The sequence below is a fragment of the Bufo gargarizans genome, chromosome 7, assembly GCF_014858855.1.
Source record: "Bufo gargarizans isolate SCDJY-AF-19 chromosome 7, ASM1485885v1, whole genome shotgun sequence".
NCBI classification, from domain to species: Eukaryota; Metazoa; Chordata; class Amphibia; order Anura; family Bufonidae; genus Bufo; species Bufo gargarizans.
In genome coordinates this window covers 740,434-812,522 of record NC_058086.1, presented here as the reverse complement: position 1 = coordinate 812,522, position 72,089 = coordinate 740,434, and the positions used below count along the sequence as shown (strand labels likewise).

General features: G+C 43.9%; 2 protein-coding genes across 2 annotated transcripts; one reads left to right on the top strand and one right to left on the bottom strand.

Moving 5' to 3' along the window:
- The first annotated feature begins 134 nt into the window (after positions 1 to 134).
- Positions 135 to 1,426, top strand: LOC122943581 (60S ribosomal protein L9-like). The gene is made up of 2 exons (XM_044301434.1): positions 135 to 175; positions 856 to 1,426. Exons 1-2 carry the CDS (start codon positions 135 to 137, stop codon positions 1,364 to 1,366), a joined length of 552 nt encoding a protein of 183 aa, XP_044157369.1. The 3' UTR covers positions 1,367 to 1,426.
- A 31,368-nt stretch (positions 1,427 to 32,794) lies between these two features.
- Positions 32,795 to 61,597, bottom strand: WBP2NL (WBP2 N-terminal like). The gene is made up of 8 exons (XM_044301637.1): positions 61,442 to 61,597; positions 58,984 to 59,092; positions 57,437 to 57,572; positions 50,669 to 50,761; positions 50,274 to 50,480; positions 40,196 to 40,330; positions 38,601 to 38,677; positions 32,795 to 34,244 (listed from the first exon to the last, which is right to left on the bottom strand). Exons 1-8 carry the CDS (start codon positions 61,498 to 61,500, stop codon positions 34,197 to 34,199), a joined length of 864 nt encoding a protein of 287 aa, XP_044157572.1. The 5' UTR covers positions 61,501 to 61,597; the 3' UTR covers positions 32,795 to 34,196.
- Positions 61,598 to 72,089: the final 10,492 nt, after the last annotated feature.

Genomic DNA, 72,089 nt, shown 5'->3' with positions numbered 1-72,089 from the left:
ACAGTTAACCCAGGACCGCCCCCCTGGTTGCCGGGCAACCAGAAGGCTTCCTTAGTCAGAAGCCAATCACAAGGCTGAGGGCGGTGACGGAGGCTAAAGCCCTCCCCCAGCCTGAGTAGCACCTGTGGTCTGGAATGGAGCATGAGCACGTGCATGGGCTTGGGATCGGTGTTCTGTAGATTGTATTATTTTTCCCTTATAACATGGTTATAAGGGAAAATAATAGCATTCTGAATACAGAATGCTTAGTAAAATAGCGCTGGAGGGGTTAAAAAACTAATAATAATAATTTAACTTCATCTTAGCTGTGTGTAGCAACAAGGACCTTTGGTGACGTCACAGTCATCACATGATCCATCACCATGGTAAAAGATCATGTGATGGATCATGTGATGACTGTGACGTCACCAAAGGTCCTTGTTGCTGCACAAAGCTAAGATCAAGACAGAAGGAGATGCCGGGCTGCGCGAGCAAGTGGACTAAGGTGAGTTAAATTTTGTAAAAAAAAAAAATTAACCCCTCCAGCGCTATTTTACTATGCATTCTGTATTCAGAATGCTATTATTTTCCCTTATAACCATGATATAAGGGAAAATAATAATGATCAGGTCTCCATCGCAAGCTTGCAGATGCTTGCGATTTTCACGCAACCCCATTCACTTCTATGGGGACTGCGTTGCCTGAAAAACGCACAAAGAGGAGCATGCTGCGATTTTCACGCAACGCACAAGTGATGCGTGAAAATCACCGCTCATGTGAACAGCCCCATAGAAATTAATGGGTCAGGATTCAGTGCGGGTGCAATGCGTTCACTTCACGCATTGCACCCGCACGGAATACTTGCTCATGTGAAAGGGGCCTTACTGTGAAGGGGCCCAGAGGAACCCTGCGGAAAAACTTCAACCACATCAATGTAGAACTCTGCTTACTGGGCAAGAAGAAGAGGAGGCTCCGTGTTGACAAATGGTGGGGTAACCGGAAGGAGCTGACCACAGTGCGCACAATCTGCAGCCATGTTCAAAACATGATCAAGGGTGTCACTCTGGCTTTTCGTTACAAGATGAGATCTGTTTATGCTCACTTTCCCATTAACGTAGTTCTTCAGGAAAGTGGGGCACTCGTGGAGATCAGAAACTTCTTGGGTGAAAAGTACATCCTCAGGGTGCGCATGAGACCAGGTGTTGTCTGTTCATTGTCCCAAGCCCAGAAGGATGAACTTATTCTTGAAGGCCATGACATTGAACTTGTTTCAAACTCTGCTGCTTTGATCCAGCAAGCCACCACAGTGAAGAACAAGGATATCCGAAAGTTCTTGGATGGTATCTATGTGTCCGAGAAGGGAACAGTTCAGCAGGCTGAAGAATAAAAGTTTGGCCTCAAATGTCTGAACGGTGTGCTGCATCAACAATAAAGACCATTTATCTAATAAAAAAAAAATGCTTTGCTGTCAGGTGAACGCCTGTTGGCTATTTTTTGGGGCCTGTAATGGCCGACACGTACTTCTGTATCCTGTGAATGCCTAATGTACCACCAGCCACAGAATAAAAAAATGCTTTGCTATCAGGTGAACGCCTGTCGGCTAATTTTTGGGGCCTGTAATGGCCGACACATACTTCTGTATCCTGTGAATGCCTAACTTTTCAGACTGGAATTGAAAATCAATGGGTCTGTAAACGTTCCTCTCAATTGTGGAACGGATGCGGACACGTTTTAAGGATGTGTGAATAGACCCTATATGTATTTGACATGTATTTACCGGCTGCTGTCAGTTCTGGCTGATTTAGGCTGAGCTATTACACTAAAACCGAGCAATATTACAAAAATAAATATACGTTATAACTGTATAAACGATTTATATAATGTTTTAGAAAAAAAAAAACTTTTGCAAAAGCATGATCATCTCCTGCACCCGCTTCATGGCCTGGCGTTGCCTCTCCTCCATGGCCTTCATGCGCTCCTGAAAGGCCTGCATATCGTTGTGCTGCTCCTTTTGCATTTTGGCCAATTTGGAAAAAATATATATATAAACATTATTTGCAACTCTTATTAAACCTTTATTTTGTGGTGCATCTGACTTTGATCGCTTGCTATTACACCTTTTTGTGATAAAAGTTGTCCACCTGTTTTTTGATAGGTTGAATAAATTAATATTTTCTTTTGTTTCTTTTTTTATGTTTAAAGTGTTCACTGGAGGGGTTAGATCATAGGATATTTTTATAGAGACGGTCGATATGTACACGGCGATACAAAATATGTCTGTTTGTCTATTATTTACCTTTTTTTATTTATTTTTATTTAAAGTCTTTATGCACATTAACGATTTCAATCTCAATATGTTAGTTAGTGATATTTATGATCACTATATAGTTTATTAGTTAGTGATATTTCAGTACAGTGTAATTTTATTTTGTTAGTTAGTAATAGTTCTATTTATTTGTTAAGTTAATGGTTTTAATGTAGATTAAAGAGTTATTGTCCAGTGTTATTTTTTTGTATTACTATAGTGTATGTTGTCGCCTCATTGTTGGCCCTTTTAATGTTTATGTACATGTTATTGATACATAATCCTATTGCTATGTGCGCATATTTACCCTCCTGGCGGGACTGGTGATCGCCTCCTCTTTCTCCGAGACTTGAGACGGGGTGGTGCTTGAGGGTACAGCACTTTACACCTCCTTCACTTCTCCCACATCTGGTGGGGTGGCTCAATAGGCTGGGAGGGTCCGGTCTCCTCCTCCTCTTCCACCTCTTTCTCCTCAACCTCTGCCAATCGCCTTCTCCAAATGGAGGGAATAGGAACTTCTGTGATCACAGAATGTTCAGATTTTAGATAAACAACTCGAAAATCTTAAGAACATTAGCTATAAAGAAATTCCAATATGGCTGGATCTATATATCGTATATATATATATATATATATATATATAGTGTCTTGATGAAACAATAGGGCGAGAGGAGACCTATGTCATGGGATTATCTCTCATTAGTGTATCATAGGATGATCTACTTCTGTACACCAGAGATGGCTACTTCTTAATCCCATCAGTAACACAATATAACAAAAGGACAAATAAACTAACACATTCATTTGGAGTCTCAGAGCAGAGTTAACCCTCATTGCATTTATGGATTCACACCATGCAACTTTAATGGGGAATAGGAAAGATGTGGCCTATAAACTCAACCAAAAAAATCATAGTTTATAATTCCCTCTAACCCAAATAGGTCAGAGTGGGAGTCTCCATAGTCCTGGGTCCATAGCCCGTAGGAAGGAGGCTAGCCGTCAGGCTTCTACTGCAGACACAGTGATGGTTCAGTCCGTCACTTGTCTGGCACTAGGCCAACACATCACATCACCCAAAGAACCATCCCCACAATGCAACATGGTGGTGGCAACATCATGCTGTGGGGATATTTTTCAGCAGCCGGGACTGGGAAACTGGTCAGAGTTGAGGGAAACATGGACAGGGATATTCTTGAGCAAAACCTATCCCACTCTGTGCGTGATCTGAGGAGGTTCTCCTTCCAGCAGGATAATGCCCCCCAAAACACTGCTAAATCAACACTTGAGTGGTTTAAGGGTAAACATGTAAATGTGTTGGAATGGCCTAGTCAAAGCCCAGATCTCAAACCAATAGAAAATCTGTGGTCAGACTTAAAGATTGCTGTTCACAAGTGCAAACCATCAAATTGGAAGGAGCTGAATCAGTATTGCAAGGAGGAATGGGCAAAAACCCGAGTGGTAAGATGTGGCTGTGGACTGCTCATAGAGACTTAACCAAAGCGACTTGAAGCTTTGATTGATGCAAAAGGCGGCTCTACAAAGTATTGACTTTAGGGGGGTGAATAGTTATGCACATTGACCTTTTCTGTTATTTTGTCCTATTAGTTGTATGCTTTACAATTAACCAACTTAAAAGAAGGTCTAAGTTGTGGGCATGTTCTACAAATTACATGATGGAAATCCTCAAACAATCCATGTTAATTCCAGGGGGTGAGGCAACAAAAATAAGAACGAAGTCAAGGAGGGTGAATACTTTTGCTTAGCACTGTATACATTACAAAGTGTTGGCATAACATACAAAAGTTATTTATGCATGTACCTGGTCATTTTTCGTCCCAGATTCTTTTTATAAACCGGGGCTGTCTTCTCTTCATGTCTGACCATTTTTTTTTTATAATGGCCAGACAGCGGTGTTTTACACCCATTTGGCCCCAGATTTCATAGGCCAGCTCCTGCACAATTCTCTGCTTCTCAGCGTGGGATCGGGTGCGGTCATATCCCTGCTCCAACATCCGCTGCAAGAGAAAAATGCAAGCATATAATTGCAGCCAGCCAGTAGCGCTGGGGCAACATGTGAGGTGCACGGTGGACCGATGAGGGGCCAAATTGAAACACACAGTTCATCAGAAAGCCTCCCTGGGCTGGCAGCACAGTGTTGAGGTGGACAGCACGAAATCCTCCGGGGCACGCTCTGTAGTAGGGAAGCATTAGCCAAGATGGTGGTTGAGGTGCCCTTGATGTTAGGGGTGCTTAGGGTGCTTGTTGCTGAGTCCCTTGATTGGTTTTTGTCGTGACGCCAGTACTGTTAATGGTGGTACAACCAATAGTGGTAATAATGAGGTAGACAGTGGTAAGGTGCAACTCACAACTTTTACTGTTGACGACTTTGGTTGCAGCAGTACAAAAAATGCAGTCTCTTGATGTTAACAGAGTTGATTCTGCAAATCCACTGTTCCTAGGCTTGTCTTGGAGCTGTGGGTTAGGTGTACCTTGTTCCTGTTGATGTGCTCAGTCCTATTCCTTGTCCTTTCCCTACAAGCTGAACATTAGGACAGGCAAACTCATCTGTCTCTCAGAAGTATGGTGTGGCTGCCAGAAGCTATAAGTCCTCCACACAGCAAAAAACAGCTTTTAGCAGCACCTGCAGTCTCAGCGTTGCCCCTAGCAACCAACCGTTGCCCTTTTCTCATGGACAACTTGCCCGCATTCTCCACCAATTGTAAGGGATAGCCTCTTATTCAGGGGTCATTCTCACAATGATCTTCATCGACCACAGGGTTAGTGGCCAGCTTTTATTTGGCACCTCAGCAAAACCAAAACAAACAATACAAATAAAACATCTGCCTGGCTGGGCTCTAACGAAACATGAGGACTCCCTACCTCACACACGGGAAGAACATGCAGGTTTTCCCAGCCTAACAATCCAGCACTTCCAGGCTGTAACAAAGTCCAGTACTTTTTGGGGGATTGTGGCCCAGAAGTCCTCCTGACTCTGGCCTAGCGACCGTTGATTCCAAGACCTCGAGGAGTCCCCCAAAGTTCAGGCTAACACCTAGCCCTGTGGCCCCTCAGCCCGCTCGGCTGAGCCCACTTGTACAGAGCCTTCCCAGGCCACTGCTTCACAAGACACTCCAGAGTGAGACACACCCAAGATCCAGTAGCAGGATTAAATAGGATTCCTGGACATGAGCATGCCCTAAGTCCCGGACTGGAACCTGGGGAAACAACACCTCAATGTTCACATTGCCAGAGAGGCCAGGTGGCTTCTTAAGGTGGTCGTCACTAGGTGAGTGTTGGGCTTACCGCGACTTATGTGTTGACAACAGCATAGGCTGCAGATTGCAACACTATTATCAGCAGCGGACACGTTAAAAAAAACATTACAGTCTGCTTTTTGCCTCCTGTGCACTGTAAGTTCTGCCTGCTTCTCCTCCTTCTCCTCCCTATCTGCTGCTCCATCTCTCCCTCTGAACTCCCCTCCTCTTCCTCTCTTGTGGGCCCCCACATGACGTCCATAGATACATCATTTTCATCCCCTTCATCACCATTACTGACATTAGAGATCTCGGAGTAGGCAGCAACTGCGGGACCACCCTCCTTGTGCTGATCTGGGTACTGTCGTCAGACTGCTGGGTGGCGACCATTGATACCTCCTCTTCCTGATCCAATTCCAAGAATGGCTGAGCATCGGTAAGGTCTTGTAAATGGATGTGAAAATAATTCCTCTAACTCAAGCGGAGGGGATATGGTGGTGGTCGTGGTGTCTTTGGTGGTGCACACAGCAAAGAGTGAGGAGGGTGCAGATAGAGAGAATGAGGAGGGTGCAGAAGCGGAAGGCTGAGTGAGCCACTCAACTAAGTCTGGTGCGTCCCTGACGTAATTGAACGCACCTTCTGCAACTTCCCACTTGGGCTCCGGCCTGGTGCACCTGCCCGACCCCTACCACCCCTACGGAATGGCCTGCCTCTTCCTCTGCCTGTCATTTTCAAAATGACCCTGTGACAAAAGACCCTATAATAGAGCAGTATTTGTGAAAGAAGGTATATCACACCCCTGCCTCGATCAGTTTTTTGGGTGGACAACTGGTATATTACACCAGTAGAAATTATTTGTTCCAATGTCATTTGTCACTATCTGTAGCTGAGGTAACGCAGCAAAACCGTAAACCAATGCTGCACTACCCAAATGCACTATATAGAAAGTATATAATTGGTATATAACACCCCTGTTTCAATCTTTTTTTTTTGGGGGGGGGGGGGCAACTGGTAGAATTTATTTGCTCAAATGGCGTTTGTCACTATTTGTCATGGTCTAAGTTCTTCACAATGCAAAGTATCCTGATGCTGCTGCTGCTACTGCCATCTCCACACTTGGTCACCTTGCCATTCTATGGTATCCTCCTGATGCTGCTTCTGATGCTACTGCCATCTCCACACTATGTCACCTTGCCACTCTGTAGCCTCCTCCTGATGCTGTTGCTGCCATCACCTCCACACTCTGTTATTGGGCCACTCTGTGGTCTCCTCATGCTGCTGACAACTCCAGACTCAGTCATTGTGCCACTCGGAGGCCTCCTAATACTGCTGACACTTCCACACTTTGTTATGGTTCGACTCTGTGGCCTCCTCATGCTGCCGCCGCCTCCAGACTCAGTGATTGTGCCACTCAGTGGCCTCCTCATACTGATGCCACCTCCAGACTGGGTCATTGTGCCATTCGGTGGCCTCCTCCTGATGCTGATGCCGCCACCTCCAGACTCTGTCATTGGGCCACTCTGTGGTCTCCTCATGCTTCTGCCAACTCCAGACTCTGTCATTGTGCCACTCAGTAGCCTCAGTAGCAAATACTGGCAACATGGCCCAAGAAAACCCCTAGAAAATGCACATCCGCTGGATATAAATGCAATACGAAAGTTTTATTGGACTACAAAAGACACACAAACATGATTAAAAATTGTATACAATGTATTATAACAGATGCTGGTACAAAATGAGACCAAGCATCTACCCAGATCCCACCAAAAGCCACAAATATAGGCACAATGAATGTAGTCCAAAATAGCAGCATGGGCTAATATGCAGCAAAGATACTAGCAATTACACAATAAATGCATAATCAATAATGATGTGGCATCAAAGGTCTTGTACCTGAACACGGTAAGCATACAAGGACTACCAAGGTGGACTTGGGTAAAGAGAACAGTGCCCACTCGATAACCTCCTCATACTACTGCCAGCTCCAGACTTGGTCCTTGTACAACTCGGTGGCCTCCTCATACTGCTGCCAACTCCAGACTCAGTCATTGTGCCACTCAGTGGTCTCCTCATACTGGTGCCAACTCCAGACTCTGTCAGTGTGCCACTCTGTGGCCTCCTGATGCTGCCGCCACCTTCAGACTCTGTCATTGTGCCACTCTGTGGCCTCCTCATGCTGCTGCCACCTCCACAATCTCTTGTTGTTGTGCTACTCTGGCCTCCTCATGCTGCTGACACATCCACACTTTGTCTTCATGCCACTCTGTGGCCTCTTCATGCTGCTGCCACCTCCACAATCTCTCATAGTCGTGCTACTCTGTGGCCTCCTCATGCTGCCCCCACCTTCAGAATCTTTCATCGTCGCACCACTCTGTGGCCTACTGATGCTGCCGCTACCTCCAGACTCTGTCATTAGGCCACTCTATGGTCTCCTCATGCTGCTTCCACCTCACCACTATGTGATAGGTCCACACTCCTCATGCTGTTCCCACCCTATCCACTTCATGACTGGGCCACTATTTTGCCTTTCAGCCTGGCTGACATCATGATTTATTTTACCTTTCTTCTTATCTGTCAGAAGGAAGCAAAATGAGACGCGTAACAGATCCTGTCTGTGTAGCAGCTGTAAGGCCTGTATGGTCCCATCAGACAGGATCCGTTTTTTGTGGGTTATTGTTCTGACGGATCAGAGCAAGGGCAAATTAATCAGTGACGTCAACACAAACTTACTGCTGACACCCTCTCTATTCTGTCAGGGGGGCTCTACTTGTATACGCGTTTAATAGAACAGGTTCTGTAGACATCTATGTGGAATCAGCTGGCGACGGTGTAAAAGGAGTGCGCTTCTTCTTGGCGCTAACATCGACCTGTATGGGCTCATGCACACAACCTTTGTTGTTTTGCGTTCCGTTTTTCACTGATCTGTTGTTCCGTATCTGAGGTTTTTTTCTCTCTGATTTAAGTCCTCTTCCGTTCCGTTACTGCACACAACATATCCTTTTGGTTTCCGCATTTGATCCGTTTTTTGTGGATCGTATACAGAAACAGTAACTTATTAATCACCAAACACATGAGCAATATGGGCTGGGCATAGCATTTCTACAGTATGGATCCGCAAAATACGGATGAAATACGGGGCCTCGGACCGTGATTTGCGGACAATAATAGGACATGCACTATTTTTTTGCGGAACAGTCATGCGGACAAACAGAAACAGAATGCACACGGAGTAACTTCGTTATTTTCTAAAGCCCCATTGAAGTAAATGGTTCCGCATACGGTCTGCAAAAAAATGGAACGGAAGCAGAAAGAAAATACGTTTGTGTGCAAGAGCCCTAAGGCTGAGTTCATACTTGAGTTATTAAGTCAGTTTTGGCCCCGTAACTGCCCTAATAAGTGAAGTGTGCAGTGATTATAAGAGCAAAAAAGGCAATGCAACAGCACTTTGCAAACCAGATAAAGTATAATAATGCCATAGTCACAAAAAATATTATAGTGCTAATGCTATGCTAATTAATTAAGCGAGATGCTTGCAAATGCATTTTGTACAAAACCATCTGAGCGAGTCTGCAGAACGTCAAGGCGATCTCTGTAAGACGGGTCCTAACACTAAATACTACCTGTTATGCTCCATAATGGCCGCCATAAAGTTCAGGAAGTGTTGGATCCACATGCCTGCTAGGTCCACTCTGCCTTTAACCATTTTTGGTGCCATAATGGCCTCCGTTACTTACAAGGGATGCAGGTACCAACATGCATGCCAAGCCCACTCCATACCTTTCCTTCTGCCAGACAGCTTCCAATGAATGACATTACAGCATGCATGGGGATCCAACACTTCCTGAACTCTATGGTTCAAATCAAATTGAAGGCCCTAAATGGCACCCTCGGGATCATTTCAACAAAATCCCATTTAGGAGTCCCAACCCAATATATGTACAAATTAAAACTACATCTTTATTTTGATATAGAAGAGATAAAATGCTAGAACTGCTCTGACTACTTAGTGCTAAATGGTAATAGGTCACGTAACATTAAGGCCTCTTTCACACTTGCGTTGTCCGGATCCGGCGTGTACTCCACTTGCCGGAATTACACGCCGGATCCGGAAAAACACAAGTGAACTGAAAGCATTTGAAGACGGATCCGTCTTCAAAATGCTTTCAGTGTTACTATGGCAGCCAGGACGCTATTAAAGTCCTGGTTGCCGGAGCGGGGGAGCGGTATACTTACAGTCCGTGCGGCTCCCAGGGCGCTCCAGTCCTTGCGGCTCCCGGGGCGCTCCAGAATGACGTCAGAGCGCCCCATGCGCATGGATGACGTGCCATGTGATCACGTCATACATACGCGTGGGGCGCCCTGACGTCACTCTGGAGCGCCCCAGGAACCGCAAGGACGGTAAGTATGCTGCTCCCCCGCTCCCCACTACACTTTACCATGGCTGCCAGGACTTTAGCGTCCCATGCCAAAGACACCAAATTCCATGGAGATGAAGAGGCTCATTGAATTCATGCAGGAGAGGCCCTGAATTTGGCATACCAGGTCGGGGGAGTACCCCGACCGGTACAAAAAGGACGCAGCCTGGGTGGAGATAACCTTCTGTCAGAATATGGGAGAAAAGAAAAGGCCAGAGTCGCCAGAGTTTGGGTAAGTAGCCAATCTATACATGTGTGATCCTTGCTGTCCTCCCTAGCATAGCACATGTCATGCGTTGTCCTCTGTAGGATTGTATATTTGGTAAAACTTTCCTTTCTTGTATTTATTTTAAAAGTGGATGAAGTTAAGAATCGGTGGCAGAGCTGTAGGGACCAGTTCCGCATAGAGATCCAGCACCATGGGCATGCTGGTTCCGGGCCCCCCAAGAAAAGGCCCTATATGTTTCGGGAACAACTCAACAGGAGCTGCGTCCGTAAGTTAATTATAAGCACTGACCACTACATGTTTATCAATACACACTGTATGTTGACTATGTTGGTAATGTGATTTTTAACAATTGGTAAATTAGAAATGTCATAGTTGCCGATAGCAACCAAGCAGATTCCTCCTTTCATTAGCAAAAGTAGGTGAACAACATTACAAGTGGATTAGAATTCTTTGCTATGACCAGCTATGCCACTTCTTATTTCCCCAATGTAGCTAAATGACCCCATATGTAATAGGCGGGTACAGCCTATTGCATTAGGGTGTGCACCCTAAAGCAGAAACACACACGCCGCGCGCACGTGTGTGTGTGTGTATGTATATATATATATATATATATATATATATATAGATATATATATCTATATATATTATATACATACACACACAGGCGGGTCTCACCCTAGCGTTGTCGTGACTCTGCCTCTGCGCCTAGGAACAATATATAGGGGGGCACATAAGATAACACAGTCAAAAATGAAGGGGTCACTAATAATTTTCACCACTTAATCATACTACTGAAAAAAAACTAAATAAGTATATATAAATAAGATTACAAAATATGAGAGCATTGCGGTATGCAGGGATATCTTTTTATTGTACTATCCTAATACTTAAAATACAAGCTTTTAAGAGTTTTCCTTTCTTCCTCGGTATTGCTTCAGACCTGAGAAAGAGAGAAACACTCTCCCAAACTTTTCTTTAGAGTTTAAAACTGTTTCGGCTCTATAATAAAATAATTTACTTACAAAAGAAGCTGTTCAGTCGTCTGCTGTGCCGTCCTCTGCTTGCTTCCGCGGATCTTCCCCTGCTTTCAGTCTCTTCTCAGTGCGCGGGTGCGGTCTGTGGATGACACACTGTTATGGGGGATCTGTCGATGACACACTGTTATGGGGGATCTGTCGATGACACACTGTTATGGGCGACCTGTGGATTACATATGACTTAGGAGGGCTATCAGTGGATATTATACAGGGGGTAATATAACTGAGGGGTATCAGGGTAAATTATACATGGGGTAATATAACCAAGGAGTATCAGGGTAAATTATATATGGGGTAATATAACTGAGGAGGGCTATCAAGCAGTGGCGTAGCGTGGGTTGCCAGCACCCGGGGCAAGCCAAAAATTGCGCCCCCCCCCCCCCCGCGCCTACCCCAGGCACGCCACTTTTAACAGATACTGTAGTAGATCACTAGCAGTCCTATGTTACACCTCAGATAACACAGATAATGTAGTAGATGGGTGTGAGGCCCCAGAATTCTGAACACGTACAGTGTGACCTGAAGTCTGGGGCCAGAATGCGGCAGTATGGGCCAAATTCTCAATCTTCTCCCCCAACCCTACCATGAAACAGATATGTGGATGGACATTATTATTACAGTAGAATACCGCACCATACCTGTTACATCCAGTGACGTCTCCTGTGATGTAGACTCTCCTCGACGTCTTCATTCAGAGATAAGACCACCATGATAACTTCTTTCAGCCGCTTCTCGTCTCTGCAGAGTTTCACCGAAAAAAATTTTGGTTCCTCACTTTACTATCATGCTCTCCTTCCTTCAACACTGTCATCCTGCTGCCCCCCAATACTGAGCTAGAGCCAGACAGATAGCTTTCATTCCCCCTGTATATTATAATGGCCCCCTCTTTATTATTAATGTACTGGCCCCCTCTTTAATAACAAAGAGGGGGCCATTATATTAGCAAAGAGGGGGTCATTACATTAATAATAAAGAGGGGCCATTACATTAATAACAAAGAGGGGGTCATTACATTCATAACAAAGATGGGGTCATTATATTAATAATGAAGAGGGGGCCATTACATTAATAATAAAGAGGGGCCATTACATTATTAATAAAGAGGGGGCATTACATTAATAATAAAGAGGGGGTCATTACATTAATAATAAAGAGGGGCCATTACATTAATAATAAAGAGGGGGCCATTACATTAATAATAAAGAGGGGCCATTACATTAATAATAAAGAGGGGGCATTACATTAATAATAAAGAGGGGGTCATTACATTAATAATAAAGAGGGGGCCAATACATTAATAATAAAGAGGGGCCATTACATTAATAATAAAGAGGGGGCCATTACATTAATAATAAAGAGGGGGCCATTACATTAATAATAAAGAGGGGCCATTACATTAATAATAAAGAGGGGGCCATTACATTAATAATAAAGAGGGGCCATTATATTAATAATGAAGAGGGGGCCATTACATTAATAATAAAGAGGGGCCATTACATTAATAATAAAGAGGGGGTCATTACATTAATAATAAAGAGGGGGTCATTACATTAATAATAAAGAGGGGGCCAATACATTAATAATAAAGAGGGGGCATTACATTAATAATAAAGAGGGGCCATTACATTAATAATGAAGAGGGGGTCATTATATTAATAATAAAGAGGGGGCCATTATATTAATAATAAAGAGGGGGTCATTACATTAATAATAAAGAGGGGCCATTACATTAATAACAAAGAGGGGGTCATTACATTCATAACAAAGATGGGGTCATTATATTAATAATGAAGAGGGGGCCATTACATTAATAATAAAGAGGGGCCATTACATTAATAATAAAGAGGGGGCCATTACATTAATAATAAAGAGGGGCCATTACATTAATAATAAAGAGGGGGCCATTACATTAATAATAAAGAGGGGGTCATTACATTAATAATAAAGAGGGGGTCATTACATTATACATTAATAATAAAGAGGGGGCCAATACATTAATAATAAAGAGGGGCCATTACATTAATAATAAAGAGGGGGCATTACATTATTAATAAAGAGGGGGCCAATACATTAATAATAAAGAGGGGCCATTACATTAATAATAAAGAGGGGGCCATTACATTAATAATAAAGAGGGGGTCATTACATTAATAATAAAGAGGGGGCCATTACATTAATAATAAAGAGGGGGTCATTACATTAATAATAAAGAGGGGGCATTACATTAATAATAAAGAGGGGGTCATTACATTAATAATAAAGAGGGGGCCAATACATTAATAATAAAGAGGGGCCATTACATTAATAATAAAGAGGGGGCATTACATTAATAATAAAGAGGGGGTCATTACATTAATAATAAAGAGGGGGCCATTACATTAATAATAAAGAGGGGGCATTACATTAATAATAAAGAGGGGCCATTACATTAATAATGAAGAGGGGGTCATTATATTAATAATAAAGAGGGGGCCATTATATTAATAATAAAGAGGGGGTCATTACATTAATAATGAAGAGGGGGTCATTACATTAATAATAATAATAATAATAATGTACTGGCCCCCTCTTTATTATTAATATAATGGCCCCCTTTTTATTAATAATGTACTGGCCCCCTCTTTATTATTAATATAATGGCCCCCTCTTTATTATTAATATAATGGCCCCCTTTTTATTATTAATGTACTGGCCCCCCTCTTTGCTAATATAATGTCCCCCTCTTTGTTATCAATGTACTGGCCCCCTCTTTGCTAATGTAATGTCCCCCTCTTTGCTATTAATGTACTGGCCCCCCTCTTTGCTAATATAATGTCCCCCTCTTTGTTATTAATGTAATGGCCCCTCTGTTATTAATGTACTGGCCCCCCTCTTTGCTAATATAATCGCCCCTCTTATTGCTGTGCCAATGCCATTGAATATAGCCTTTCTGCTCCAGTCCTCTCCTCTCCTCTCCCACCCCCCATACTGCCGCCAGAGCCTCTGCAATTAGGTAAGTTAACATTAAAAAAAAATACTTACCTATCTCCATCCCCGCTTGTTCCCGCCGCAGGCGGTCACGAACGCCTCACTGTGCCTTCCTGCGCCGCGTCATCGCGTCATCTCGCGAGACCCGACGCAGGAGGTCACAGTGAGGTTATCGTGACCGAGTCCTGCGTCGCTCGCCTCTACTGCCTTATAGGCTTCAGGCCACTAGGCCTGAAGCCTATGGGGCATAACGGAGGGGACGGGAGCTCCCGTAGCCCTCATTGAAATTTCGGATGCCTGGCGCCCCCTGCAATTTGGCGCCCGGGGCAACGGCCCCTCCGGCCCCCCCCCCCCACGCTACGCCCCTGCTATCAAGGACATTATACAGGGGTAATATAAGTTATATTACCCCTGTATAATAATGTCCCCTGATAGCCCTCCTCAGTTATGTTACCCCTGTATAATAATGTCCCCTGATACCCCTTAGTTATATTACCCTGTATAATAATGTACACTGATACCCCTTAGTTATATTACCCTGTATAATAATGTCCCCTGATACCCTTTAGTTATATTACCCTGTATAATAATGTACACTGATACCCCTTAGTCATATTACCCTGCCCTGTATAATTGAACCTGATACCCCTCAGTTATATTATATAACTGAGGGGTATCAGGGTACATTATACAGGGGTAATATAACTCCTCAGTTATATTACCCCTCAGATATATTATATAACTGAGGGGTATCAGGGTAATACAGGGGACAACAGAGGAGGCGTAGCACTGTGGGTTACAACTCAGCCCTCAGCCCTTTAGCCACTTACCGGCGCGCTAGGTACACACAGATGCAGCAGCGTGACTTTACGTCACATCAACTCAGCCTGCGCCGCACAGCACGCACTGTACGGCTCCCTCTCTGCCTCCGCTGGGTCCAGGACTCCACCTCCTATGTGAATACTAGCCGCCGCCCTCCCACAGCCAGGTATTGTAAATTAATTTACACAGTGCGGCGGGCGGCGGCGGCAGCATAACAGACAGGGGAATCAGCGGCGGGCAGTGAGCACGGAGGTGACTATTAGGGTGTGCCAGGCACACCCGGTGCGCACGCCTATGGTTAGTTCATGTACTACTATGTGCTAAATGTATTTTGCTAATAATAGTAATATGTGACGTAAATATTTAGAATAAAAAAGTGTGTTCATATATTAATTTACATGTTCTGGGTTTTTTTTATTTGTGAAGAACGGAGGACAACCTAGAGGAGGAAGGTGAAGAGTCCGTTCCCCAGCAGTCCCGCTCCCTCTGGGCTAGCTCCGACCGAGAGTGCAGAAGGACCCAGCACGTCAGCATCCGGCCGTCGGGCTGCTTCGGGAGTGGAATCCCCCTCACACTTTGGCTCTATCCAGCTAAGCCAGAAGCCGGGCCATGCCTCCTGCCGAAGCTCTAGTCATTTCCCAGGTACTGAACTATTTGTCTAGAGCCTGGCAGGAGGACATTTAGATCTGTATGCCCATAATCTGGCCCATTATTTGCAGAGGCTGCTTCCAGATCGAGTACTGAGAACCAAAGCGGCTCTCAGAATCGTTCTGGATGCAACTCCATCGAATGATCCCACGGAGATGTTTGTGGCCCTGGAGATTCGGTGCACCCATGGGCACATGTTTTGCCCCTGCCCAATGCCAATTCCCCAGGGTTCACAGGGTCCCCCACAGTTTCCTCCTCCAAGGCGTCATTAGTGGAAACCTAGTAGGCTATATGGCCAACAATATCAGGGGAAAACTTGGTATGGCCAGCCTGTCCCCTCCTCATCTCAACCTGGCCCATCTCACCATTCTGCCCCCCCTTTACAACCCTACCATAGCCCCCAGTTTTAGGGTCCCCCCTCGCCACCTGGGTGTTTTTTTAATTTGTAAATTGTCTTTTATATTATTTTTCTTATGTTTTTTTTTTTGTAAAAAAAAAAAAGTCAAGTTGACTATTAGGTATTATAATAAACAAACAGAGTTTTATTTTCAAGATTTGTATTTTTTGTTCTCTTTATTACATACAGTGCATAATGATATTTATGTAGCACAAACAGAGACCACATTAATAATTGTAAATGTTTACTATACATTAATATCACCCAAATACACTTACTATATAAACTTGATTTCTCAATCACTTACACACACTAATATTAATGTAGTTATAAACAATATCTACAAATGTATACATTTTATTCAACATATTTTTTATTTAGAATATATATCTACAAAACATGTCATAAAAAATATAATGTCCATTAGGCACACAATAGTAAACACAATACAGATGGAGTTAAGTGACATGACACATGTAATTATAGTTTTTATTAATTCAGAATGAGGCCAACTACAGTTTGCGAATCTGGATGGCATCAAGAGATCCCTATAACAGTGCCATCCACAGATCCCCCCATAACAGTGCCATCCACAGATCCCCCCCATAACAGTGCCATCCACAGATCCCCCCAATAAGTGTTTGGATCACTTTGTTACACCGTTCACATAATTCTTATGTACAGGATTCAAGATTCAAAAGATTCAATATATTAGAGAACCTTTTCGGATTCGAGAAAAATTGGATTCGTCCCACATCTACCCAAAAGTATTTCATGGCAATTTGTCTGGCAAGTTGAAATAAAATTAGACCATATTACAATATTGGGACTCAATACTTTATATTGAAATCTAATTTAAAGTAAGGAAAACCATTTAGCTACATCAACTTCCAGACCATTACCATATACACACAGGTGACGTATCCTCATCATTACAGTCAGGGTTCTAAAAAAGAAAACTCTGTGGAAACGTGGATCTGGTGTGACTAAGAAATGACTTGGTAGTATAACAAATGACTGGATAAAAAGTGGCCAGGGCAAAAGCACACACAGTTTCACATTACATGTGTACTACTATTAACCCCTTTGGGACACAGCATTATTTCACCTTAAGGACCAGGCCATTTTTTGAAAATCTGACCAGTGTCACTTTAAGTCGTGATAACTTTAAAACGCTTTAACTTATCCAGGCCATTCTGAGACAGTTTTTTCGTCACATATTGAACTTCATGACACTGGTAAAATTAAGTAAAAAAAAATAATAATTTTTATTTATTTTTTTATATACAAAATTTGCCTTTTTTTTTAAAAAAATTGCAAATTTCCAAGTTTCAATTTCTCTGCTTCTTTAAGACATAGCAATACCTCCACAAATTGTGATGACTTTACATTCCCCATATGTTTACTTCATGTTTGGATCATTTTGGGAATTATATTTTTATTTTTTGGGGATGTTACAAGTCTTAGAAGTTTAGAAGCAAATCTTGAAATTTTTCAGAAATGTTCAAAAACCCAATTTTTAGGGACCAGTTCAGGTCTGAAGTTACTTTGCGAGGCTTACATAATAGAAACCACCCAAAAATTACCCCATTCTATAAACTACACCCCTCAAGGTATTCAAAACTGATTTTACAAACTTTGTTAACCCTTTAGGTGTTTCATTTTAATAATTTTTTTCCAGTTACAAAGCAAGGGTTAACAGCCAAACCAAACTCAATATTTATGGCCCCGATTCTGTAGTTTACAGAAACACTCCATATGTGGTCGTAAACCGCTATGCGGGCACACGGCAGGAAATCACATCAGAAGGAAAGGAATGCCATACGGTTTTTGGAAGGCAGTTTTTGCTGGACTGTTTTTTTTTGACACCATGTGCCATTTGAAGCCCCCCTGATGCACCCCTAGAGTAGAAACTCCATAAAAGCGACCCCATCTAAGAAACTAAACCCCTCAAGGTATTCAAAACTGATTTTACAAATGTCGTTAACCCTTTAGGTGTTCCACAAGAATTAATGAAAAATAGAGATAACATTTCAAAATTTCACTTTTTTGGCAGATTTTCCTTTTTTTTTTTCCCAGTTACAATGCAAGAGTTAACAGCCAAACAAAACTCAATATTTATGGCCCTAATTCTGTGGTTTACAGAAACACCCCATATGTGGTTGTAATCTGCTATACGGTCACACGGCAGGGCGCAGATGGAAAGGAATGCCATAAGGTTTTTGTAAAGCAGATTTTGCTGGACTTTTTTTTTTTTACACTATGTCCCATTTGAAGACCCCCTGATGCACCCCTAGAGTAGAAACTCCAAAAAAGTGACCCCATTTTAGAAACTATGGGATAGGGTGGCAGCATTGTTGGCACTAGTTTAGGGTACATATGATTTTTAGTTGCTTTATATTACACTTTTTGTGAGCCAAGGTAACAAGAAATAACTGTTTTTGCACCGTTTTTATTTTTGCTATTTACAACATTCATCTGACAGGTTAGATCATGTGATATTTTTATAGACCAGGTTGTCACGGATGCGGCGATACCTAATATGTATACTTTTTTTTATTTATGTACGTTTCACACAATGATTTCATTTTTGAAGCAAAAAAAAAATATAATGTTTTATAGTGTTTCCATAGTCTGAGAGCCATAATTTTTCAGTTTTTGTGCGATTACCTTGGGTAGGGTACGATTTTTGCGGGATGAGATGACGGTTTTATTGGCACTATTTTGGGGTGCGTGTGACTTTTTGACCACTTGCTATTACACTTTTTGTGATGTAAAGTGACAAAAAATGGTTTATTTAGCACAGATTTTATTTTACATTTTTTACGGAGTTCATCTGAGGGGTTAGGTCATGTGATATTTTTATAGAGCCGGTCGATACGGACGCAGCGATACCCAATATGTATACTTTTTTTTCCCCTATTTTTAACTTTATTTGGGGAAAATGAAGTTTTTGTTTATTTTTACTTGAAACTTTTAATTATTTTGGGGAAAACTTAATTTTTTCAACTTTTTTCACTTTATTTTTTGTCCCACTTTGGGACTTTTGGGGGTCTAATCCTTTACAATGCATTCCAATACTTGTGTATTGGAATGCATTGGCTGTATGAGTAATACATTGAGTATTACTCATACACCTTCCGGCCTGTGAGATCCAGGGGGCTGGATCTCACAGGCTTATCACCGGAAGGCAGCGCAATGTCTTCCTTGCCATCGGGTCCCCCCTACAGCCGCATGGGGACCCGATGGCACCGCCGATCGCTGCCGCAAGCCGCAGGTCTGAGTTGACCTGCGATTTGCGGCGATCTCCGACGCGGCGGTGATCGGAAATACACAATATTATAGGTTTTCCAAGTGCACATGTAACAGGTCAATCAGTTTCATGGGTACAAATCTGCTGACAGATGCCCCTTTACCCCTTCCCGCCCAGTGCTGTACATGTAAGGTATAGTGGGAAATGACTTGCAGCCCAGCACCGTACATGTACGACGCGCTGATCGGGTGGATGTAGGAGCTGCGCCCACTCGATCAGTGTCAAGGGCCCAGCTGTTACTGACAACACCGATTTCAGCGTATTAACACCTTATATGCTATGGTCAATGCTGACCGTGGCATTTATGGGGTTTGCAGAGGGAGGAGGCTTCCTCTCTTACCCCATCAGCCTGTCCCATGACAGGGCTGCTAAGGGCCGAACAACGACCGAACGGAAGGACTTGAAACTGGAAATGATGTAATTTTCCCCATAGCCAGATTGCCAGTCTCAGAAACTTCTGATATTTCATGTGTATTGGCACATGATAGTCCACATCTGTCATGTGGATCTCACCATCTCTATCTTGGATTTTTTGTACCATATATACAGCATTTGTTTAAGCTTTTTAGGTTGATAATTGACTTGAAGAACCAATTTGTTTTTCTTACTAAAAAGACTGGTGAATATAAGCCTAACTTCTGTTGGTCTAGAACTATTGCTTTCTTTTGCAAGAGTAGAGAGATCTGATTTTCCAAGGAAATCTGATTTCCTCCTGCTAATTTTTTGTTCACAAGAAATCTGTTTGGAGGGATTTTTGTAAATTCCAGCTGGTATCCTGAGTTGATCACTGACATGATCCAAGGAGAGGTATGAATTTTCTCCCAGGCCAAAGCAAACAATTTTATTCTCCCTCCCACGGGACATCTGGAGTCATTGGGAATATTCATGGGAGGATTTATCCAGATTAAAGATGAATTCTCTACTCCTCCCTTTAGAGGGGTCTTCTGGTCAAACTTCTTTGGGAATGAAATGACAGCCTTTAATGGAAGAATTTTGACTCTGTTGGAAAGCCTTTCTCTCTATCTGAAGCTTTCTCTAGTATATCATCTAATGCTGTCTCAAAAAGTCTGTCACCCTCACACAGGATAGAACAGGCGGCAAATTTCCTTTTCGCCTGTTTAATGCCAGAATGTCCTCACTGGGTGTTCCAGATTCAAAATGATCTTCTAGCTGACACAGCCACAACAACCGGGTTCATACTGTGTAAGTGCGGAGATATGGGGTCTGAATGTGACCGTAGAGGATTCACAAGTTTTTTTTTTAAGAAGGGACTCTGATTCAGGGGCGGATTGGCAATTCACCTCAACGGGAAGATTCCCAGTAGGCCGATTGCCTTCCCTATGTAGTGGGCCACCAGCACCCTCTCCCTGAAATACACATTGCAGGCCACTATCACACATATGGTAATGAGAGCACAGAGGGGCAGCAGAGGGCCACTCTGTCATTATGACAATGCCAGAGTAATCTCCACATGGCAGCACAGCAGAGGAGGAGGAGGAGGAAACTGAGTTCTCCTCCCTGCCTCCAGTGAGAGGTAACATAGTAACATAGTTTATAAGGCCGAAAAAAGACATTTTCCATCCAGTTCGGCCTGTTATCCAGTAAGTTGATCCAGAGAAAGGCAAAAACAAAAAATAAAAAAATAACGGCGGTAGAAGCCAATTTTCCCCACTTAGTTGCCCCATTCCAGTTATTACTTCAGTTTCCCTCTTCTAAACCCTCTCCAGCTCTGCTATGTCTTCCATGTTCACAGGAGCCCAGAACTGTACACAGTACTCCATGTGTGGTCTGACTAGTGATTTGTAAAGTGGTAGCACTATGTTCTCATCACGGGCATCTATTTCATTTTGATGCAACCCATTATCTTATTAACCTTGGCAGCCGCTGCCTGACCCTGTTTTTTACAACTTAGTTTGCTGTTCACCAAATTTCCTAGGTCCTTTTCCATGTCAGTGTTACCAAGTGTTTTACCATTTAGTATGTACTGGTGACTTGCATTATTCCTTCCCATGTGCATAACCTTACATTTGTCAGGGTTAAACCTAATCTTCCACTTCTCTGCCCAAGCTTCCAATCTATCCAAATCCATCTGTAGCAGTATACTGTCCTCTTCAGTGTTAATTACTTTACACAGTTTAGTGTCATCTGCAAAAATTGATATTTTACTGTGCAATCCTTGTGTATGTACCATTAATAACCACCCTCTGTTTTCTATCACTGAGCCAGTTACCTACCCACATACAGATGTTTTCTCCCAGTCCGAGCATTCTCACTTTATATACTAACCTTTTATGTGGTACAGTATCAAATGCTTTGGAGAAGTCCAGATATACGACATCCATTGATTCACCGCTGTCAAGTATAGAACTTACCTCCTCATAGAAACTGATTAAGTTAGTTTCACATGACCGATCCCTCATGAAGCCATGCTGATATGGCGTTATTTGCTTATTTTCCTTGAGGTACTCAAAGATAGCATCTCTTAGAAAACCTTCAAACAGTTTACCCACAACAGATGTTAAAGGATAACTGTTGTATATATATTTTTTTGGAGTATTTAGTGTGGCGATTAATATCTCCTTGGTGGCCCTATTTCAACTTTTCACTGTGTATTCAATTACCCCTTAATTCCACATTTTTGTTCCCCGTACTGCCTACTTTTACCTGTGCTTAAAATAGGGTTGCTCTATCTGCTGCGTGCAAGGTCACATTACTGACAGCCAGGGACTGTAAGTAAATGATTAAAGCCAGGTCCTCCCCAGCAGCTGATAACAGTGCCTGGGCTGTGTGCACTTCTCCCTGTGCTTGGCAGATACTCCCTCACTCAGCAGAGCTGGAGAATGCAGAGTTGAAGCAGCACACAACAGGGAAGGGAGATCTGCCGTCTGCTCAGTGTATAAATGAAAGCAACATGTGGTAAGAGGACCCCTTTGTGCTGCAGGACATTAACCCTTTAGGGGGAGGGCTCTGGTTACTGACACTTTGGGGGGGCTATTGTTACTGGCTAGTGAGGGCAGGCAGGATTAGCCTCGGGGTGAGGGCAGTGGCGGCCATCTTAACTGAATAGTGAAATTGCAGTTTTATGCAGACTGGTTGCTAAGGGCTGAATCTTATTAAATATGGGGTAAGTCAGTCTAATAGTAACGGATTCTGGAATATCAAGTTATTAGTAACTACATATATGAAAATTTTAATTAGGGTCTAAATGTGACAGTTATCCTTTAAACTTACCGGCCTATAGTTTCCGGGTTCTGTTTTTGAATATTGGCACCACATTTGCTATGCGCCAATCCTGTGGAACACTCCCTGTCAGTATAGAGTCCTTAAATATTAGAAATAAGGGTCTGGCTATGACATTACTTAATTCTCTTAGGATGCCATCTGGTCCTGGCGATTTGTCTATTTTAATCTTTTTAAGACACTGCTGTACCTTTTCCTGGGTCATACAGGGCCCTTTTAATGGAGAATTTACTTTTACATTCCGCATATCACCTGACAGTTTATTTTCCTTTGTGAATACAGTGGAGAAAATTTTTTTCTTAACAGCTTTGCTTTCTCCTCGTCGCTCTCTGCGACTTCCCCCTTGTTAAAACCACCCTAAATTAGGGTATTTAAGATACAATCTGGTGTTCCAAATCAATGTACCCCCCCCCCCCCCCAGGGGTTAATATCCACGCGTGGCTGAGAGACTAGACACTGACACAGAAGTTGGTCAAGGCAATCTCTAACTTTAATTACATGGGGGTAAGCGTATATACATCTTCAGAAGAGGGCAGTCCTCACTGAGGCTAAAACATTGTTTCATTGGTCAAAAAGGAAGAAGAGATAAGAGAGAGGAGATAGCACCCTGGCTTCTGCGCACTGGGTCCTACTTTGGAATGTGAACTAATGTAAACATCTGGTTACCATCGCCATTTTGTAATGGAGTTTATTCTAACAAGAATACTGCCTACGTCATATGTGACACTTCAAAGAGGTGCTTCTCTATAGGCAGTGAATAAATATATACATCTCATCAAGCCATATGATTGGCTTACGCATTCCACCACACTCTATGGGACACCTGTAGAAAGATGAGAAATCAGACACTTCCCACAGCACAGCTCTTTGCCCCCCTCTCTCTCCTCTCCAGTCTTGAAACAAAGAGGGGGGTGGGTGGGCGGGCACTTGGAAGTAGAAAAAGTTAACTCATTACAATCCTAGATATACAAAATATAGAATAAAATTCACACATCTTTAAACACCCTCATTACTCTGTAAAGGGCAGACACCTTCAGATTTATACTTTTTACCATTTATATAATTGAAGAACATTTTAGGGTTAGTTTTGCTCTCTTTGGCAATTAATCTCTTGGTCTCTAGTTTGGCTGCTTTTATTTGTTTTTTACATACCTGTATTTTATTTTTTTCCTTATAGTTTTTCAGTGCTTCCTCGCTACCCTCTTGTTTTAGTGATTCAAATGCTTTATTTTTGTCATTTATTGCTTTCTTTACAGTTCTATTTATCCACATTGTTTTTTTTTATTGTTCCTTAAACTTTTATTCCCATAAGGTATGTACCTCTCACAATTAGATTTCAGGATGCTTCAGCATACCAAATACTAATGTGCAGCACAACATACTGCCTTAGCAGCACCAAATACCACAGCACAAAACCATAATGCAGAAGAAATTACTACTCCAGCAGAAATAAATACAGTGCAGCAAACTCTCTGAGGCAGCATAGAGTGCTACACTGTGGTATTTGTTTCTGTTGGGGCACTATTTTGTGCTGCGCTGTGGTGTTTGGTGACTCTGGTGTGGTATTTGGATCTGCTGGGGCAGTATATTGTGCTGCACTGTGGCATTTGGTTCTGCTGAGGTAGTATATTGTGCTGCACCATGATATCTGGTTCTGCTGTTCGTCTATGATATTTTTGGCTCTGCCTATATATTTTGACCCTGCCTACTCATGTTGGCCCCACTTTCTGTCAGTTTAGCCTCACCTACAACATGGAGCCACTTTAAATTCGCAATCCGCTCCTGCTCGCATTTTTTTGTCTCAGAAAATTTGGGGCTGCTCAGAGAAGATTTCTTAGAAATTCTAGCCACAGGAACATCAACCCTGTGAGCTTTATTTAAAAAGTCTGAATCCTCTTCCATTACGGGATATTTTCTTCTATTCGTCTTAAACGTGACCTGCCTCTTTTCTGGGTCTTTCCATTCATTATATATTATTCTTTTCATATTATTATGTACTGGAAAGACCCTTATTTCTATCCCTAGTCCCAGAACATTTGATCCTGGACTAAAAGGGGTTCCTTAGACTCTTCCAGATTAATGGTAGCTCTTATGGTTTTTAGAAGGGACTCAGTTTCCTCAATGGAGCATAAAGGGCGACCAGAAGTATTATCCGTAGCACTGGAATCGGCATCTGATGAGATCTCTACCTCATCCAAATCCAACTCACTCTCCTCTACAAACGTGTTAGAAATTTTGAAGTAGATGGCCTTGGAGTTACTAAAGCGGATTTCGCATCCACTTCTTTCTTAATTAACGACTCATGCTTTCTACTAAGGATGGGGACTCTTCTGACACCACTTTGTCGGTACATTTTGGACATAAACATTTTTGGAGGAAGCAGTCTTTTTAGATGGCACATCAGTTAATTTGTGACGGCTCTCCACTAGTCTTTGAGTGCTCTTTGCCCTAAGAAAGCAAAGGTAGACTCCAAATCCATAGAAAAATCTAAAAGAGGAGTCTTCAAAGAGCAGATATTTGCCTGCATACTAGCACCACCCAGTGAAAAGACACTAAAATAGTGACATAACCAATGCTCATGGCCCCTCCGGGAAGGAGGCTTACCGGGCTAGAAGGTCTGGGAGAATCGGTGGATTTCCACAGTTTCGCTTTCTGCCGCAACCAGATACCAGATACATGTGCTCCTCCTCGTCAGGAGCAAGGATCCAAGAAGCCCGGGGTCGCTAGCAACCACTGGATTTATACTTTTAATTGTAGCAGGTGAAGTGTGTGTGTGAGGGGAGGGGTTATGCACCAATCTCTATTGTTTCCTGTCCCTAAGAAGGCGGGGTAACCTCCAGGTAGTGCCATTGTGGAGGCAAGTCACCTTATTAATTTCAGCAAAATACCAGTGAAGTAAAAATGCTCACTCCACCCATAATACCTTGATGGGTGTAGTTTCCAAAAAGGGGTCATTTCTCAGAGGTTCCATTTATTATTTCAGGCCACAGGCTTCAGCACAAGATGCATAAATCACTACATTGAGCGTCAAATGCGCATGGTGTTCTTGGGGCTAATGCAACATTTTATTGGAAGAAATAACGAGATTTTTGTATTACTTACCAGTAAAATCTCTTTCTCGCTCTTTCCTTGGGGGACACAGAAGACCTTGGGTATAGCTCATCTCCATAGGAGGCGTGACACTAAGTGAAGACTGTTAAGCCCCTCCTCCACAGCTATACCCTCAGCCTGGAGAGAGAGGCTGCCAGTTGCGTGTCCAAGCAGTGAGAAAAGGCAAAGTCCAACAAGGAACCAACAAGCCAATAACCCGACGGGCAACAAAAAAACTCGGAAACCGTACAGAGAAAAAACAATGAATGGGTGGGTGCTGTGTCCCCCAAGGAAAGAGCGAGAAAGAGATTTTACTGGTAAGTAATACAAAAATCTCGTTTTCTCGCCCAGTTTCCTTGGGGGACACAGAAGACCTTGGGACGTTCAAAAGCAGTCCAAAAGGGGGAGGGACCACAGCCCAAGGTGAAGCACCCGAAAGGCATCAATGAACCGCCGCCCGCAACCCCAGGCGGGGCAAGGCAGCATCTGCCAAAGTCAGAGTATGCACCCTGTAGAACACGGCAAGGCGCAAGGTAGACCCGTGGCCGCCTTGCCCAAATGCATGGCCGAAGCCAACGCCTCCGGCCCAGGAGGCACCAACCGCTCTGGCGAAATGAACGGTGACACCAAAGACAGAATCCTGCCCTCGGTGCGGTAACCTCAGCAATAGCCAAACTGATCAAGCGGAGGAAAAACCACCCTGGAGTCAGTCAACCCTATGCACAGACCTCCTGGAAACCCAAGAGGCCGAACGGCTACAAGAGTCGGAGATCCCCAAATAAAAGCGGCAAGGCCCAAACAGGTGAGGTGTTGAAGCGAAAGGCAAACACCACCTTCAGAAGGAAGGAAGAAACTGAATGTAGAACAGCCCTGTCCTGGAAAAGACAGAAGGCTTGGAACAAAAAAGGACCATTCCGGCACCCGTCAGAGACACGACTGATACGGAACACAACCGTACAGGACAGAAGGGGTAGAGAGAACTTCTGTAACGGCTCCAAGGACAAGATTGGAGCACCGAGAGCTCAGTATAAAGTCCCCAGGGCGGTACCGAAGGACAGCACAGAGGAACCAAAGAGCCACTCCGAGGAAGAAGGTCTTGGCAGGCCCAGGGGGCCGAGAAAGCTAGAAGAGGAAGACAGCGCCGACACTTGACACCTCAAGTAAAAGACCAAACCATGGGGAGAGAAATTCAGAGTGGGGAATGCACAGCTTCCCACAGAACCCCAGACAAAAAAACCTAAGCCCTACGACAGATCCTGGACGAAACACTGCCAGGAGTGGACAGTAGCGAACCCGCTAGAGTCGCCTGGCAAACGGGCGAAAACCCAATGCGATCAGGCGCAGACCAGCAGCACAGGCAGAAGGGTCGACAAAAATAGCCCCATCGGCCCTCGAACAACGTTATCCCGTATCCACCCGAATGGGGAAGCAGAAGGACAGATGGAAAGAACCCAAACGATCCGCCAGATGCCAGGAGAAGACAGGCTAAAATCCATGCTGACGTAACCACGTCGGACCGTCCCGGTGTGGGAGATCAGGAGAATCTGGAATGAAAAGGTAGTCCCCCCAAGTTACCGAGAAGGTAAGTCTACAGCAGGACCATCGTCTTAGAATGGGCCACGCAATCTGCACTCAGCGGGAGAACAGAACGCGGTAGACTCGGTAAATAGGCACACAGCTAATACAGCCAGTGTGAACAAGGGAGACAGTACGAGGCCAAAAGGAACACCGGAACCACCCACATGAACAACCATGCTCTCCCCAGAAGGGAGGACAACGAAGAACAGCCTCTGAAGTCAGGCGGGAAGCCACATTGGAGCGATCTGTACCGAGCGGGAGCCAAACAAGGCCGGCGAGATAAGGCAGTCGAGACAGAGGCCGGCATAACACCCTCCCACCGAAAGGAGGAGGAGTGGGCAACAGGGAAGCCATAGGACAGCTCAAAGCAGAACCCACTATACTGTGAGACGCCCGGTCCACCGCCTCGCAGAAGGCGAATACCGTGAAGAACCCAAGGCGGAGGTCCTCCGGACCCGGGTAATCGAGCACCCAAGAGAAGTCGGGTGACCTTCCCGAGAAGAGCAGCCCGAACCTGGTAGCAGATCGGACAGAAGCGTAGAGGCGCCAAGAGGAAGGACTCATACCACACTGCATCCGAAGAGGAGGAAATTGCAGCAGGCAAGGGAACCGCAGTCCTGCCAGAGCCAACGAAGAATTCGAGAGGCGCTGCAGACAACAGCACTCTCGACCATGTGACCACCAGCGCAGGGAAGCAATGCCGCAGAAGGACGAATGGGCATGCATCTAGGACCCACGAACACTCCCTGGAATGAAAAGCCAACGAAATGAATGAGCACCACCCAGCTCGGTGCAGCAGAGAGCAATAGAACCTGTTCGGTCAGGAGGACAGAATGAACTCCTTAGGGACGAGTGCAAGGCTTGCGGCAAGCATCGCATCCAAGAAACAAAGGTATGCCGCAGGAAGCAGGTGAGGCATACGTACGAGCAGCCCCGTAAGCAGCGGGAAGGCCAACCCACCTAGAAAAAGGGGGGCCCGCCCCAGAGTGCCACAGCATGTACGGAATTGCAAGTGCAACCTGAAAGGGAGTTATGCACAAACCTAGCATAGCATGCGATGGAACGCAACCAGTCCACCCCGAAAGGGGGAAATGTACCAGGTCAACAGCAGTCGGTAAGAGTGCAAAGGCCCGTCCCAAAAGGAAGTGATGCCTAAGGCCGTACCTACTTCAGAGAAGCAGGACATACCCTATAAACCAGCAGGAACGCAGGAGGTCCACCTAGCGAAAGGGGAACAAGCACAGGGTATCCCAGCATTAAGTGAGTGTGCCACAATGCACCCAACACTGAACTCAGCGAGAGTGCAACCACTCTGCTAACGAAGGGGGACCTGTACAAGTCCAGCACAGCCATATAAGGACAGCCGTGAATCTCATGAGCGTGCCAAATTCTGCCCTTGAAATGAGAGGTGGTCACGCACAAGGCCAGCACCGTATCCAATGGAAGTGCAAGCGTTCCACCCCTGTTAGAGGGCCATTCACATGGCCAGCAATGTATCCGGTGAGAGTGTAGCATGCCGCCCAGAAAAAAAAAAAAAAAAAAAAAAGGGGGGTAAAGCACATGGCCAGCATCTCATCCAGGGAGAGTGCGAGCACACCGCCATGTATGGGAGTCATACACCTGGCCAGCAACGTACTGGCGAGATACAAACACAGTCACTAAGAATGCGTGCATGTCGCCTGAGGAAGGAAGGCAAGCCCCTGGCTGGCAGCGAATCCAGCAAGAGTGCGTACACCGCCACGGAAGAGGGGTCATGCATATGGCCGACAGCGGATCCAGCGAGAGTGAAAGCACCCTGCCATGTATTGGGCACACGCACATGGTCAGTGACGTACCTGCGAGGAAACAACCACAGACAGAGGGATGTATGTAAGCTGCCTGAGGGAAGGAGGCATACCCAAGGCCGGCAGGGAATCCAATGAGAGTGCCGCATACCGCCTAAGAAATGGCCGGCAGCGAAACCAGTGAGAGTGCAGCATAATAACATAGTACCTAAGTACAACATAGCACATCAGTGAGAGTGCAGCCTTCCGCCTATAGAAGGGGGTCGTGCACATAGCCAGTACCGTATCCGGTGAGAGTGCAGTATTCCGCCTAAAAAAGGGGGTCATGCACATGATCGGCAACAGATCCAGTGAGAGTGCTGCGTTCCGCCCAGGAAGGGGGGTCACGCACATGGCCGGCTCACGCACACGGCCGGCAGCGAATCCAGTGAGTGCTGCGTTCCGCCCACGGAAGGGGGTCACGCACATGGCCGGCAGCAAAACCAGAGAGTGCAGCGTTCCGCTTATGGAAGGGGGTCGTGCACATGGCCAGCACCGTATCCGGTGAAGATGCAGTATTCCGCCTAAGAAGGGGGTCATGCACATGGCCAGCCAGGGAGAGTGCAGTAGCCCGCCTAGGGGGGGGGGGGATGCACATGGCAGGCACCATAACTGGAGAGACAATGAATGCTGCCTACAGAAGGGCCGAACGCACTTGGCCAGTGCCGTACCTGGAAGAGGCAAGAAAACCGCCTAAAAGGGGAAAATGCCCTAGCAGCGACGCAGGCTGGGAGCGCAACACCATGCCGCCCGTGGAAAGAGGTCATGCCGACATGCAGCATTACTGATGAGGCTGCAGCGTCCTGCGCAGTCTAATAGAAACCATGATCTATTATTATTTAATTCATATATATTCTTCTCTCTTTTTTTTTATTTTTTTTTTATTTATTGAAACACAGCCTCTGAGGCTAAAGGGGAGCCACCATATAGGGGCACCTGAGAGGCAGGAGAAAAAAGGGGGCCAACTAAACAGACCCATTTTTTGGGGGCCGGCCTGTACCCAAAGGGTTAACAGGAATCCGGCCTGGAGGGCGGCGTGCGATCCCCTGGGGGCGGAGGAACCTCCAGGCGGGAAAAATTCGCGCCCGGAGAAGTTCCCGCCCCCTCCACCAGAGACCGGAATATTGCGGCCTAGTAGGCCGCGAAGCCGGGGGCTAAATTGCGGCGCCCGGCCCGTTATACCGCCGGGACCTGAGGCGGAATGCTGTAGCGACCTGCCGCTTCAAACCGGCCGCGGGAGCCCACCCCGCGGGCCGGTCGGAAATGCGGCCCAGCAGGCCGCGAAGCATGGGACCAAATTTGCGGAGCCCCGCCGACCGGCACCCGCTGGGGCATAGTCAAGCCCAATGCCGGCCGCGGGAGCCCACGCCGGCCGGAAGAGACAGGGACCCGGAATGGCGGTTTGCCGGCCGCGGGAGCCCACCCCGCCGCCGGACGAGACAGGGACCTGGAATGGCGTTTTCCGGCCGCGGGAGCCCACCCCGCCGCCGGACGAGACCGGGACCCGGAATGGCGTTTTCCGGCCGCGGGAGCCCACCCCGCCGCCGGACGAGACAGGGGCCGGAATGACGTTTGCCGGCCGCGGGAGCCCACCCCGCCGCCGGACGAGACAGGGGCCGGAATGGCGGCTTGCTGGCCGCGGAGCCTAATTTTCGCGGCGCCCGGCCGCACCGGAACATCAGTGCTGGCCGGAGGCGAGGCCTTACTCCACTGCAGCGTCCTGCACACTCCGGTAAGGCCCAATAGCAGGCGACGGCCGACAGCTACCAGCTGCATCGCCGTATCCTGGTCCTATGAAGGCCAGGAAAAAAAGGCAGGGAGCAGATTGCCGCACTGCGGCACCCCAGGGACCAGCTTAGGTCCAGCAGGGGAAGGGTCCAGAGGCCCAGTATGGGGGGTCCCGAGGCCCAGTATGGGTGGGGTCCAGAGGCCCAGTATGGGGGGGGTCCAGAGGCCCAGTATGGGGGGGGCCCACCCCTCAGGCACGCAGGAGACCATTGGGTGGGGGGTAGGGGACGTAGGGCTGGAGAAGCCACTCTCTTACCACAGCCGTCTTCACCCTCGGTTCACTCCAGCAGGGTCGCCCCTTCAGCTACTGGCACCGTAGTGGCAGGACGCTGGAAGAGGGACTTGGCGTGCGGGCGACCCTTGCGCTGGCGGGATGCAGGGGAGCTGGGCTGCCCTGGTCCACCTTGCCTTCTGTGGGGGAGGCAGCAGTGCGGATGACCGGCACTGGCGCAGCTCAACCCCGGGAGAAACAGAGAGGTCTAGTGCGTCTCTGTTGTCCCTGATGTGCTGGAACAAAAAGAAAAGAAAAAAGTAAAAATCAAAAATTTAAACAAGGAGAAAAGAGCCCTGCAGAGCAGGGAGTGTCTTGCCTCCTTGGACACTAAGCAAAAAACTGGCAGCCTCTCTCTCCAGGCTGAGGGTATAGCTGTGGAGGAGGGGCTTAACAGTCTTCACTTAGTGTCACGCCTCCTATGGAGATGAGCTATACCCAAGGTCTTCTGTGTCCCCCAAGGAAACTGGGCGAGAAAAATGTTTTCCTTTTTACAGCCAAGTGTTTCAAAATTTTGTGAAATACCTGTGGGCGCTCAGTACAAACCTCGATACATTCCTTGAGAGGTGTATTTTCCAACATGGGAGCACTGTTTGGTGGTTTCTACTATGGGGTACCTCAGAGTCTCTTCAACTGTGACATAGTGCCCAAAATGGTTCAAGAGAAATCTGCCCTCCAAAAGCCATTTGGCATTCCTTCCCTTTGGAGCACCGATAGAGCAGTTTACGAACCACATATGGGGTGTTTCTGTGTTTAGGAGAAAATGGGTAAAAAATTTCTAGGTGCGTTTTTTACTTTTACCCCCTTGTGAAAATGACAAATTTGGGGCTAATGCAACAGAAATTAATGGTCATTTATGAAACTGATGTAAAGTACAACTTACTTAGTTGCATATAGCAACCAGAGTCCACCTTTCATATACCAAAGCTGTTAAAAAGGTGGAATCTGATTGGTTACTATGGACAACATTTTAGATTTTCACAGCTAAATGTTTCTAAATTCTGTAAACCGTCTCTTAATGAAATCTTTGAGGGGTGTAGTTTCCAAAAAGTGTTCACTTTTTGGGGATTACCACTCCAGGGGTACCTCAGGGTCTCTTCAAATACTGTACATTTCAGCAAAATCTGCCCTCCAAAAACCTTTATGACCTCTGCCACGTGCCCATAGAGCACAGAATGTGCCGGCAGATAAGAACCATTTGGCCCATCTAGTCTGCCCAGCATTTTATGTACACATATAGGGTGTTTTTGTAAACTGCAGAATCAGGGTAATACATATTGAGACAAGGTTATTGCTGATAACCTTGCTGCGTTACAGGACAAAATGGACTAACATAGCACTTCCCAAATATTCTTGTTTTCCAATTTGGTTCCATTTTTTCATCACCGGCCTCCTAGCTACCTGTGCCGTAGATGAAATGTTGCTGCAGCTTGCAAAAAAGCCCTCTACAGTGAAGTCATGTGACCTCCCTATGGTCATCAAGCAGCGATGTTGTCATACAGGATTGCAAAGAGTGTCCGAACACGGACTATGGCAGAATCGGAGAAGTCAGTATATTAGAAAGCTTGTGATTATGTTTTAGGTCCATTGAACTGTACGTTAAAAACTCGCAAAAATGTTTCAAACCACAAAAGGTCAGAAAATAATATGCAAACACGCCATTCATTTTATTAAAAAGTAAAGGCTATGTGAAGAAAAAAAAAAGAAAAAAAGAAAAACATAAAAATGACAAGACTAGGTTGCGGTTGACGAGCGGGGGATCCAAAATATACATTGCACTAACACTACCACACCATGTAAATACTTCATTAAATGCATAAGGTCCCATTCACAGCTACATTTGAATTCTGGTAGTCTGATCTGGCTGAGGATCAGGCTACTGGAGCTCACCATGTCTAGAATTGCTGGATACGACCGTGTACCACTGGATCACCATGGACTATGATGGGATTCTGCAGTGTTCCGGACACTTTTCCAGCATAAATGTCAGATATTGGCTGGACAAATATTGCTGCGTGCAGCGGTTTTTGTCTGGCCAACAACTGGGATTTATGCTGGAGCGGTCTAACGGAATAGCCTGCAGGATTCGCAACACAACTGTGAACGCAGCCTAATGCTTAAAATCCATCTTAAGACTGAGGCAATATTTCATACAGAACACTGCCCCACAGAATACACACACATCCTATGTGAATGTAAGCCTAGATATATACAGTAAAAGTCTATAATGTGCCAAACATAACACGTTTAGATGAATCACACGCCCCAGTAAGATGCAACATCCCATGTCTCACATTAACAAGCAGACAAATATATGTATTTTTTTTATTAAAGAGGAAAATGAATAAAATATTGCTTAACCTATACATTTTTCTATATATGTACAAATATATCTTTATTACATGTTCTGTGTTAACAAGAATATGATTCGGTGTTCCGTATCTTAACTTATAGTTTTATGTGCAGTTTATCACCCAAAAAGCCTTCTCTTGCTTTAAAGGGGTGGTCTAGGATTCAAAAGACATCACTGCTTCCAAAAACTAGGGCCATCCCCATCCACAGATTATGTGAGGATTGCAGCTTAACCTCACTCACTCCAATGGAGCCAAGGTGCACTACCAGACACCAAAAGACACAAAGGATGCTGGTTCTGGAAGAATGCAGCCATGCCTTTCGAATCCTGGACAACTTATGTGTTCATCTCTAACAAAAAATAAAAAATAAAAATGTAAAATCCTTATGATATACAACCTAAATGCAAGATCAAGGCAAACCTTGATGTTGCATTTGACAGCTTTTTGGGGCACCTCACTGAGATCACTGAAGTAAACATACCTTATTAGTATCCATGTCACAACTCTTACAGTTATAAATAGGTTAATACTCTAGGATACAAATATTGGAATTATTCATTGATACCTGCCACAGTTTTCTTACAAGGCTGGCCACAGGGAACTGAGAATTAGGGAACCGACTTGAAAGTACAAAGTGGGCCAAAATATAAAGACATAGAAGCAGTCCAGAAGAACATGCCATTCTAATTTGTTTTCTTGTCATCTGTAGGTGCATATGGAGGAGGCCGCTCCTAAAAATGTTAAAAAGGAAAGAAATACTGTGTAAAATTATCATAAGATCAGTAAGAAATGTTTATGATCACACTCTTAAAGTGAACCTGCCATATGAAATCAGAATAAGGTAGACATTTTGCGGCATACAGGTTTAGATAATCTGAAGTAGTAAAGACATTTTCACACCGCAGTATTTTGGTTAGTATTTTGCATCAGTAAGCCAAAAGCAGCAAAAGGCCTAGAACACAGAAAGGTTCATGTCCTGACTGAGTTTTAAATACAGAGGTACAAAAAAAAAAAACTTGCCTGAAAATCCTTAGCTCTTCTGTCCACAGGTATAGCTGCTGCCACTAGGAGGCAGACACCAAGTAAAAATGTGTTCGCTCCTCCCATGAGCTATACCCTTCATACGGGGATATACATCAAAATCTTTATGATCCAGGAAGAATTCTGGAGAGCCATGGAGGCACCAAAATGAAAACCTTTCTTGATCAGAAGAGGCTTTAATCTCCTTAACCTATAAAGGTCTCAATCTGAGGAGAGTTTGGATGTCTGCTCCTCGTCTAGATCAGGCTCTATTGGATATAGCACCTTGTCAGTTTCTGTCCCTGGAAGATAAATCTGAGAAAAACTCCTGGGAGGAAAGGGGGAAGGGAGGGCGAGATGGATGACACAGAAGAGGAGCAAGGGTGAGAATGGGAAATTCTGTGCCGTTTTTTGCAGCCGATCATGATGGGAGGCAGTAGATAAGTCCTTGATATTCAAGGGACCATCATGAGATCTAAAAGGAATGTGTCCAAATATCTCTAGGATGGTCCTATTGGTCTGTACCATCTTGGATAAGGAATGTGTCCTTTCCCATTCAGCTGAAACCCAGGTCCAATACTCACAAAACAGCTTAGAAGGAAATCTTTGGCCAAGCACACTGGCAGCCAACTAAGGCAGACAGTACCCTATCTGCCTCAGAGATGGACCCTAAAACAAGCTACTGATGATGCAAAGGCAGATAGGAGCAGGTGCGTTTGTGGAATGGCAGGAACAAGAGTTGGAGCCAGGAAGTGGTGTGAGCAAATTGCAGCATGCAGAGGGGGAAGAGACTGGAGTAGGTGAAGTAGGTCGGAGAAGGAACGCTCAAAACCCCTCCTACCAACTTTGAGCTTTGCCAGAAAGAAAGCCAGTGGAGCTGTTGTTCGGGACTGACCTATTAGAAGCATGCCCTGCTATGCTGTCTACCCGGGCAGGAAAAAGTAAGTGATCAACAGTGGTTGACAGCATATTTGGTGATCGGCCGCTCCCTGCCTCCAGAGTAAGGGAACAATCAGCAGGCTTGATGACCTGCTTGTTCTCCCTCCTAGTGATTGGGGTAACAGGAAGCTGCTACCACCTGTATTGCCAATAAAAAAATAAAATAAAATAAAATAATAGAAAAAATATAATTAGAAATAAAAATTGTAGAGAAATCATAGATGAGTCTAATGAATGCCACCTGGCTTCAACAAACCATTATAACACTGTAACCTCAAGTTTGGAATATGTATTCGAAATCTAACCTATATTACTAGTCTCTTGAAACATAGTACTTCTCCTGACAGAGAAAACAAAATAGCTCAGGACTGATGGCAGTGTTCTTGCCTAGTCCAGTATTGTGTGTCCCTTCAAACTCATATGGCTTGCTACCTAGGTTCCCTAGTCTCAGGTTTATAAGAAGCTGTGCAGTAAGATCTCTAGGATGTGTGAACACTATTAGAGGAGGAGGGGGGGGGGAGACAGATTAAAGTGGACAAGTGCTCCGATAGTGGCCAAACATCCTAGGGATCTAACTGCACAGTTCCTTATAGGCTAGGGATTACTGACCCTAGGGAGCAAGCTCCAGTAGTTTGAAGAGACCCCCAATACCATGTTTGGCAGGAACACTGCCATCAGTCTGGAACTATATTGTTCCATTTATGACGAGAAGTACTATATTTTCAACATTTAGTAATAAAAGTCAATATTTTACAGGTTACAGAAAATGGTAGCAAACCTGAAAACAATTATGTCTGCCTACTACAGGGACTAAACCGTTTGGGTTTAGCCCCTGCAGAAAAGGTATAGCTGATGGGAGAAGCTAACATGTTTTACTTAGTGTCCACCTCCAAGTGGCAACAGCTATACTCATGGTCTTGTCCTCAATGACATTAGGGGGACCTGTGGATGGCGAGGGGGACCTGTGGATGGCACTGTTATGGGGAGGGGGACCTGTGGATGACCATGTTATGGGGAGGGGGATCTGTGGATGACACTGCTATGGGGGAGATCTGTGGATGACACATATAGCAAAAGATGCTCCCCCTCACGCGCCTGCTCCCCCCCCCACTTTATGAATGAAGCAGACGGAGCATGTGCATCACGTGAGTGAGTGACCTTACGCCGCAGCCCTCTCTGCCTGTTACTGGAGCTTCATTGTAAGGTAATAAAGATGCAGTGATTTAAAGTTCAAGGACCTGCAAGCATAGCGTCTGACCGCACGCTCCCGCCTGCATAGCAACGAATCGGCCGATTATTCGATAAGGAGATTCGTTGACAACAAATCCATTCGTTGATTAATCGTTGCAGCCCTAAATGACATGGAAGAGAAATAGTGACAAGAATATTGCCATGTACGACCCCTGCTTACCCTGCCAGTAAGAAAGTGTTAGTCCTGTTTGGCCTGTTCACAGGAGCTGACTGAATCTGTTCTGTACCCATAGTGACACAAAGAAAGAGTCACTCAGCTTGAGTTATCAGGACACTTGCTGTCTCTCCTTAAAGAGGACAACATCTGAACATTTCAGATAATAACAGGTCGCATAGTAGCCGATCAGTCGTCCATGGGATCCTTCGTATGAATGATCCCACCAACTAATCTGGATGACCAGGGAATCAGTTTTTTTTTATAAAAACTGACTCCCTAGTGCTTGAGCACAATGGCAAGTGATTGGCTGAATAGAACAGTGAAGTTTCGGCAGATGAATGGCCAAACTTTTACAGCATAGAGAATTACATTTTCACTAGACAACAGTATGCCATTGCGATATGAAAAACTAGCGTGAACTAAGATAATGGAATGGCTGAAATCGCCCATTCTAGCCACCTTGAAGCTGATCAAAAAAAAATTCTAACCAAAACGAACAGTTCAAATTTAAACAATGAACGACCATTTTAGCTGGCCAATGGCCTACCATTATCATTGGAGAAGAAGTTGGCCGTATTTAATGTCTTTGTCCGATAGTCAGACGAAAGATCTTTTGTTCTCATCGCTTGGTTTCATTGAATATCTATGGGCATGTAAGAAGGTACCTGGAATCATCGTAGATGGAAGATATGTGTCACCGAGGTTCCTGGCCTCGGTGAAATAAGAGCTGGTATTTTATGTGTCAGCAGCAGCTACTGCTAACTGACACTTTGAGATTTGGCATGGCTGTCATAGCTGATCCGGGACAGCTCTTACTGGGTGTAGTCAAAGTGCTGGGTGGGTGACTACTCCCCACGTTCCAGGCCGGGTTTTGACAGGCATAAAAACCTGCCAGCACTGCCAGGTGTGGTAGATTTACCTCCCTCTGACAGTGGAGCTCAGGAGTCTGTGTGCAATGAACTGAGGACTGTGCTGGGATTTGAGGTTTGAGCCGGGCTGGAGGACCCAGGCCCCTCTAAAGGCGAACAGGCCGCCTATGGACTAGATGAGGTTGAACTGCTAACAGGGTGTGAATGAACACCCAGGAGAAAAGGTGACACTTATTGCTTATGGACTTTCCTTGTGTGTGAACAAACACCAAGCCACCTGCGTTTTGTGATACACCAGTGTCTGAATAAACACCACTGTTTGATTCAAGAACTGTGTACTTTGCCTCTATACTGCATCCGCTAGTCCTAACTACCAGATTGAATCCCACAGGCAGTTAAACTCCTTCTTGACGCAGCGATTTTTTGGTCCTTGCCTTCCCGGAGCCATGACTTTTTTATTTTTCCGTTCACATAGCCGTATTAGGGCTTGTCTTTTGCGGGCAAAGTTGTACTTTCTAACGATCTGTAGTTTTTGCCAATAACAGACTTTTACAACACTTTTTATTACGGTAACTTTTTGGGGGAAATAAAATGATGAAAAAATGGCAAATATTTTATTTTTTCAGTTATGCCATTCACTTTAAGGGATCAATATTTTTTATATTTTAGTTTATTTTCAAAGCAAAAAATTACAGTTATGCCTTAACTACAAATAGCCAATACTTTGATACATCACAAGAACATAAGAAAAGATGTGTGAAAGCGGATCCTTATACTCAAGGTGTATAGTCAACAAGGAGCTAAACAGATACTTACAATACAGTAAGTATAAATGCAATTGAAGTACTCACCATGGGCATGTAGACATTGTGAGGATTTGCAGGGTTGTAGTATGCACTGGATGCAGCTTCTGCAGCTTTGTCACCTCCTAAAAATATAACAGTACAATTCACCAAATGCTTACTGTTTCATGTATAATTGTTTTGTCAATTTTTTAACATGACATTAGTGCCCCCAGTAAGAATAATGCTTTTGCAAAAAAAAAATGCTTTTGCAAAAAAAAAAAAAAAAAAAAAAAAAAACTTACCTCCTCCATTTGATGGCGCTGCGGTGAACACTCTCTGTTGACTGGAAGCTGAGGACGGGACCTGCGCTCCAGTGTGATGACGTCTCGGAGCTCCTGTTACGAGCTTCCAGACGGCGCGTTCCCTACTACGCGAACAAATGGAGGAGGTAGGCAAGTTCTTTTTTTTATTTTTATTAACACAAGTGGCGGTGGAGGTAAAGGCTGTACTAATGAGTACTCTGCAATGGAAGCGCTCATTAGTAACAGTCCATACAGAAAAATTGTGGGTATAAAGAAATTACCTGCACTGGCAGGGCCACTAAAATATCGACCTTGTCGGTTAGATACTGGCCGGGTGGCAACCCTAGCCGCAGAACAGATATATGTTCCACATCCAACTTCCATTATTGGTGGATTAGATGCAGACCCCTTCATTTCAATGGGGCCACAAAAGATGCAGACAGTACACAGTGTGCTCTCTACATCTTTTGCGGCCCCACTGAAATGAAGGGGTCCGCAACCAATCCACCAATAATTGGGATTGGATGTGGAACAAAAATACCATGGTGTGTGTGAATGGAGCCTTATCTTTATTTAACCATTACAGAGAGAGGCACAGGCAACATGGGAACAGGCCACTGACACTGGAGTCCTTTCCTGCAGTCAGTGATGTGTTCCTGCTTGTCTGTACCCCTCAGTCCCCTCCCTTCCCCCCAAAATGTGGACTTTATTCCATTGGTGGCAGTGGTGATGTCCAGCCTTTTCTCCAGCAGCAGGTAAGTGTCCTTTGGAGCTTGAAGCTCCCTTACTGAGCTGCTGAGAGAGACTGCTTCCTCCACGTGCAGGCGCCGATGTGAAAGCGCTGAGAGAGACAAGTTACCTGCATGTGGCGGAACCTGTCTCTCTCGGCATGCTCATCCCCTTCCATCCGGCGCCTGCATGGGGAGAAGCTTGTGCCCCAGCTCTTTCCGGCGCACTGTCAGATTAGGAAGCAGCCTAAAGTGCTGCTTCCAATGGAAGGGATGGCAGGGGTCCGGACAGCTGGTGTCCACGGTCCGTATTTGGACCGCGGTCCGCCAGTTGAGTATCCCTGCTCTAGGCATATAATGAATATAGTATATTAAATCTATTAAGAAATATCTATAAATAAGCAAGAGTCCATTTGAATGATAATAATTGTAATGTCTAGAAGCCTCTTAAAAGGATCTGATATAAAGTACAAGAGTTGGCACCTGGAGCAAAACACCCTTATAGCCCCAATGTTCAATAGTGTTGATGGTAAATGTTCGTATCGATCGCTGTGGGATCACTTATGCCCGACCATCTGTGCCATCAGTACCTCTATTTAGTTTTAAAACATTCTTCACAACCCCTTCTTACCTGGCATGCCAGGTTCTGTCCATGTGGAGGGAACAGTAGGGGCTGGGGCTCCAGAATAAGGTGGTCCTGGATAAGGTGGTGGAGGTGCCATATACATAGGATTCATCTCAGGTGGTGGTGGATACATACCAGGGCCTATAATAAAGGAATAACAAGAAATTCTGTCATTTTTAAAAGTGATGCTATAGTAGGTGAAGTAAAAAGTACATTACACTAAGCCATTTCAACTAAGACAAACCGTGTGGCTTTATAGAAGTGATATGAAAATCATTAACAACCAGGCCTGTTTGGGCCTTAAAATGTGTCTCAGAACTTTTTTTTCCTGCCAGTTAAAGGGCTTATCAGAGTAATGAAAAACAAAACAAAAAAAAACCTTATAAAACTCATCGGGACATACATATACATTAGTTAAAGGGCTTCTGTCCCCCCCCCCCCCAAAAGTCATTTTTTGTTTTTTTGGCTACTTAAAATCCTTATACAGCGATTTTTCAATATATAGTGCTCTTAGCCTTTTTCGTTCACTAGTTTCTTAAAAAAACAGACTTTTATAATATGTAAATTAGCGCATATAGATATCTATCTATCTATATCTCTATCTCATGTATGTACACTGAGCACTGCTACACCAGAAAAACTGAATTCTGCTACATTTGACCCCGCTCTACTGCATATCAATCTCCTACATTGGAAGAACTCATTTTACTACAGGTGACAAATTTTGCTCCGCTACTCTGAAATAAAACTCCAGAATTGTCCCATTTGAGGGCCTCTGCCTTGTTACATCTCTGCTACACCTGACAAACCAAGCACTGCTACATGTGTAGAACTCAGCATTAGGTGTAAAGAACTGAATTCCACTACATTTGACTAACTCAGGTCTGCTACATCTCATCTCTCCTACATTACATTTGACAAGCTCAGCTGACAAACTCATTTGACAACGTCCACTCTACTACATCTCTGCACCACATGTAAAGATCCGAAAGCTACTACATTTGACAAACTTAGCACTGCTACATTTCATCTGTCCTACACCTAACAAAACACAGCTCTGCTGCTCATCATTCTCCTACTACAGGTGACACATTTAGCTCTGAAAACAGTGACTTTGGGGTCCGAAGTGGGTCAGGGCTCTGGTGTTTTTACACGGCTGCCAATCGCAGAGGGAGGGGGCGGGCACTACAGTGGATAAGGGCGATGTTCGCTTCACAAGGCTGACGACACTGGTAAGGATCGCACATGCCCGATCCCTCACAGGAGCCGGCGCAGCCAGATACAGGGCTCTGGCGTTTCGTGTACAGAGCTGGGCCCCTCCATCAGGCAGGGATAAGACTGTACACGAGAAGTCATAACAGGAGCCTGGTGGATGACGTCGCGGGTCACATGACCCGCATCAGCCCTACAGAATCCCGGTACTATAGAAGAAAAATGTAAAATTACAACAGTATTATTAGCTAGGTTATAAGGCAGATGGGCATATATATTTATAGAACTCGGACAACCCTTTAAAACCAGAGACTGACATACATCCTTTTTCTAATCTTATTCTATTACCGAACATGATTATGGGGGGAGCCATCCTGCCCCAGCATTTAGAACCACCTTACAGCCGCCTCCATGGACAGGGGACTAAGCATACTGTGACCGATGCAGAGGTCAGGGTCGAGTAGATACGCTTGATATCACCTATTGTGAATGCTGGAGCCTGTGTTTCCTATTTAGATAGCTGATATCTGCCATTCCAATCTTATCTTTAATGATCAGCAGATAGCTGAAGTAATCTGTACAGACCGAGAGGTGGTGCCTTTTATCAGGCTTAGTGGTCAGTGCAAAAAATGGTTATGTTTTTTTTCAATATAAAATAACCACCAAAAATTATTTAAAATCTGTTTTAAAAAAATGACTTAAAAATTTCCATTTTCTGATGACACATTCTCTCTTAAGGGGCTTTCTGGGATTTTAGCGATTACTTATTCTGAAGGTAGATCACCACTGTCTAATTGAGGAGTGTGGCCCCTGCACATCAGCTGTTCTGCAGTGGCTCCGGAACTACATTGTGTGGTGGACAGCTGGCACCTGCAGCACTGCTCCCATTCACTTCCACAACACAATGGGGGAGCTACTGCAGAACAGCTGATCGTTGGGGGCAGAAATGGCTTATCCCGAGTTAAGAAAAAATACTTGTCAAAGGCAGCGAAAGTTCTACTCAGTGGTTCAAAACCCCTCTGCTCCAGCATCACTGTTCTGATCCTCTCTGAAGCAGCAGCCATGATGTACCACACGACAGCTGAACCACTGGCCACAGAGGTATACTGAGGCCAGCAATTGTGGTATACGGGCACATCACTGCTGCAACCATGTACACAAAGCCCGCCAAAGCTGTGGCGTGCTGTAGTTGAAGGGGTAAGAACCGGTTAGCATAACTTCTTTTGCTAATTTAACACTTTCATTGCCTTTGAATAGCTCAATATTAACTTAGACAATTTAAAGGCCATGCTCTTTTTCCTTTTTTTTCCCCTGTTGTCGCATTCCAAGAGTCATAACTTTTTAATTTTTCCACTTATATAGCTCTATGGAGGCTTCTTTTTTGTGGGATAAGATGCATTTTTGGGGGACATACAATGTATTGATTAGTCGCTATTGTACATTTGTGCCATTCACAGCTTCATTCTATGGGTCAGTAACAGCAAAGGGAAACGTACACGTTCTTTATGCTTTAGTAAAAAACTAAAAACTCATTTGCTTTTGCTTCTCCAAACAAAGCCATAACTTTTTTCCCCAGAGATGGAGCTTTGTGGGGTTTGTTTTCTTGCAATATAAGTTCTCATTTTTTCCTTTGTTTCCATTTTTGGGAAGGCGGATGACAATCATTGGCATTTTTATTGTGCTGGTCAAATATTGTGATAATTTAGCACAAGTCACAGTAAGTAATGTGATACCAATTAGTATTTTTTTCAACATAAGGCTACTTTCACATGTGCGCTTTGCCTTTCCGCTATTGACATCCATCATAAGATCTCAATAGTGGGGGAAAACGCTTCCGTTTTGTCCCCATTCATTGTCAATGGGGACAAAACTGAACGAAACGGAATGCACCAAAATGCAAGCAGCGTTTTTCTGTCCGCGATGTGGTGCGGAGCAAGAGGGATCCGTCATGACACACAGTGTAAGTCAATGGGGACGGATCAGTTTTCTCTGACAATAGAAAACTGATCCGTCCCCCATTTACTTTCAATGGAGTTCATGACGGATCCGTCTTGGCTATTTTAAAGATAATACAACTGGCTCTGTTCATAACGGATGCAGGCGATTGTATCATCGTGACGGAAGAGTTTTTGCTGATCCAGGATTTTAACAGCAAAACGTTTTTTTTTGTGTTTTTCTCCTTTTGTGTTTTTTTTCACACAAAAGAGCTATAATAGATGCAGTGTGTACAGATGTATAGAGTATACAGCAGTGTACTGTTATGTGAGGTGCGAGGTATAATAGATGCAGTGTGTACTGTTATGTGAGGTACAACGTATAATAGATGCAGTGTGTACTGTTATGTGAGGTGCGAGGTATAATAGATGCAGTGTGTACTGTTATGTGAGGTGCGAGGTATAATAGATGCAGTGTGTACTGTTATGTGAGGTGCGAGGTATAATAGATGCAGTGTGTACTGTTATGTGAGGTGCGAGGTATAATAGATGCAGTGTGTACTGTTATGTGAGGTACAAGGTATAATAGATGCAGTGTGTACTGTTATGTGAGGTGCGAGGTATAATAGATGCAGTGTGTACTGTTATATGAGGTACAAGGTATAATAGATGCAGTGTGTACTGTTATGTGAGGTGCAAGGTATAATAGATGCAGTGTGTACTGTTATGTGAGGTGCGAGGTATAATAGATGCAGTGTGTACTGTTATGTGAGGTGCGAGGTATAATAGATGCAGTGTGTACTGTTATGTGAGGTGCGAGGTATAATAGATGCAGTGTGTACTGTTATGTGAGGTGCAAGGTATAATAGATGCAGTGTGTACTGTTATGTGAGGTGCGAGGTATAATAGATGCAGTGTGTACTGTTATGTGAGGTGCGAGGTATAATAGATGCAGTGTGTACTGTTATATGAGGTACAAGGTATAATAGATGCAGTGTGTACTGTTATGTGAGGTGCAAGGTATAATAGATGCAGTGTGTACTGTTATGTGAGGTGCGAGGTATAATAGATGCAGTGTGTACTGTTATGTGAGGTGCGAGGTATAATAGATGCAGTGTGTACTGTTATGTGAGGTGCGAGGTATAATAGATGCAGTGTGTACTGTTATGTGAGGTGCGAGGTATAATAGATGCAGTGTGTACTGTTATGTGAGGTGCGAGGTATAATAGATGCAGTGTGTACTGTTATATGAGGTACAAGGTATAATAGATGCAGTGTGTACTGTTATGTGAGGTGCGAGGTATAATAGATGCAGTGTGTACTGTTATGTGAGGTGCGAGGTATAATAGATGCAGTGTGTACTGTTATGTGAGGTGCGAGGTATAATAGATGCAGTGTGTACTGTTATATGAGGTGCAAGGTATAATAGATGCAGTGTGTACTGTTATGTGAGGTGCGAGGTATAATAGATGCAGTGTGTACTGTTATGTGAGGTGCGAGGTATAATAGATGCAGTGTGTACTGTTATGTGAGGTACGAGGTATAATAGATGCAGTGTGTACTGTTATGTGAGGTGCGAGGTATAATAGATGCAGTGTGTACTGTTATGTGAGGTGCGAGGTATAATAGATGCAGTGTGTACTGTTATGTGAGGTGCGAGGTATAATAGATGCAGTGTGTACTGTTATGTGAGGTACAAGGTATAATAGATGCAGTGTGTACTGTTATGTGAGGTGCGAGGTATAATAGATGCAGTGTGTACTGTTATATGAGGTACAAGGTATAATAGATGCAGTGTGTACTGTTATGTGAGGTGCGAGGTATAATAGATGCAGTGTGTACTGTTATGTGAGGTGCGAGGTATAATAGATGCAGTGTGTACTGTTATGTGAGGTGCGAGGTATAATAGATGCAGTGTGTACTGTTATGTGAGGTGCGAGGTATAATAGATGCAGTGTGTACTGTTATATGAGGTACAAGGTATAATAGATGCAGTGTGTACCGTTATGTGAGGTGCGAGGTATAATAGATGCAGTGTGTACTGTTATGTGAGGTGCGAGGTATAATAGATGCAGTGTGTACTGTTATGTGAGGTGCGAGGTATAATAGATGCAGTGTGTACTGTTATGTGAGGTACAAGGTATAATAGATGCAGTGTGTACTGTTATGTGAGGTGCGAGGTATAATAGATGCAGTGTGTACTGTTATATGAGGTACAAGGTATAATAGATGCAGTGTGTACTGTTATGTGAGGTGCAAGGTATAATAGATGCAGTGTGTACTGTTATGTGAGGTGCGAGGTATAATAGATGCAGTGTGTACTGTTATGTGAGGTGCGAGGTATAATAGATGCAGTGTGTACTGTTATGTGAGGTGCGAGGTATAATAGATGCAGTGTGTACTGTTATGTGAGGTGCAAGGTATAATAGATGCAGTGTGTACTGTTATGTGAGGTGCGAGGTATAATAGATGCAGTGTGTACTGTTATGTGAGGTGCGAGGTATAATAGATGCAGTGTGTACTGTTATGTGAGGTACGAGGTATAATAGATGCAGTGTGTACAAATATATAGTATATATAGTATATACAGCAGTGGACTGATATATGAGGTACGACCTGTAATTTATACCTCACTTCAATACACTGCTGTATTTACTCTATACCTGTACACACTGCATCTATTATACCTCATACCTCACATATTACACTACCGTATATACTATATACACCTGTACACACTGCATATATTATACCTCGTAACTCACATATCAGTACTCTGCTGTATATACTATAAATCTATACACACTGCACCTATTATACCTCCTACCTCACATATCAGTACACACTGCATCTATTATACCTCGTACCTCATATATCAGTACACTACTGTAGATACTATATACCTGTGCATATTGCATCTATAATACTGTGTAATATATGCAGTGTGTATATATAATTCCACATGAGTTAATTCATAGTTTTGATGCCTTCAGTGTGAATCTACAATTTTCATAGTCGTGAATCTACAATTTTCATAGTCATAGTCATAGGGGGGGGGGTGTGTGTGTGTGTGTGTGTGTGTGTGTATATATATATTATATATACACACACACACATATATACACAGTACAGACCAAAAGTTTGGACACACCTTCTCATTCAAAGAGTTTTCTTTATTTTCATGACTATGAAAATTGTAGATTAACACTGAAGGCATCAAAACTATGAATTAACTCATGTGGAATTACATACATAACAAAAAAGTGTGAAACAGAAAATATGTCATATTCTAGGTTCTTCAAAGTAGCCACCTTTTGCTTTGATTACTGCTTTGCACACTCTTGGCATTCTCTTGATGAGCTTCAAGAGGTAGTCACCTGAAATGGTCTTCCAACAGTCTTGAAGGAGTTCCCAGAGATGCTTAGCACTTGTTGGCCCTTTTGCCTTCACTCTGCGGTCCAGCTCACCCCAAACCATCTCGATTGGGTTCAGGTCCGGTGACTGGAGGCCAGGTCATCTGGCGCAGCACCCCATCACTCTCCTTCATGGTCAAATAGCCCTTACACAGCCTCGAGGTTATTGAGGTTATTGTCCTGTTGAAAAATAAATGATGGTCCAACTAAACGCAAACCAGAAGGAATAGCATGCCGCTGCAAGATGCTGTGGTAGCCATGCTGGTTCAGTATGCCTTCAATTTTGAATAAATCCCCAACAGTGTCACCAGCAAAGCACCCCCACACTATCACACCTCCTCCTCCATGCTTCACGGTGGGAACCAGGCATGTAGAGTCCATCCGTTCACCTTTTCTGTGTCGCACAAAGATCTCAAATTTGGACTCATCAGACGAAAGCACAGATTTCCACTGGTCTAATGTCCATTCCTTGTGTTCTTTAGCCCAAACAAGTCTCTTCTGCTTGTTGCCTGTCCTTAGCAGTGGTTTCCTAGCAGATATTCTACCATGAAGGCCTGAGTCACACAGTCTCCTCTTAACAGTTGTTCTACAGATGTGTCTGCTGCTAGAACTCTGTGTGGCATTGACCTGGTCTCTAATCTGAGCTGCTGTTAACCTGCGATTTCTGAGGCTGGTGACTCGGATGAACTTATCCTCCGCAGCAGAGGTGACTCTTGGTCTTCCTTTCCTGGGGCGGTCCGCATGTGAGCCAGTTTCTTTGTAGCACTTAATGGTTTTTGTGACTGCGCTTGGGGAAACTTTCAAAGTTTTCCCAATTTTTCGGACTGACTGACCTTCATTTCTTAAAGTAATGATGGCCACTCGTTTTTCTTTACTCAGCTGCTTTTTTCTTGCCATAATACAAATTCTAACAGTCTATTCAGTAGGACTATCAGCTGACTTCTCCACAACGCAACTGATGGTCCCAACCCCATTTATAAGGCAAGAAATCCCACTTATTAAACCTGACAGGGCTCACCTGTGAAGTGAAAACCATTTCAGGTGACTACCTCTTGAAGCTCATCAAGAGAATGCCAAGAGTGTGCAAAGCGGTAATCAAAGCAAAAGGTGGCTACTTTGAAGAACCTAGAATATGACATATTTTCAGTTGTTTCACACTTTTTTGTTATGTATATAATTCCACATGTGTTAATTCATAGTTTTGATGCCTTCAGTGTGAATCTACAATTTTCATAGTCATGAAAATAAAGAAAACTCTTGAATGAGAAGGTGTGTCCAAACGTTTGGTCTGTACTAATATATATATATATATATATATATATATATACACACACATACATACACATACACACACACACACATACACACACAGAGCAGTGTATTGATGTGAGACATACAAGGTATAATACTATAGATGCACTGTTTACAGAAATATGTGGTCAGTTATACATTATGGTCACTGTGTGTGTGAGGTATATGAGGTAGTGGTCACTGTATCTGTCTGAAGTATTATACATGAGTGAGCAATGAGCAGGACCTAGGGGTTGAAGGACCTGTGATGATATCATCATAGGTCCTGGCAGATATACCTTTCAAAACTAGGAACTACACCATTTTTGGTGCAGTTTCTTTGCTACATCCTGCAGGACCTGTGATGTTGAAGATTATGTCATCACAGGTCCTGGCAGATGCACTGTTCTAACTTGGGAACTACACTTTACACCGTGCAGTTCCCTTACAGGACCTGTGATGACATCAAAGGTCCATTAGCTTTAGAAAGATAGACAGAAGTAATTAGGGGTGGGGCATCTCCTCCACTGCGGGCCCCTCTTCCTCACGGGCCCCATAGCAGCTGCGTGGTCTGCCTATATGGTAGGTACGCCACTGTACTGAGCCAACCCAAAGACCTGGGATGGCCGCATAAGGTATGCACACTTGGCACACTTGCCTCTGTCTGTATTGTACAGTTCAATGGCTATGTGCATACCTTATGCGGTCATCCCAGGCCTTTGGGTGGGCTAGTTTGCCTTGTGCTATTTGTACATTTATCTTTCAGTGCATGCAACATACATACCAGTACATGTTACTTTGAGTGAACCTACAGTTCTCACAATTTTCATGCTGATGTATACCTAGGGCTTTGACATCTTTTTTTCCCTGCCAGTTGGGTGTTTGGGAGAGAGGTTGTATCTGACCTCCTTACACGAAGTCCCCCCCCCCCCTGTACACTTGTGCCTTATGTCTCATATATTGTTTGTTAATATATATTTCTTAATAAATTACATATATTTTATATGTGTGTCTCCAACTTTTCTTTGAGGTTATTGGTTTTGTTTTTGGGTTGGCTCTATAGATAAGCAGGTAGCTGCAGTAAAGTGATCTGTACAGACCAAGAAGCGGCGCCTATTATTAGGCTTAGTGCAGGATTTTATAGTTTTTGTTTAAATATAGATCGTGACATGGAAAATTAAACATAACGACATAAACAATTCTTTACAAATATGTTAATTATAAAAATGTGATTTAAACAATAGGTTATTTTCTGATGACACATTCCCTTTAAAACTGGGAATGTCAGGAGCCAATCTGATGGATTGACGGTCCGATGCAGACAGTCATAACATAACGTAATAGATGAAGACTAATTTTTGATTGTGTATCATATGCAGTCTAACATATCCTAGTGGAGGCTAATACTAAACATTATTTGGAAGAGCTGTGCCACCTAAAACAACATCGTACTTGTAAGCCCTCATGTCTATTTGAGAATAGATTTCAGGGTAGGGTAGAACCAGGTATCGAAGTCTCAATACTTTTTTGATACTCTGAAAGCCGGTTCAGTTCGACACAGTCATTGCGCCATTGCACAGCTTAGTATCAGTAACTATTAGAGAACATGGCGAGTGCAAAGTACAGTGCACATCATGTTCTCATAAACGGACACACATCGGTGAATAAGGGAAAATGTCACTCCTTACTGTGGCACGGCCAACCAATGCCACCCATGAAAAAGCAAAGTGGCCCAATGGGGGAGTATAAGAGAGGGCAGAGAATAGGAGGGCAGGGGAAAGAGAAACTCACCACAGTCCTCGCGGTGCTGGATGCTCACAGGTTAAAGGACCTGTGATGATGTCATTCACTTGTTACTGGTCACATGGCGATGACACCACCACAGGTCGTTTATCCTACAACATACAGAAGGATAAATTACAAAAATACTCACAATTTAACCTCATATTGCCCAGAAACATGAGGTTAATGTGTGGGTATTTTTTGCGTTGTATCAAATGGTATTGAATATCTTACTTTTTCTTGGTATCGAAATGGAATCAAAATTCTGGTATCATGTCAACTTCATAGTAACTGGAATATTTATCAAATACATTGATGTGTTTTACCTTTATTTTTTTGTTTATCCAAGGAAACCAACAATTAGAATCTAAAATAATTTTGCCAGAGTTCCTAAATGAACATATGCCATGCTTCACTTTAATTTTGTTAATGTGTTTGGATTCTTATCAATACCTGTTGGTGCAGCATACGGGTAACCCATGGGCTGAGGTGCTGGAGCATATCCATTCATAGTTGGGGGAACATAGGGATAGGGTCCTGCAGGAGGGGCTGGAGCATATCCTCCTGGGGCAGGTGGGTATCCTCCAGGAACATAAACTCCTGGTACAGGAGCAGATGTGTATCCATAACCCGGATTAGGCTGTTGTGGTGGTCTAGAAGCTAAGATAAAAAGATTTTAAAGATATACATCAAAAAAGGACCAAATCATTCACTAATATTAACTAATAAGGAGACAAACTGTACACGTATCAGTACCAGAAATAAGTCAAATAGTAGTAAGAGATGGTAAAAAAAATTATCGATGTCTTTTCAGCATTTCATACAAAAATTCAAAAGAAGAAACTTACCATTGGTTGCCAGCTTAAACATTTGTTGCCCAAATTCAATGGCTCCGCCACTGTTAAAGGTAAGCTTAAATGAGGCCTGTCCTTCCCAACCACCTGGAATGACAAATAAAAATGAGGGGAAATTAAATCTGGCATAATCCACTTCTCAAACATGTGAGATGCTGACTATGTTTGGGTGCCACATGTTTAGTACGTCATCTATCCCTGTCCTGATTTATAGGCACAATATACGATGTGTAATGGTATTAGTTCAATGGGAAGGAGAAATGCTGTGTCATGCTGACAACAACATTATGCAACTGCAGTGACCTACTGTAGATGGAGACCCAGACAAACTACATATTAACCCTTATCCAAATGATAGCAAACAACTGGCCGTCCCAGCACCATTATGCAGAGGGATTACAATCACTGGAATCTGCAATCCGAAGGGCTTGTCCCATTAAGACTTATCCGCTCTCCAATGAATAGGGAATAACTGTCTGATTGGCAGGGGTCTGACTGCAAGGACCCCCGCCAATCATGAGGACAGAGGTCCATGCAAGCATGTTGGCTACCTGCAGCAGCCCCATAGAGCTGTATGGAATGGCAGCACCCCTGCATGACTGCCGGAGGAGCACAACCCCTTGTGATTGGCAGAGCCCCAGTGGTGGGGCCCCCACTTATCAGGCATACCCCCTATCCTGTGGATAAGGCATAAATTGTTTTAACTGGAAAACTTCTTTAATGTGGTTAGTTGCCTTAAAGGGGTTGTCCGGGTTCAGAGCTAAACCCAGACATACCCTTATTTTCACCCAGGCAGCCCCCCTGAGGCTAGCATCGGAGCATCTCATGCTCCGATGCGCTCCCTTGCCCTATGCTAAATCGCAGTTATCATAACAAACTTCCGGGAGGAAGCTTCAGCCCGGCAGTGTGTTCGGTGACGTCACCGACCCTGATGGTCGGTCTTTACCGCTGCCCTGGCCGTTTTACTGGTTAGGGCAGCGCTAAATCCCACCCATCAGTGCCGGTGACGTCACCGGGCTTCCTGGCAGCCCCATAGAGTGCACGGTACGTCACCGGATCTCCAAAAAATGCCAAAGGAGAGCATCGGCGCATGAACTGCTAAAAACAATTCAGGAGCTGGAGCACATTGCTGTGAATTCTTTTATCGGTTTTATACTAACTTACCCTTGTGAGTATATTAAAAGGATTTTTTAAAGAAGTAAACAGCGGTTCTTCACTATTGGAGTGTTTAATGCTCTAGAGGACAGCAATTGAAGACATATTTGGAGGAATTTCAGATGACTATACTGGTTTGATGTGCCTGACTCCTACCTGTGCTTGAGCTGTTGTGGGGGGAGGATATTTGGAAAATCTGATGCTCTATTTGTACCTATGAGTGGATGGTTCAACCTTACAGGAGTTAGTCGCGCGGTCCTGTAAAAACACATATGCTCTCATTGACTATAATGTGGTCCAAGGCCATCCGGCAGGATCCAGCTATACCCGATACGGTACATTCTGGTTGGCTGCTCTTCTGACAGAATGTATATTTCGACATAGTATCAAATGTCCTGAATAATATGAAGGCACGAATACACATCCTCCATTATGTTTGGTAGACAAACGTGAACTGCTACATTGTGAACAAGTGTATTGGTAGCGGAAAACGCACTGAAGGAAGATATCACTTGCTGTTTGCTTACAAAATAAGGTAGTTTGTAAACTATTATCAAGATCCCTATAAATACGCAAATCTAGGAACGCCAAGGATTTTCGGTTAGTTTTATAGGTAAACCTAACACTATTATAATTAAAGGGAACATATCACCACAAAAATGCAATGGAAGCTACAGGCAGCCTGTTATAGAGCAGAAGAAGATTGATGAGCAGATGGATATATAGTTTAATAGGAAAAGATTCCGTTCGGCAAGTATGTGGGAGGACATTTATTTCTTAGGAGGCCGGCTGGGCACTGCAGGGGGGCGTTACTTACCCATGTCGGTAAGAAGGTACTTTATTGCACATTCCTATGTTAACGGTTTTATATGGTCAAAATAGGTGACAGATTCACTTTAAAGCCCAGGAGTCGGTCCCATCAGTGACTGGCAGCCTTCCCTCTACGACTGATACAGAGATAGCCGTCAATCACCGATAGGGCCACCTCCTTAACTTCAAAGCCCAGAAAATGCTGAAATTAAAAGTTAAAGGGGTTGTCTCATCTTATGAAGTGACATTTATGTTGTGTAATAACCTAATACAAGTAACTTACCAACATTGTTACAATATTGCCTCTCCTGTTCTTACTGCTCATAATTATCCTTGTTTTTATGCACTGCTCATCTCTAGGGGTTATGGCCACCATTGCAATACATCAGCAGTAGCCGTGCTTGCTCTCTGAAAGGAAACAAAAACAGCCCTTCTGGTGTCCGGGATAGCCGGAGCAAGTGCGCATAGTCTCCTGCACATGGGCATTAGCTCCCGTCCCGGTCACCTTGCATTGCATGTATCTGAAGCACCACCTGATACAGTCATGGCTGTAACTGTTGGCACCCCTGAAATCATTCAAGAAAATGAAGTATTTCTCACAGAAAAGTATTGCATAAACACATGTTTGACTATACAAGTTTATTCCCTTTGTGTGTATTGGAACAAAACCAAAAAAAGGGAGGAAAAAAAGCAAATTGGACATAATGTCCCACCAAACTCCAAAAATGGGCTGGACAAAATTATTGCCACCCTTGCAAAATTGTGGATAAATAAGATTGTTTCAAGCTTCTGATGCATCAGGTTAGTTTAAAGGAGCGAGTAACAGGTGTGGGCAATAAAAAAAATATATCACACATGAAAACAGATAAAAAGGAGAGAAGTTCACTTAGTCTTTGCATTGTGTGCGCCACACTAAGCATGGACAACAGATAGAGGAGAAGAGAACTGTGAGGACTTGAGAACCAAAATTGTGGAAAAATATCAACAATCTTAAGGTTACAAGTCCATCTCCAGAGATCTAGATTTGCCTTTGTCCAAGAAGTTTGCAACCCATGGCACTGTAGCCAATCTCCCTGGGCGTGGACGGAAGAGAAAAATTGATAAAAAGGTGTCAACGCAGGATAGTCCAGATAAGCAGCCCCAAACAAGTTCCAAAGATATTCAAGCTGTCCTGCAGGCTCAGGGAGCATCAGTGTCAGCGCAAAGTATCCGTCGACATTTAAATGAAATGAAACGCTAAGGCAGGAGACCCAGGAGGACCCCACTGCTGACACAGACATAAGAAAGCAAGACTACATTTTGCAAAAATGAACTTGAGTAATTAGCCAAAATCCTTCTGTGAAAACGTCTTGTGGACAGAGGAGACTAAGGTAGAGCTTTTTGGTAAAGCACATCATTCTACTGTTTACCGAAAACGGAATGAGGCCTACAAAGAACCTACAGTGAGATTTGGTGGAGGTTCATTTATGTTTTGGGGTTGTTTCTCAGTGCCGCTGGCCTGTATTGCTAGTCATGTTAGCAGGCCCCCCTCCCCAGAGCATAACCCCTTTAATAAATTACAAATTTTACTGAATCTTTTCCTATAAAACTATACATCAATCTTTTAAGCTACTACTGCTTATAACATGCTCCAACATGTCTAGGGTGACATGTTCCCTTTCAGGTAGTCAACAAAATCTTCAATAGGTTTCTCTGGTCCCAGACCAAATAATGAAAATGTCATCTATGTATCAGAACAGCACTTTGTCCTACCACCAGCCCAGGGTAGGATTAGCATACGTGGGGGGAACACAGGCTCCCCAACTGAGTACCCCTGAGCAAGTGGAAAGAACTTGATGTCAAAGAGAAAAAAATAATATGCGTAAAGATAAGCCTAAACTAAATTGTGTCGACTCATTAAACCGGATCTACTTGCAAGAAAGTGGTCAACCTCCCAAAGGCCCACCTGACGCAGGATAGAGGAATATAATGCTTCCACATCTATAATTGCTAACCACGTATTTTTCCAGAAAAACGTAATCCAATTTAATCAAAAGGTCACTAGTGTTGCACACTGGCAACAAACTACACTGCTCCACATTATGGCAGAGTATATTACCCATGCTGTGCCTCCTCCAGGATGGCGCCAACCCTGAAGCGCGTTTGGGCGAACCTTCATCTGGACTCTGTGATGAGTCCCATATGTGGTTGTCTCTCAGTTTCCCTTCCCGAGACTAAAAAGACATCGAGGTCCATCTCTTCAGGCTCAAAACCCAACTCTCAATATTTCCTACTCTTAGTAGGTGCATATAGTTTACATAATTGTAATTTTCTGGCAAATAGGTTAAAGCCTTTAATCCAGTAACACCTGAATCCGGTCATAGGAACAAAGGTCCTGCCTTTGTTAATAATTGACACTAACATACCTGAAAGTACATGGTCAGACAAATGCATCATCTGGAATGTCTGTATTGACTCTATACAGTCCTAGCGCGTTCTCTCCCTCAAAAAAATAGCTGGTTTGTACCAGGCTTTGTTGTAATAAAAAAAAAAAAAAAAAAAAAAAAAAACGATGAAGCTGTAAATGAGGAAGAGACAGCAGAAGAGCCTCCCTAGCATCACCCACAATGTTAGGGAGGTTCGTCCCCGCCTGCCATTGGCTGCTCCCCCCGATACCGGATGTTTTCATCCTCGCACGGGGAGAATCAGCAGCGGCTATGCAGGGACCAGGAGCGACGCGGGGAGCAGCACTGAAGGGCGGAAATAACATTTTATTAAAATGTTTTTAATGGTTGTTTTTAACTTCCGTGAAAAAAGGATGAAAAGCGGCCATTAAAAACAGAAACACTGCAAGAAAATGGATGCACACACTCAATAAAAATACCATGGAAAACCGTTGTATCAATGTTGTCTTAGGCGTGGTTCACACATGACTGAATAGCTGCGGATTTGGGGTCACAAATTTTTGTACGATTCAAGTGAACAGGACAGAGCCGTCCCATGGAAGTGAATATGGACGGTGGAGTTGTAATTACACCTGCTCGCCACTGCAATGGCAAGCAAGTAAACAGTGAGGAGAGAACAGTGCTTGTAAGAGCGCGGCATCTCTTCAAACAGCCGGCAGCACGACAGCCGATCCCATTTCCTATGCTTGAGCTGTACCAGCAGTAAACTGCGCATACTCCATGGAACACAGTGGGAGGGATAAGCCAGACACCATAACTTTTTGAGCCTGGAATCTGAAGACATCCTGATGCATCCTGAACGGATTTCACTCCATTCAGAATGCATTAGGATAAAACTGATCAGGATTCTTTCGGCATAGAGCCCCGACGACAGAACTCTATGCCGGAAGAAAAGAACGCAAGTGTGAAAGAGCCCCAAGAACAGAAAAAACTGCCTACTTGTGTGAAAATTCTATAGCGTAGTGCTAAGCGCACAGCCTCGTATGTACAGATCCTAAGTTCAAGCCCTATGAGAGATTTATATACATTTCTTCTTGTTACTTTTTTCTCTCTCCTAAGGGTACTTTCACACTCACAGTTTTCTTTTCCGGCACTGAGTTCCGTCACAGGGGCTCTATACCGGAAAAGAACTGATCAGTTTTATCCCCATGCATTCTGAATGGAGAGTAATCCGTTCAGTTTACATCAGGATGTCTTCAGTTCAGTCGTTTTGACTGATCAGGCAAAAGAGAAAACCGCAGCATACTACGGTTTTCTCTCCGGCGAAAAAAAACTGAAGACTTGCCTGAATGCCAGAACTGGCCGCCGGATCCGCCGATCTGCCGCTGACTGAAAGCATTTGTGAGACGCATCCGGATGCAGATCCGTCTCACAAATACATTGCAAGGACGGATCCGTCTCTCCGCTTGTCATGCGGACAGACGGATCCGTCTTGTAAATCTTTTCACATTTTCTTGTAAATCTTTTCACATGTGCATGCCGGAAGGAGGATCTGGCGCTAATACATTCCTATGGGAAAAAATGCCGGATCCGTCCTTCCGGCATGCACATGCGCAGACCGGTAAAAATGTGAAAAAATGTACAAGACGGATCCGTCTGTCCGCATGACAAGTGGAGAGACGGATCCATCCTTGCAATGCATTTGTGAGACGGATCCGCATCCGGATCAGTCTCACAAATGCTTTCAGTCAGCGGCAGATCGGCAGGATCCAGCGGCCAGTTCCGACGACGGAACTGCCCGCCGGATCACACTGCTGCAAGTGTGAAAGTAGCCTAAGGGTACAGCTGTCCGCCTGGCCGTGCGGAGGCGAGCGGATCCGTTCAGACTTACAATGTAAGTCAATGGGAACGGATCCGCTTGAAGATGTCACCATATGGCTCAATCTTCAAGCGGATCCGTCCCCCATTGACTTTCAATGTAAAGTCTGAACGGATCCGCTCAGGCTACTTTCACACTTAGAATTTTTTCTAAGTTATTAATGCAGACGGATACGTACTGAACGGAGCCTCCGTCTGCATTAATATGATCGGATCCGTTCAGAACGGATCCGATCGAACGCTAGTGTGAAAGTAGCCTAAACGGGTCCACTGATTTTTAATTGGGTCTGTCTATCAGTGAAAACAGCCAAAATAGGAATTGTCCTATTTATCGATGGCTGATAGTAACATGTCCAACTGACTTTTAATGGGCTCAGGAAAAAGGCTGCCAGACAGCCGTTACAAAAACGTCCATCACATGGCATCACATGGGCATTTTTCATGGTCGTGTGAATGTGGCCTAAGGGCCTTCTTGACTAGACTTGCAACATGGACCAGAAGTGAACAGATAATTCTCATAACATCCATAACCTACCATTAGGTTCAGAGGTTACAGTGCCTTTTATGTAGTTTGCTGAGAACACAGGTTGTTCTATGGAGCATCCTTTTACCAGATAGAACGGCATCATAAAGGACATCATAGCATCCTTCCCCTTACTTAGAAAGATCATCTAAAATAGAAAAAAGCAATGACATGATCAAAAAAACTGACATTACAGGGGTTTTCCATCCTTCAAAATAATAATTTATGAAGGTAGGTGTAATTTTGTATTTATTTTACCTTTATTGCTCATAGCATCTCTTTTGGGCTGTGACCATGTCCATGTAGCTGTTTCTGTGATGTTATGTCCATGGAACAGGGGCAATGATAGGGGAGTGTCTATGTAACTAGTTGGGTGGGAGGAGCTATAAGCTAGATGGGCATTGTTAGGGTGGTACTGGCACTGAGGCAGAAAGAGAAGGGCATCATGGGTTTGGTCGGATACGGCAACGGGAAGTGCTACATACAGGATGGAAACAACACATGCTTACATGGTGAAAATGGTCAGGAGGGTCCAAATGAAAAAAAAAAAAAGCATGGGGAGGATGTAAATGTGTTAAAGGGGTGGTGTCACTTTAGCAAATGACATTTATTATAAAGAGGAAGTTAATTCATGTCATTTGCTGAAGTGAGACAACCCCTTTAAACAAGTACATGAGCATATCTGTTACAAACCATAGTAATCCCAGAAAATCCCTTTAAGGAACTTTTGAGACCTTACCACCAAATATATTTGATAAAAGCTATGATTAATCAAAAGTGCTGATACAGCCCAAAAGAGGCTCCACTGCATCACCCATGAGAAGCAGAAGTCACAAACCCAATTTGTCCACGTTAAATATGAAGGTTGTGGCACAGTTGCAATTATACCTTGACTCGTGGACAACATTGTGCTGGTAACAGAACATGCAGGCAGCTAGTAATAGGCATTATTGACCTGTTGATATGAATAAGTCATGTTTACATGGCTGCTGACGGAGGGCTGCATGCGCTAGTTTCCCTGTCACTGACCCCAATGGACATCAGTACCGATAGTGTAATAATGATGCCTGCCCAGCTAGTAATATAAACTGTCCAACCCCTTGAACGGGTGAATAATATGTTCTTTTATTATTTTGTAATAACTCTTTAAGGCTACTTTCACATATGCGATTTCCTTTCAGGTTTTAAGAGCTGGCGGAGGATCTCAAAACCGGAGGAAACGCTTCAGTTTTATCCCCGTTCATTGTCAATGAGGACAAAACTCTGAACAAACCTGAACGGCGTGCACCAGAATGAATTCCGTTCCGGTTTATTAAGTCGATGATGCCGGAAATGGTTTCTTCATTTTCGATATAATACAAGCGGATCCGTTCTGAATGGAAGCTCAGCCGGTTGTAATATTCTTACGGGGTCGTTTTGCTGTTGCTTTGAGATCCTCTGCCGGATCGCGTAAACACTAATGTGAAAGTAGCCAAATTCTAAACTGAAAAACTGACGGGAAATTAGACCTACAATCACCTAATGGAACATAAAGGAAACATTTATGGCCCCAGACTTACCCTGTACGGGGTGAGGTACAGTATCCCCTTCTTCGTGCCTTTAAAGGCTTCGGTCTTGTGGGCCATGTCACTGAAGGAGAGCTCCACATCTTTACACATTTTAAGTATGCTAGAAGCAAACGGACATCAGTAAACAGGATTTGTCAAGAAAGCGCTGGAACATTTTCTCCTAATCTCTCAGTGACCTAATAATCCCATTCTTCATTTCCCTTCTGTCAGGTGACACTGAGCCGGGGACCAGATCAGCCGGCAGACCGCACCAGTGTCGTCTGGATCTCGGTTGTACATGTATGGGGCTGACAGATAAAAATACATCAAATAGTTCTGCAGACATATGCAACACACAGAATAAGGGCCACTTACATGCCCGGTGAGGAAATATATGTAAGCAAAAACAAACCACCCAACAGCACAAGTCACACAGTAAATACAATAGTGTCGCACTCACTGCACAGAATGTACTAGTGCTACGCTATAAATGTGACATTCTTGGCAGATACATCTTGTACTAAATGATATGCGCCTGTCCACCAGCGTCAAGACAATCTCTTCAGGAGAGGAACCTAAACTAAATACTACCTCCGCTGGTGCCATGCTGGCCTGCAATCAGTTCAGGGAATGCAGGTCCCACTATATCAGGCCCCTTTCAGACTAGCGAGCGTCACACTCCAGATTCGCAGAGCAGCACCCGGCCTGAACTTCCAGCACTGCTGGGGTTGCATAGCGTTATGTTGATTTCTGATGCTATATAACCCTTACGGTTCTGGAATGTATTGGATAACACTGACATAATGCTGTCAGTGTCATCCAATACATTCCAGACCTGTAAGGGTTACGTAGCATCGGAAACCAATATAATGCTATGCGACCCTGGTAGCGCTGGGAGGACAGGACGGGTACTGTGCTGCGAGTCCAGAGCGTGATACTCGCTCGTCTGAAACCAGCCTTATACCTATATTTGTTCAACCATCAGCCCCTCTCAACACCCCGCTGATCAGCCAACACACGCTGGCCAGCAGATCGGATCTTTTATGCCGCTGCACCACATCTACCTATGCAATCCGGATGTGCAGAGTACAAATTGTATGGGGGTCACATGAGCGTTCATCCCCCAGGTAGTTTGCACTGGCTAAGTGAAAGTTCTTTAAATTATGGACTTCCTATCGCAGCGTTATAATTAGGGATGAGCGAATCAACTTCGGATGAAACATCCAAAGTCAATTCGCATAAAACTTAGTTTCAATACTGTACGGAGCGAGCGCTCTGTACAGTATTTGAATGTATTGGCTGCTATGAGCCAAAGTTATTACTTCTCGCAATAACTTCATATATTGATTTCTACTGTAAAAAAACATTTCCAGAACTTGGGCTCGGTTCCAAGCGGCACCGAAGTCGATTCGCTCATCCCTAGTTACAATACTGTGTGTCGCTTTGAATTACACTGACATAATGCTGTCACAACGGGAACTCGCTCATGTCAATGGGGACGGACCTGTTTTCTGACACAATAGAAAACGGATCTGTCCCCCATTGACTTTCAATGGAGTTCATGACGGATCCGTCTTGGGTATGTTACAGATAATACAAGCGGTTCCATTCATAACGGAATAACGGATGCAGATGGTTGTATTATCCGTAACGGAAGCGTTTTTGCTGAACCCTGCCGATCCAGTACAAACGCTGGTGTGAAAGTAGCCTTAATCTGTATGAGGATGGCATTAGGGACCCTTCGCCCCCAAACCGTGGAGCTGATCTCTGAGGAGCAGGCAGTCATCGGGAAGGCACAGTCTCTTCCTGATAATTGCCTGTTTGCTCGGCGGGTCTAAATGCACCTTAACCCTTCTAAGCTTTGTCCCAACTGCAGGATTAACAGGGTTATCTGAAACAACGTCTTCAAATAAACACCACAATATACTCCCCCGTTTCTCCGGTCCGCTATTAGTTCCTGGTTACGTGACCACTGCAGCCAGTCACTGCCCTCAGCCGTATCCCAGCACCCCGGAAAGAGTATATCACTTCTTTTATTTAAACCCTTGTCATGTGGTTTGGATTTTACTAAATCGTTAATAACTCTTTTAAAGGCGTTGTCCCTGGAGAAGCATTAGCGATGTATCGCTGAAATATGCCGAGATCCAGACGTGACCATATACCGGCCACAGACGCGTCACGTGATGGTCACCTATGGCGCCCAACGCGCTGCACTATAGTGTCCAGGGCAGCGATGGCTCCTGACAGATGGAACGGCCTCAGTGACCTGTATTCTAAGCACCTCCAGTGGACATGTCCCCTACCCACCAGATTACCAGAAGTGACAACCAACGCTACCACCATCACCACATCACCAGCTGCCACCAATGATGGGTACCACAACCGACACATGGCTTGCTGGGAACTGTGGTTCCACAGACGTTCACACAGGCGATGTCGCACTCTATAAACGTAAACCGAGGCCACTGACCTCTCGCCATGGTTGACGATCACGCCGCCGTTCTCCGAGTGGTTCTTATTCAGCGCCATGTTCCCGGGGCCGCTTCTCTAGTCGGAACTACCGAGCCGAACGAGGAAGTCAGTGGAGGGGCGGGGCCGTGACGTCACCACATGTTGTGTAACGTGATGAGTCACGTGTCAGCTGACTGGGCGGACAGGAGATCTTGAGTCAGCTGCGCGGCTGTACCTCACATTCTGTGGGTGAGGGCAATGTCCAGCAGAGGGCGCTGCCCTCAGTATGGACGTTACTGCGCAGGCTTGGTCTGCGCACTGTCCGGAGCCTACACACAGGCTGATTGTGTCAGGAACATCCTGGCTGCAGCAAGTACCGTAAATAAGGGCCAGTTCCCACACAGAGTTTTGGAGCGGTTCTGCATAAAAAATAAAATAAAGGCATCCGCTCACCTCTATTCTCATTGAGTCACCCCTCAAAATTCGGATATCAATAGTAAAAAAATATGGGATGGTCACTCATATATGGAAATATAGGGCACTTTATTCCTAAACATATAAATTAAAATTATACAAAAGAAAAGGCTGGGCACTCACTATATCTGGTAGCCGTGGTACTTTATTGAATAAAATAAAATATTATATTATTAAAACCACATATTCAAACACATATACATACACATCAGTAATAAAAGTACCTAAAATATATATATAGTCACTGTAACACAATGGTAAAAAGGACCTAATTGATATATAAAAAAAGGCGGATATGGCCAATAATTCGCATATATGGCGGATAGGAAATATCCGAAACTATCCAAATGTTCAGTCCAATGTCAGAGGTGTGCCATATACAAGAAAAGACGGATGATATTCGGAATTTAAATTGAAATAGTCGATCCGATCAAGTTTCTAAAAAATGATCTTGAGTTACATTTCATACTTATATATAAAAATCTCTTATAATGGCTTTCTGTTTCAAATTCAGGTCTTGTTGTAGTATATTGGGGGGAGCGTCAGCAGCAGAGAGTTTTTAGAAACTTGATATGGAGAGTTTTATGTTTTTTATTATAACTTCTATATATTAAAAGGTTTTAAGCAACCAGTTTTTCCTCAAACATAAGTAAGGAAATACCAATCTTCGTACATTTATAAATATACATTTTATAGTTTTTATGGTTTGCTTGCATGTATTTTTGGGAATTTTGTGTTATTTATGCACTGTATAGTATGTTTTAATATTTTTTTAGAAAAAACGCAATGGAAACGCATCAAAACCGCATATGCGTTTTTTTGGAGACCATGCGTTTTTTATTGCAAAATCTTCTGTACATCATAATAAGGCTATATACCATAGCCCAACACGATGGTGAGCAATTATTTGATGTTTATATATTTTTGTATATATGTACATGAGGGATCCATGCAGTTATGAAACCTGGATTGTTTTTTAATATAAACGCAACAAAGACGCACCAATACCGCATATGCGGTTTCTATATTTGGTGTATCCTTGATATATACAATCCAGATTTACAAATAGCATGCATAGCTAATGAAAATTATGGAAAGGATTATGGAGGATATTCTGTTTTATTGAAAACCATAATAGTGATTGATTTGAAGAGATCCCAACATTAAGATCCACTACAGATTTTGAGGAGAACCTGATCCATTTCAGAATTTGAGGAATACCTGGTTTATTCCCAAGTTGGATTGATTACTGAAGTCCTCTATAAAAGGAGAGACATTAAGGAGGGGAGATCAACCACTGAGGAAGGGGCCACTAAGAGCCCCGAAACGCGTCTGGTACTGGACCCCCCGATTGGACTTAAGGACCACTAATTCTTGCAGTTCCGACCCTTCTTGGAGAAAATACACAGAAGGTTGATCGTGTATCCGCAGAGCTGTGGACTATAACGATACTGCTGGCGCCAGTAAGTGAGGAACTCTGACTGTTCAATTGAAAAACAGCTTGTCGAAAACCCTTTGCGAAATCTACCGGGGGTTATCATATACCCACCTTATTGTGATGTCGAGGCTCACACGTGCAAGCGGAGATCATACCCTGACCATTACGCGGGATGCCGCGGATTGCTGATCTGAGCCGCCTAAGTACATCTATTATGTGAGTAGACTGAACAAAAATATAATCGACAAATAATTCATTGGAAGTTAACGCTGTTACCTTGAACTGTGCAAATATATTTGAATCCACGGTTAATATTATACAGGCTACTAGTTTCTGCAGCAGAGCCTAGGATATCGGGTCGACTATTTCAATTTAAATTCTGAATATCATTCTTGTATATGGCACACCTCTGACATTGGACTGAACATTTGGATAGTTTCGGATATTTCTTATCCGCCATATATGCGAATTATTGGCCATATCCGCCTTTTTTTATATATGAAATAGGTCCTTTTTACCATTGTGTTACAGTGATTATATATATATTTTAGGTACTTTTATTACTGATGTGTATGTATATGTGTTTGAATATGTGGTTTTAATAATATAATATTTTATTTTATTCAATAAAGTACCACGGCTACCAGATATAGTGAGTGCCCAGCCCTTTCTTTTGTATCATTTTCTGCTTGTTAGATTGGGTGAATCTGCGGGCTGTGAGCACCCATCCGGGTTCCCCCATACAGTAGTGCGACCTATCACTTGTGAACCAATCATATAAATTAAAATTACATTTAATAAGATTACAGTATGCTAAAAAAAAGTAATAAAACAATCTATCAAAGCACAATACACTTGTTCCCTATGAAAGCACAATAGACTTATTCTCACTGTAGGCAATGATGTATTCTACGGGAGAACCGTTTAAACACAATCTGGTAGCTCCAAAACCCTCTCTCCAATGTTCCCAGTTGGGCCTGTCAGGTCCTGGGCATATGATGGAAGTTACTGATCCCCTGGAGAGGAAGGTTGGTGCAAACAGTCTCCGTCTATTTATATAGCGATTCGTCTGCCAACTTGGTACAAATACAATATACACCAATTCATACAGTTTGTATAAACTTTGTGAAATTCTGTCCTATATTCAATTAAAAAATCACACCGTTATGCTGATCAGTCACTGGACATTTGATGTTGTCCTGTGTGAATGTACAGTATGTCCAAGGATCAGTATCAGAGGAGCGCTCCAACCGCTACAAACTGGTTTTACATTGTGTCAGTTTCCTATTCAGCCACCTGATTATTGTTGCAATATGTCAGCATTCAATTTGCTGAAGGAAGAAATTCTTCGCTAAATAGCGGATGCAGTTCATGTGTTAATATCTTGATGAAACACCTCCTGGCGTCATACCCGCCCGTGTGGGCTGACCTTTGTCTGCGCCGCTGGTCTGATGGGAACTTGCTACCGAATCTTTTGCTCTGTTATGTGAGCCGGCGTCCCGGCTATGGAGCTGTTCGGGTCCCACGTGTCTCTCACGGGTGGTATTAAATCACAGTCCGATGTGAGGATCACGGACCTTTGTTCACAGGCGCTGATAGATGACGTATCGCAGTCCTCTGTTAAAGAGTTGAAGAATTATTTTTCTTTATAGTGCACTAAATGATATAAGAAGACGGGGTATTCATCCAAGATTATGACGCCAGACGCGTTTCGGGGAGACACTTCCCCTTCCTCAGTGGCATACCACGGTTCCACAAAGATCCGGCGCATGCCCAATAGAAAGCTATAGACTCGCTTTCAGCTTCTGCGCATGCGCCCAGCACCCCCTAGCTTTCTATTGGGCATGCGCCGGATCTCGGAAGGTCGGGGACTGCAGAAGCCACCCAGCGAAGTGAATATTGATGAGCAGGGCGGCGCTTCAAAATGGCGGTTGGGCTGATGCTGGCTGGGCGCTAGAGGAGCTGAAACCCGCCCCTTGGGCAGAAAGAACAGCGATTACTTCAGGTTATAAAACATGAGTTTACTGTATTCATAATGTGGACAGTGGGGATACTGGGGATGTTTTTAATGCACATTAGAAGACCTGTGCATTGATATGTACAGCAAATTATGGTTACTGGGCCTGTCAGTGTCCCTTTAAGCTTCAGATAGAAAATCACAAATATAATAGGAAAAAAAAAGAAAAAAACGAACTTGTATAGAAAAAAACGAACTTGTATAGAAAAAAACGCACCAAAACTGGAAGAAAACCGCAGGGATGCAAAATGACATCTAAAAACTCCAGACCGGCTTTTGGGACATAATTAAGATCCAGTCCGGATTTCTCCAAAAACCAACATCAGGTATAAATTACACTGATTTGTGGAACCGTGGTATGCCACTGAGGAAGGGGACGTGTCTCCCCGAAACGCGTCGGGCGTCATAATCTTGGATGAATACCCCGTCTTCTTATATCATTTAGTGCACTATAAAGAAAAATAATTCTTCAACTCTTTAACAGAGGACTGCGATACGTCATCTATCAGCGCCTGTGAACAAAGGTCCGTGATCCTCACATCGGACTGTGATTTAATACCACCCGTGAGAGACACGTGGGACCCGAACAGCTCCATAGCCGGGACGCCGGCTCACATAACAGAGCAAAAGATTCGGTAGCAAGTTCCCATCAGACCAGCGGCGCAGACAAAGGTCAGCCCACACGGGCGGGTATGACGCCAGGAGGTGTTTCATCAAGATATTAACACATGAACTGCATCCGCTATTTAGCGAAGAATTTCTTCCTTCAGCAAATTGAATGCTGACATATTGCAACAATAATCAGGTGGCTGAATAGGAAACTGACACAATGTAAAACCAGTTTGTAGCGGTTGGAGCGCTCCTCTGATACTGATCCTTGGACATACTGTACATTCACACAGGACAACATCAAATGTCCAGTGACTGATCAGCATAACGGTGTGATTTTTTAATTGAATATAGGACAGAATTTCACAAAGTTTATACAAACTGTATGAATTGGTGTATATTGTATTTGTACCAAGTTGGCAGACGAATCGCTATATAAATAGACGGAGACTGTTTGCACCAACCTTCCTCTCCAGGGGATCAGTAACTTCCATCATATGCCCAGGACCTGACAGGCCCAACTGGGAACATTGGAGAGAGGGTTTTGGAGCTACCAGATTGTGTTTAAACGGTTCTCCCGTAGAATACATCATTGCCTACAGTGAGAATAAGTCTATTGTGCTTTCATAGGGAACAAGTGTATTGTGCTTTGATAGATTGTTTTATTAGATTTTTTTAGCATACTGTAATTTTATCAAATGTAATTTTAATTTATATGTTTAGGAATAAAGTGCCCTATATTTCCATATATGAGTGACCATCCCATATATTTTTACTATAAATATACACTGCTCAAAAAAATAAAGGGAACACTTAAACAACACAATGTAACTCCAAGTCAATCACACTTCTGTGAAATCAAAGTGTCCACTTAGGAAGCAACACTGAGTGACAATCAATTTCACATGCTGTTGTGCAAATGGGAAAGACAACAGGTGGAAATTATAGGCAATTAGCAAGACACCCCCAATAAAGGAGTGGTTCTGCAGGTGGTGACCACAGACCACTTCTCAGTTCCTATGCTTCCTGGCTGATGTTTTGGTCACTTTTGAATGCTGGCGGTGCTTTCACTCTAGTGGTAGCATGAGACGGAGTCTAGAACCCACACAAGTAGCTCAGGTAGTCCGCCACCTCATCAGGAGCATGCACAGGCGTTGTAGGGAGGTCATACAGGCACGTGGAGGCCACACACACTACTGAGCCTCATTTTGACTTGTTTTAAGGACATTACATCAAAGTTGGATCAGCCTGTAGTGTGTTTTTCCACTTTAATTTTGAGTGTGACTCCAAATCCAGACCTCCATGGGTTGAAAAATTTAATTTCCATTTTTTTATTTTTGTGTGATTTTGTTGTCAGCACATTCAACTATTTAAAGCATATTTAATTAATTCAGATCTAGGATGTGTTATTTTTGTGTTCCCTTTATTTTTTTGAGCGGTGTATATATAAAGAAGGTTGTATATATGTGTGTATGTATGTTCCGTGATCGCTCAAAAATACAACCATCAATTTCAATGAAACCTGGTATACACATCCCTTGTTACCTGGAAAGAAATCTTGTGGGGTCTCGGCTCTCTAGGACGTACTGTTCCTGAGATATTCCTCAAAAATGACCTGCATTAGCCAATACAAGCCTGCAAGTCTTTCTCTTCATATCCCAACTGCCATACACACGGTCACTGTCGTGTCGCAGTATGTCACATGTCGCAGTACGACACCATAGACTATCATTATAAAAATTGTTGAGACAAAATGTTGCGCGACACATGTCGTTGTGTAGCCCTAGCATTAAAGGGGCAGGGCGCTGTGGAGGTCACTGTTAAGGGGCGGACACTGTGGAGGTCACTGTTAAAGGGGCAACTGCTGTGAGGTCACTGTAAAGGGGCGGATACTGTGGAGGACACTGTTAAAGGGGCAACAGCTGTGAGGTCACTGTTAAGGCAGCAGGGTACTGTGGAAGACACTGTTAAGGAGGCTGGCCCCTGAGGAGGTCACTGTTAAGGGAGTGGGGTGCTGTGGAACTCACTGTTAAAGGGGCAGGCTGCTGTGAAGGTCAAAGTTAAGGGGATGAGCTGCTGTGGATGTCCCATTTTAAAGTGGCGGGGCACTATGGGGGGGGTCAGTGTTAAGGGGTGGGGGACTGTGGAGTTTACTGTAAAAGGGACGGGTGCTGTAGAGGTCACCGTTATGGGGGATACCGTCGATATCTTTTAACGACACACAAACATTAAATGAAATATACCCGTGCGAAGCCTGGTCCTTCTGCTAGTCTGCAGTAAAAAAAAGTCCCCATTCATTTCAATTGGAAGTTTTTTCCAGGTGTAAAGAGAGGCATACCTTTTTGACCCAAATTCCTCTGTCCTGCTTTGCTCCCTAATTGTCCCTATTTTTGACCTGAAAAGTAAATGTGCATTAATAAATTAAATCCTCCCAACTGTACCAGATCCGGTTGGACGGTCCCAAAACAGCTAAGGTATGTCCCAATCTCAGCAGTCTGTGTCCATAGGACGCAGATACAGCTGATTGTAATAGTGAAGCCAGGGTCGGATTGGCCATAGACCTTACAGGGAAATTTTTTGGTGGGCCAAAGCCCATTGGGCCACCTGGGCCCTCCTGAAGGCCGGCCAGTGGAAGTCTTTTGGGATGTATTTTGTGCTGCTGGCAGTATTTTATGATGGACTGTAGTATTTGGCTCTGTTGGGGTGGGATAATGTGTCACAATATTGTATTGTTGGCCTTGCCTTCCATCAATTTGGATCCAACTACAAAACGGGGCCACTTTTAGAATTTTGTCCAGGGCCATTTTAAGTTCCCAGTCCGCCCCTGGCTGAAGCAGACAACCGTCCACTCCCTGCTTCACCATTAAGCGGCCGGGCACGATGTCCTCACATATTGCACTGCTGGTCTATGTAGGAGGAGCAGTGGAATCAACCTGTGACCCTACAAAGCAGTGTAATGTGTGACCGTATGCTACTAGGGAGTGCCAGCCACTGAGCTCTAACCATCGGAGGAACAAGGTGAGTATTTATGTTACTTTTCCTTCCTGTGAAGGAGGCACATATCTGTTATAGCACATAATTACTGTGAGGGGATACATATCTGGGCATAACTACTGTGAGGAGGGGCACATATCTGGCCATGACTACTTGAGGAGGCACATATCTGGCCATAACTACAGTAAGAGGGCACATATCTGTCCATAAATACTGTGAGTGGTTACATAACTAGGCATAACTACTGTGAGGGGGCACATATCTGGCCATAACTACTGTGAGGGGGCACATACAGACGTGGACAAAATTGTTGGTACCCTTTGGTCAATGAAAGAAAAAGTCACAATGGTCACAGAAATAACTTTAATCTGACAAAAGTAATAATAAATTAAAATTCTATAAATGTTAACCAATGAAAGTCAGACATTGTTTTTCAACCATGCTTCAACAGAATTATGTAAAAAAATAAACTCATGAAACAGGCATGGACAAAAATGATGGTACCCCTAACTTAATATTTTGTTGCGCAACCTTTTGAGGCAATCACTGCAATCAAACGCTTCCTGTAACTGTCAATGAGACATCTGCACCTCTCAGCAGGTATTTTGGCCCACTCCTCATGAGCAAACTGCTCCAGTTGTGTCCGGTTTGAAGGGTGCCTTTTCCAGACTGCATGTTTCAGCTCCTTCCAAAGATGCTCAATAGGATTGAGGTCAGGGCTCATAGAAGGCCACTTTAGAATAGTCCAATTTTTTCCTCTTAGCCATTCTTGGGTGTTTTTAGCGGTGTGTTTTGGGTCATTGTCCTGTTGCAAGACCCATGACCTGCGACTGAGACCAAGCTTTCTGACACTGGCTAGTACATTTCTCTCTAGAATTCCTTGATAGTCTTGAGATTTCATTGTACCCTGCACAGATTCAAGACACCCTGTGCCAGACGCAGCAAAGCAGCCCCAGAACATAACAGAGCCTCCTCCATGTTTCACAGTAGGGACAGTGTTCTTTTCTTGATATGCTTCATTTTTTCGTCTGTGAACATACAGCTGATGTGCCTTGGCAAAAACTTCGATTTTTGTCTCATCTGTCCACAGGACATTCTCCCAGAAGCTTTGTGGCTTGTCAACATGTAGTTTGGCATATTCCAGTCTTGCTTTTTTATGATTCGTTTTCAACAATGGTGTCCTCCTTGGTCGTCTCCCATGTAGTCCACTTTGGCTCAAACAACGACGGATGGTGCGATCTGACACTGATGTTCCTTGAGCATGAAGTTCACCTTGAATCTCTTTAGAAGTCTTTCTAGGCTCTTTTGTTACCATTCGGATTATCCGTCTCTTAGATTTGTCATCAATTTTCCTCCTGCGGCCACGTCCAGGGAGGTTGGCTACAGTCCCATGGATCTTAAACTTATGAATAATATGTGCAACTGTACTCACAGGAACATCTAGTTGCTTGGAGATGGTCTTATAGCCTTTACCTTTAACATGCTTGTCTATAATTTTCTTTCTGATCTCTTGAGACAGCTCTTTCCTTTGCTTCCTCTGGTCCATGTCGAGTGTGGTACACACCATATCACCAAACAACACAGTGATTACCTGGAGCCATATATAGGCCCAATGGCTGATTACAAGGTTGTAGACACCTGTGATGCTAATTAGTGGACACACCTTGAATTAACATGTCCCTTTGGTCACATTATGTTCTGTGTTTTCTAGGGGTACCATCATTTTTGTCCATGCCTGTTTCATGAGTTTATTTTTTTACATAATTCTGTTGAAGCATGGTTGAAAAACAATGTCTGACTTTCATTGGTTAACATTTATAGAATTTTAATTTATTATTACTTTTGTCAGATTAAAGTTATTTCTGTGACCATTGTGACTTTTTCTTTCATTGACCAAAGGGTACCAACAATTTTGTCCACGTCTGTATATAGCCATAACTACTGTAAGTGGGCACATAACTTGCATAACTACTGTGGGGTCTGGCTTAACTACTGTCTGTGAGGGGTCACATATCTGGCATGACTACTGTGAGTGGGCACATATCTGGGCATATAAACTGTGATGGGGGCATATGTGGGCATAACTACTGTTTGCTGGCACAAAGGGGGAATAATTACTATGTGGGGGCATTAAGGATACTGGGTGTGTATAGTTATGTTTTGGGCGGAGTTAAAGTTGTGGTCTAGTATGAAAAACATTCAAATGTCGGGAGGTATGAAGAAGCAGCATATGCCCTATCTTGGGGCAAAATCTGCACGCATCTCCCTTTGAAGTGAATGGGAAACAGAAAAAAACAGCTCTGTGCGTTTTTATGCGATTTTTCCACACTTTTTTTTATAGGCTTTATTGGTCATTTTAAGAGAAAACAACAATAAACAAAACAAGAACAATTAAGACAGGAATCAGGGGAGTAACTACCATAGCGGCAGACCATGCGAATGCTATGGGGCCTATGGCAAGAGGGGGCCCAGTCTTAGTTGGGATTATCTCCTCTGAAGGGGAAAACTTGGTCAGTACTCTACCCACTAAAGGAAAAATTTTTTGCAAATAAGGCAGTTGAAAAATGGCCCAAGGGTCCAGGGGCGTAGCTAAAGGCTCATGGGCCCTGGTGCAAGATTTCAGCTTGGGCCCCCCTTCCCTCAGTGCTTTGTGACCAGGGAGGCAAACATTGAAAAATGTAAACAGCACCCCCCAACCCCCCTCATGCCAAATTCTTGACCTAACCCCTTCCCTGCAGCCAGAGGTGTAACTTGACCAGCATGTACTTTCCATAATACCAGTGTCTTCTTGCGGCACAGGGGTCTTTGGGCCCCCTCAGGCTCCTGGGCCCGGCAGCAACTGCTACCTCTGCACCCCCTATAGCTACGCCCCTGCAAGGGTCATTGAAAAGAGTTTAGGCAGAAACCCCTCTGTCCTGTGTGGGGGGCCTGGTTTGATCCTTGCTATGGGGCGCTAACTTTTCTATGTACGTCACTGACAGGAATAAAAAACTTACAAAAAAAGGGATATTTGGCTTGTGGGTGAAATTTCAAGATAAACCTAAAATGCACTCTAATCTTTACAGGTGAACTTAAAGGGTTTCTGTCACCCTAATTTTCACTATTAAACAGGCTGACATTATAGATGTGAAAATG

Excerpts from the sequence above, each read along its gene's own strand:
- LOC122943581 (XM_044301434.1), top strand. The coding sequence starts at position 135 with ATGGAGCATGAGCACGTGCATGGGCTTGGGATCGGTGTTCT. Across the intron at positions 176-855 it reads GGGCTTGGGATCGGTGTTCT|GGGCCTTACTGTGAAGGGGC; the intron begins GTAGATTGTATT and ends CTCATGTGAAAG.
- WBP2NL (XM_044301637.1), bottom strand. The coding sequence starts at position 61,500 with ATGGCGCTGAATAAGAACCACTCGGAGAACGGCGGCGTGATCGTCAAC. Across the intron at positions 59,093-61,441 it reads ATCGTCAACCATGGCGAGAG|CATACTTAAAATGTGTAAAG; the intron begins GTCAGTGGCCTC and ends GTTTGCTTCTAG. Across the intron at positions 40,331-50,273 it reads CCCGTATGCTGCACCAACAG|GCCCTGGTATGTATCCACCA; the intron begins GTATTGATAAGA and ends CCTTTATTATAG.